Below are 72,089 nucleotides of genomic sequence, written 5' to 3'. Positions count from 1 at the left end.
AATATTTGGACTAAAAAAAGGCCTGTAAACTTGGCAATCCTTCATCAAATGATAAGATTTTTCGATCAATGTTTTTTTTCAGGTGAACTCTATTGCTTGATACTTTCCTCCAAAATTCTCCAGCGACTTTATGTCTACAAATTAAGTCTGAAATCGTGTGTGCTTATAAAGAACTTTTCATTTTCTGGCTTGAGAAAATATCTTTTCAAAACAAAATTGAACGGATAGCGAAATGGAACATAAATTTGTTTCGTGGACGAAGTTTTATCTAATTTTCGTATATTAAAAGGCTAGAATCTTCAATACTGATTATTAGAATGTTCAGAACAAACTTGAGTTCTACTAAAAAGTCTTATTTCATCGGGCGAGCTTAGAATTTCTTTTGATACATTTTATAAAAGAAATCAAAAGACTAACGACCAATTACCGACACATTCAACTCCTGTTTTCTTTATACCTCTATGAATCTACATAGCTCAGACATTTGAAAGAAAATGATTGTTACATGTAAACCTTGTATTTCATGGAAAATGATTGTTTGATATCCTGTATTTTAGAAGGAAAATGGAATCTGCATTATCTTCAATATTTGATAGAAAATCAGTATCGTGTCTTGTATTTTTAAAGGAAAACGAACATAATATTTCTTATATTTCAAAAAAAAATTAAGAAATGCTTTTTTGTTTTATTTAAATGAATGAAAATGAAACTTGCATGTCTTGCATTTTTGAAGGAAAATGAAATCTGCATCTGCATCTGCAAATATGATATAAGATTATTACATGACTTGTGTATCAAGAAAAATTAAAACCTTCATCTCTTGAATAAGTGAATGTATTTTTTATCCCCTGAATTTTGCACTCTGAAAAACCCAAACCACCCTGGATTTTTTCATTCTGAAAAACTGAACCGCTCCAGATTTTTCACTTCAAAAAACCGGATCACACTGAATTTTTTAATTCTGAAAAACTAGACCACCCTAGATTTTTTCATTCTGAAAATCCGGACCACCCTAGATATTTTCATTTTGAAAATGGGATTTCCGTTGGTATCTAGGCAGAAGGGGGTGAATGTGAAATGTCCAGGGGGTGAAATTGGAATGTCCAGGGGGTGAAATTGGAATGTCCAGGGGGTGAAATTGAATGTCCAGGGGATAAAATTAAGATGTTTAGGGGGCAAAAGCGACATACTTCTAGGCGCAAAAAGACAAATTTTCAGAGGCATAACTATATTTTCAAGGAAAAGGAGAGTTGAGCGGTTGAGGATGTATTGTCCAGGGGGGTAAATGCCTTTGTCCAGGGGATTAGGTTTTAAGCATGTCCGGAGGGTAAATGGTGCTGTCCAGGGGGTCGATTTTCTTTGTCCAGGGATAAAAAAAGCAATGTCCAGGGGGTAAATTGTTCATTTGTCCAGGGGGTGTAGCTCCAAAAATAATATATCCTCCACCCCCCATGTACGGATATTTTCTAAGATAGCCCATTCTCAACTTCAGCTGAGCTAGAATCTGAGATTGTCTGTCTGTATGTCTGTCAGTTATTCTGTCTGTCACCTCAAAACTTTAGGGCAGGCTGGAGACTTCAAAAATGGTCCGATTTAACAAGGCTTAATACTTTGCAGCAGGCTGGAGCATTGAGTTTAAAGCCCAAAGGGTTAGAGTAGATAATAGCCTTTCCCATGCAAGAAAAAGTGAAGCCACTTATTTCCCATCCTATAACATCCTATAACGAGGAAAATTAACAAACAGGGGGGTTTACACTCATAGCAAAAGTAAGTTAAAGTCTGTATAAAATTTTCGTATCATTTTTCCCTAATATAAGCTTGTGAGAAATACAAATTCCGATGCGACCCTGACAAAGTTGATAAGAAGGGCGCTACAGATGCCAAAAGTTACCAAAACAGATGTTATCTTAGTGAAGCCATCCTTTATAGGTCAGATAAAGAGGAGAAAGTCTTCAATACCAAAGATGTCCTCCAAGTTGACTTCTTTTCCTCCCCAAGATATATTTAAGACGCATCCTAAAACCTTTCAAGAACATTTTTAGGCTTTAAACCAAAAAAGTTAAGAACATCCGAAGACTTTAAAACTTTTGAATGTTTTTATAAAAAAATGAATGAATACTCACGGAATTTTATTTATTTTACGATTTTTGGTCTACAGCAAAATTAGATCTCACTAGAAATGTTCTCTTTTGACCAGATTGCATTTTCTCTTTACCTTGAAAAATAAGTTAGGGTAGAAAAATTTATATTGCTCTGTCCATACGGTGGCAAGATAGCAAGGGGTGTGAAAAGATTAGAGAAGGAAGTTTCTTTATTTTATAAATTTTAAATTTATCAACAATGTAATTTTTTTTTCAATGTAATTTCTTATTTTAAATATAACGACAAACCGATCAATATCGCATTTGCGGTCGAAGCTAATCTAAGCAAACGGGATATCATTAATGAGTTTTTATTAACCCATTATTATCAAAACTTAATGATGATTCCTTTTATTAGTTCCGTCTTGTGGTGTCTGATTCATCTCATTTTCAGTTTCCTTCGTTTTGAGGAAGGAACTGTATCGAATAAATTTGCTACTCACTCTTTTGAATGCACCAGGGTGATTTTCTGGCTTTATTATGCGTACCAAAATGAAACACAATGTTTGGGTAGATTCAAATTACGGTCGACTCTTTTAGAGATTTAAAGTAGGTGGCCGCAAATCTGCCTGATTAAAGAACGAGAAAATGAAATAAATTTAAACCGAAAACCACTCCTGGACTGTGGGGTATAGAGCCAGAAACAAGACGACTCGTCTGTCGGAAATTTCGCGAAAAATATTTTCAAAAAGAATTCTAAAATGCCGGCTGAGTAGCTGATACAAAAAATATGAGGCAGATTAGAAAAAAAGGTTAAAGGTCGAGTCATGAGAAATGATCTGGACACAGTAGTCATTTTTGGATCAGGTGCAGTTAGCGTGGTCACTGGTTGGATTCTTTAGTAGTGGAGAGCACTGTTAAAGAATATAACCTAATGTCGTTTAACCTAATAATGTTATAAAATACAGACCAGAAAGTATTTCACTGTTAAACAATTCAACCTAGCCATGTCCGGTTCACTGTTAAACAATCTGACCTAGTCCACTGTTAAACAATCCAACCTAGTCCACTGTTTAACAATCCAACCTAGTCCACTGTTTAACAATCCAACCTACTCCACTGTTTAACAATCCAACCTGCTCCACTGTTTAACAATCCAACCTAGTCCACTGTTTAACAATCCAACCTAGTCCCCTGTTTAACAATCCAACCTGGTCCACTGTTTAACAATCCAACCTAGCCATGTCCGGTTCACTGTTAAACAATCCAACCTAGTCCACTGTTTAACAATTCAACCTAGTCCACTGTTAAACAATCCAACCTAGTCGACTGTTTAACAATCCAACCTAGTCCACTGTTTAACAATCCAACCTAGTCCACTGTTTAACAATCCAACCTAGTTCACTGTTTAACAATCCTACCTAGTCCACTGTTTAACAATCCAACCTATAGTCATGTCCGGTCCACTGTTAAACAATTTGACCTAGTCCACTGTTAAACAATCCTACCTAGTCCACTGTTTAACAATTTAACCTATAGTCATGTCCGGTTTACTGTTAAACGGCCTTAAACAATCTGACCTAGTCCACTGTTAAACAATCCTACCTAGTCCAATGTTTAACAATCCAACCTAGCCATGTCCGGTTCACTGTTAAACAATCCAACCTAGTCCACTGTTTATCAATCCAACCTAGTCCACTGTTTAACAATCCAACCTAGTCCACTGTTTAACAATCCAACCTAGTCCACTGTTTAACAATCCTACCTAGTCCACTGTTTAACAATCAAACCTATAGACATGTCCGGTCCACTGTTAAACAATTTGACCTAGTCCACTGTTAAACAGGTGGTAACGAGGTGGTAACGAGGTGGTAACGAGGTAACCAGTTAAAAGCGGTGGCCCTAAGGGCTCTAATTTTGAATAACTCGATACTGGTGAATGTAGAGCAGGACTTAATGCTTCTAGTGAATGTGATAGTGGAGTTGGTGTTCCTGTTGAATGGGCAGCAGGGGTTGGTGGTTCTGGTGAATGTGCAGCCGAAGTTGGTGGTTTTGATGATTGTGCAGCAGGAGTCGGTGGTTCTGGTGAATGTGCATAAGGAGTCGGTGATTCTGTTGAATTAGCAGCAGGGATTGGTGTTTCTGGTGAATGGGAGGCAGGAGTTGATGGTTCTGGTGAATATACCGGTACTGGTGAATGTGATGTTGGAGTTGATGGTTCTGTTGAATGCAACGTTGGAGTTTGAGTTGCTGATGAAGTTGGAGTTACTGTTGAATTTGATGGTGGATTTGGTGGTTTTGGTGCATATGATTGTGTAGCAGGAGTTTCAGTTCCTTGTGGATGTAATGGTGGAGCTTATAGTCCAAACCTATAAGCCAACACATTATTACTAATATTAGGTATCTGGCAAAATAAGTCAAACACTGACAGTTGTTAATGTCTTTAGATAGCATTTATCACAATTCTAGCCCTATAGAAAACTGTCAAACACCTGAATACAATATATTCGAAAATCATGATAATCCATCCATCCCAAGTCCTGATGTAGATCTACCAAAACTAACAGTTTTGTGCTAAGAAACATCAGAACCAACATGTATTTCTGTAGAACCTTTATAACCACAAGGATCTGTTGCATAACCACCAGAACAACCAGTTCCTGCTGCATAATCACCATAATCACAAGTTGCTGCTTCAGAATAACCAGATCCTTTAGGTTTTGTTGCAGAATCACCAGAACAACAAGGTTCTGTTGCAAAGTCACCAGTTCATGTCGCAGAATCAACAGAACAATCATGTCCTGCTGCAGAATCACAAGGACCACCAACTCCACTATCACATTCACCAGAACCATCAACTCAACTATCACGTTCACCAGAGCCACCAACTCCTGCTGCACAATCATCAAAACCACCATATTCAGCTGCACATTCACCAGAACCACCAACCCCTGCTGCACATTAAACAGGACCATCGACTCCACTATCACATTCACTAGAAACATTTAGTCCTGCTCTACATTCACCAGAATCGAGTTATTCAAAATTAGAGCCCTTAGGGCCACCGCTTTTAACTGGTTACCTCGTTACCACCTCGTTACCACTCGTTACCACATCGTTACCACTCGTTACCTCTTTTAGTAACAATGCAAATCACACTATGTACTGTATTTCCACCAAGTATAAGTATAAATGCCAATACCTCCTGAACCAGAAAGATTTAGAGTTTTTTTATAGCTCGTTGGATAGCTGAGAGTCTCTGCTTTCTTTAAGAGCCCAGTGACCAGGAATGAAACTAGGTTAGGTTGTTTACTCGTGACAAGTAGTAGTAGTGTTTATTTATTTGTCTATAACAAGACTAGCGACCACACTCATAGAAGAAAATCTAAACTAAGGAGGTTGTCGCAAAATTGTTAAGTTACAAGAAATAAATCTACAAAAATTTTTATAAAAATAAGTACCTATGTTAATGTAAGATATAAATGAATCTATGGCTAGAATAGGTAATTTGATAAAAATAATTTGAAATATTGCGACAGGTAATATAATTTAATTAAGTCCTTAAGACGATCCAATTATAAGGTTGACATATCATATCAAAGGTCAAGAATTTCTGAAGTTCATTCCAAGATAAAATGGATTGATATAGTACTGAGTAATTGCCATAAGTTACTGTGGAGACCTCGGGAAGTTTTAACAGACCAGATTTACATCGCATGACTTCATGACGCTCAACATCATCAAGCCGAGTCAAAATGAAGTGTTCTTGCAGAAGAGGTGGTAACATTCGATTAAAGATTTTGTAAATAAAAAGAATATTAAAAGATAATCCGTGGAATTCGAACATTCCTCTCGGTAGAGACCAAACCACCAACTACGTAAGCACGAGATTTTCGATACAAACCTGACAAAAACATTACCTAATGTTGCAAAGAATCCACTAATCAAACCAAGAGAACAAACTTTTAGGTAAACGTTTACAGAACGATCCACTCAACCGTGAGAAAAAAGATAATCCGTATGTAAAGCCCAAATAAGGAGTGTTATAAATTCCGCAAGAAAAAGGTTTGGGCAAGTCCTAGCAAATGAAAAAACCCTAACCGCAAATTGCGTTACACGAAATTCTTAAAAAAAATACGTACTGGCGAGAGAAGGCAACGTCGGAGCAACGTTCTTCATCAAACAAAAGAAATCATGGGAAAAATAAGAAGAAGGAGTGGCGCTCCACCAATTCAAAAACAGTATAAATACAGGAGTCGAAGTCAAGGAAGTCAGTCGGGGGAAGCAAGCAAATAGAGAAGAAATAAAGCGAAAGAAGATAGGCCATCAGCCTAAGAAACAAATAGCAAGGCCATCAGCCCGCACTAAGCATAATCCTATATTGTAATTACGAATTTGAATTTAAAGGAAGAAGAAAAGAATCTAAGGGAAATTAAATAATAGCGAACCCCATAAATATATCGTGTTAAATCATTATTTGGAGTCATTCGAAAATAAGACTTACGGAATATACTTTAGTAACAACAAAAAGGTGATTGTTACAGTTTTAAGAGTTCGTTTCTGATAAAAAGCATTGTGTCATCAGCGAATAAATTAACTTGGGAATAAGGAAGGGCGATATACAAGTCGTTAACGTAAAGAAGAAATGATAATGGTTCAAGAACAGAGCCTTGGGGAACACCGTGAAGCATAGGTTTAGTTTTAGAACTAATGCTAGAAATAGACACAAATTGTGATCAATCAGATAAAAAAAAGCGAAACCAATCAAGAGCTGTCCCACGAACCCCATAGAATTCTAGTTTTGAAGTTAAAATCTCATGGTCAACGGTATCAAAAGCTTTTTGTAAGTCAATGAAAATAGAGCAGCCATACTCACTTTCATCCAAAGCAGTTAAGATTTGATCAACACAATATTGAAGTGCTGTTTCTGTAGAGTGTTTTGAGCGGAAACCAAATTGGAGTGGATACAAAGAGCCTGATTGATCAAGAAAAGTCATAAGACGTTTGTGCATAAGTTTTTGAAAGATTTTATCAATGTTTGAGCGCAGAGAGATGGGCCTGTAGTTTTCAGCATCAAGTGCAGGAGAGCCTTTTTCTTTAAAGATAGGTATGACTTTGGCTTCTTTGAGTTTAGATGGAAAAATACCAGAATAGAAAAACAAGTTGATAATGTCAGAAAGAATCAGAGAAAAGCTTTGTAGATTTGAATTGATTATCGGATAGGATATGCTACTTGGACCCGTGGATTTGTTATCACTTAAGGACTTGAGAACAGCAAATACTTCATTAGGGGTCGTGGGAACAATGAAAAAAGAGTTTGCATTCAGATTTTCGTCTTTCAACCACTCAGAGAAACGATGACGAGTAAAAGGGATTTTGGAATGAATGCTACCTGCGATTGTTACAAAGAAGTCATTAAAAGTTTCAGAAACTTCTTTGGGATTAGAAGAGAGGGTGTCCTCAATATTAAGAGAGATGCAGCTAGAAGATGAGGAAGAGGATATAATTTCACGAACGCCTTGCCATAACTTTCGAATATTTCCTGAATTATGAAAAAAGAATTTAGAATAGTGAAGTTTTTTACTCAAACGACAGAGAAAAACGATTCGGTTACGATAAAATTTATACCTACCACGCAAGAAAGCCTTCAGATCAGGTAGGTTTGTGTTTAGATAGTCACGAAATAAGCCATCTCTAATTTTCATCGAAGTGAGAATACCTCTAGAGATCCAGGGTTTCAGAAGAAGACCTGCTTTCACGTCTAGTAACTTGTTTAAGAGGTACATGGTTTTCATATAAAAGAGCAAAACGAGTATCAAAAGCATTAAAAGAAGATTCAACATCACCTTTGTCAATATCGATCAAGCCTTTCTAGTCAATGCTATCAAATTCACGTTTAAAGATATGTGCACGAAATTTAGACCAGTCACGACGAAAGGGCAAATGGGGCTTAAGTTTTGAATTAGAAGTATTCAGGATATTAAAAATTGTGGTAGATGATCAGATAAAGCCACTGTAAGATTTCCAGATATCGAAGAACAGTCAGTATTTGAGGTGAAAATGTTGTCGATGAGAGTGCTGGATGTGTCGGTTACCCTAGTAGGAAGTATGATCGATGGAAGAATTTGATATGCACCAAGTGTATCAAGAAACTTAGAGTGAGAGATTTCAGTATGACAGGTAAGGAGATCAATATTAAAGTCACCTAACAAAATGAGCTTTTTATTTTCTTTGCATGCTTTTTTCAAAAGAGGTGATAAATATTGTTCATTAAAAAGATCGATTTTGAAAGAAGGATGTTTGTAGATGCACCCAATGATATAATTTTTTCGGTTTTTAAAAATTATTTCATCAAAAGTAGATTCAAGATTGCCACTATTAAAAGAGATGATTTTAGAAAAGTCTTGGCGAGGTTTACTATCGAGAGATTCAGAAATATAGAAAACAGTACCTCCAACTGAAGAAACAGCTGGTATGTCAAAAGATTTATAACCCTTGATAGAAAGATTTGTGTTTTTCGAGTTTTTGATAGAAGATTTTAGTCTGGTCTCACTAATACCAAGAAAATCAAAGTTATGATTGAGTTTAGATAATATTGTCATGAGATTGTCATGGTGTTTATCTAGAAAACATATGTTAAGATGAAAACAAGAGAGTGAATTTTGTTGAGAGGAAGATAGGTAAATTCCTGAGTACTGTAATATTTACAGTTAAAATTCTTAATCACGTGGTCATTATAGTCATACTCGTTAATCTGGTCGTCTTTTTGCGAATCAATGTTAGAAAAAGTATTCGAGATAGTATTCAAATGCTCAAAATATGATTTTAAGTAACCTATGACTTTACCAGCAGGTAATTCATCATCAGAATCAAAATTAGGTAGTGCGTCAATTCTGCAAGTTTTGCAGAGGCAGATATTTTTAATGAATTTTGCTTCTATGCCGTTACACTTAGCATGGGATCGTCTTTTGCACCTAGGACAGTAGTTAGAATTTTCGATTTTTAATTTTCTAGCGCATATGGAACAGGCTTCTGTCTGCATAGGTATAGAAGGCCATAGAACAACCAAAAAAAAAAAAAGAACAAGAAAAAAAACAAAAAAAATAAACCACAAGATAGACTTACGGAAAATGTAAGAATTACCCTAAGTCTTACGAACGAAAAGAAACAAAACATACCTCAAGCCTTACACATAAAACCATCAATATTAAAATCAAATGTCAAACATTATTGATAATGGCTGCGTTTAGACCAGCCTGGCATTTGTAATTGCTTGCAGTATTCTTTTGAATTCTATTTTTCCGCGCACAATTGTTCGGTTTGTCAAATGCCTAATGATGCCAGCGTGTTGGCATTTCATTGGCATTCGAAATGCCATTTTGAGCAAAGGAATCCCCTTTTCTGGCATTTCGAATCAAACAAAGGAACCAAAACAGAGAGAAAAAGTGACATTTTTGATTTTTTAAAGTATTTGACGTTTTTTATTCAGTTCTTTCTATAGATTGTAAAATTTGCAAGATTTGCCATAGCCTAGCCCTACGGCAAAAAGTTTCAGTCTTAATGACTGCAGTTTTTGAGAAATTCCATGTTTTTCATTGTTTGATCTGTCAAAGTTGAACTTGAGGGAATAAATAACCTTTTCAGTGATGACCCTAAAAAGACGATTCCTTAAATGCCATGACAGAAAATACAATGGAAAAGCTATTAAAATCCCTCATGAGCAAATGCCAAATTACAAATGCCAGTTGGTTTAAACGCATTTTAGAGTCATCACTGAAAAGGTGATTTATTCCCTCAAGTTCAACTTTGACAGATCAAACAATGAAAAACAGATTGAAAATTTCGAAATAAGGTCATTAATATGGCCAATCCTCGAAGGATTGTTGGAGTAGGTTGGATTGTTTATCAGTGGACTAGGTTGGATTCTTAAACAGTGGACTAGGTTGGATTGTTTAACAGTGAACTAGGTTGGATTGTTTAACAGTGAACTGGACTGACTATAGGTTGGATTGTTTAACAGTGGACTAGGTCAGATTGTTTAACAGTGGACTAGGTCAGATTTTTTAGCAGTGAACTGGACATGACTATAGGTTGGATTGTTTAACAGTGGACTAGGTCAGATTGTTTAACAGTGAACTGGACATGACTATAGGTTGGATTGTTTAACAGTGGACTGGACATGACTATAGGTTGGATTGTTTAACAGTGGACTAGGTTGGATTGTTAAACAGTGGACTGGACATGACTATAGGTTGGATTGTTAAACAGTGGACCGGACATGACTATAGGTTGGAATGTTTAACAGTGGACTAGGTTGGATTGTTTAACAGTGGACTAGGTCAGATTTTTTAACAGTGGACTAGATTGGATTGTTTAACATGGACTAGGTCAGATTTTTTAACAGTGGACTAGGTTGGATTGTTAAACAGTGAACTGGACATGACTATAGGTTGGATTGTTTAACAGTGGACTAGGTTGGATTGTTAAACAGTGGACTGGACATGACTATAGGTTGGATTGTTAAACAGTGGACCGGACATGACTATAGGTTGGATTGTTTAACAGTGGACTAGGTTGGATTGTTTAACAGTGGACTAGGTCAGATTGTTTAACAGTGGACTAGATTGGATTGTTTAACAGTGGACTAGATTGGATTGTTTAACATGGACTAGGTCAGATTGTTTAACAGTGGACTGGGTCAGATTGTTTAGCGACCGTAGCATGAAGGTAGAGCATCCAGCTACGGTGCGCAAGGTTGTGGGTTCAATCCCCAGCCGGGTCATACCAAAGATTCCCAAAATGGTACTTGGTGCCTCTCTGCTTGATGCTCAGCAACTAAAGAGACGGATCAAGGGTAAGTGGAGAAATCCAGGGAAAGGAGTGGCGCCCTCCCCTACCTTCGGGTAGACAGCTATACGAAAAGGGAGCCTTCGGGTCGCCCTCGACTGCGGTCGCAAACTTACTTACTTACAGATTGTTTAACAGTGGACCGGACATGTCTATAGGTTTGATTGTTAAACAGTGGAGTAGGTTGGATTGTTAAACAGTGGAGTAGGTTGGATTGTTAAACAGTGGACTAGGTTGGATTGTTAAACAGTGGACCGGACATGACTATAGGTTGGATTGTTTAACAGTGGACTAGGTTGGATTGTTTAACAGTGGACTAGGTCAGATTGTTTAACAGTGGACTAGATTGGATTGTTTAACATGGACTAGGTCAGATTGTTTAACAGTGGACTAGGTCAGATTGTTTAACAGTGGACCGGACATGTCTATAGGTTTGATTGTTGGACAGTGGACTAGGTTGGATTGTTTAACAGTGGACTAGGTCAGATTGTTTAACAGTGGACTAGATTGGATTGTTTAACATGGACTAGGTCAGATTGTTTAACAGTGGACTAGGTCAGATTGTTTAACAGTGGACCGGACATGTCTATAGGTTTGATTGTTAAACAGTGAACTAGGTTGGATTGTTAAACAGTGGACTAGGTTGGATTGTTAAATAGTGGACTAGGTTGGATTGTTAAACAGTGGAGTAGGTTGGATTGTTTAACAGTGGACTAGGTTGGATTGTTTAACAGTGGACTATGTTGGATTGTTTAACAGTGGACTGGACATGACTATAGGTTGGATTGTTAAACAGTGGACTAGGTTGGATTGTTAAACAGTGGACTAGGTTGGATTGTTTAACAGTGGACTAGGTTGGATTGTTTAACAGTGGACTAGGTTGGATTGTTTAACAGTGGACTGGACATGACTATAGGTTGGATTGTTAAACAGTGGACTAGGTTGGATTGTTAAACAGTGGACTAGGTCAGATTGTTTAACAGTGGACTAGATTGGATTGTTTAACATGGACTAGGTCAGATTGTTTAACAGTGGACTAGGTCAGATTGTTTAACAGTGGACCGGACATGTCTATAGGTTTGATTGTTAAACAGTGAACTAGGTTGGATTGTTAAACAGTGGACTAGGTTGGATTGTTAAATAGTGGACTAGGTTGGATTGTTAAACAGTGGAGTAGGTTGGATTGTTTAACAGTGGACTAGGTTGGATTGTTTAACAGTGGACTAGGTTGGATTGTTTAACAGTGGACTGGACATGACTATAGGTTGGATTGTTAAACAGTGGACTAGGTTGGATTGTTAAACAGTGGACTAGGTTGGATTGTTTAACAGTGGACTAGGTTGGATTGTTTAACAGTGGACTAGGTTGGATTGTTTAACAGTGGACTGGACATGACTATAGGTTGGATTGTTAAACACCAAAATGAAGTTAGCGGCAAATACAGATTCAGATTGGAGATACAGATTCAGATTCCAGCCACCGATTCAAAAAATTTTTACGCGTCCGAATAAAATTGATCACATCTCATTCGGACAGCATCAAATGGACTCCAAAATTAGAGTGGACATTAGATAAACCCTTCAGTGACAATTTCCAAAAAAAATTGACTTCATAACTATTTTTCCCTAAAACTAGTTTACGGCAACGTCATCAAAGTTAACATTTCAAAAAAATTGAAAATTGCGTTTTAGATTTAATGGACGACTTGGATCGAATTCAATGGACTCCAAAAATAGAGTGGACATTAGATAAACCCTTTTCTAACACTTTCCAAAAAAAATTGACTTCATACCTCTTTTTCCCTAAAACTAGTTTACGGCAACGTCATCAAAGTTGACATTTCAAAAAAATTGAAAATTGCGTTTTAGGTGTAATGGACAACTTGGATCGAATTCAATGGACTCCAAAAATAGAGTGGACATTAGATAAACCCTTTTCTGACACTTTCCAAAAAAAATTGACTTCATACCTCTTTTTCCCTAAAACTAGTTCACGGCAACGTCATCAAAGTTGACATTTCCGAAAAAATTGAAAATTGCGTTTTAGGTGTAATGGACAACTTGGATCGAATTCAATGGACTCCAAAAATAGAGTGGACATTAGATAAACCTTTTTCTGACACTTTCCAAAAGAAATTGACTTCATACCTCTTTTTCCCTAAAACTAGTTCACGGCAACGTCATCAAAGTTGACATTTCCGAGAAAATTGAAAATTGCGTCTTAGGTGTAATAGACAACTTGGATCGAATTCAATGGACTCTAAAAATAGAGTGGACATTAGATAAACTCTTTTCTGACATTTTCCAAAAAAAATTGACTTCATACCTCCTTTTTCCTAAAACTAGTTCACGGCAACGTCATCAAAGTTGACATTTCCGAAAAAATTGAAAATTGCGTCTTAGGTGTAATAGACAACTTGGATCGAATTCAATGGACTCCAAAAATAGAGTGGACATCAGATAAAGCCTTTTCTGACACTTTCCAAAAAAAATTGACTTCATACCTCTTTCTCCCTAAAACAAGTTTACGGCAACGTCATCAAAGTTGACATTTCCGAAAAAATTGAAATTGCGTTTTAGGTGTAATGGACAACTTGGATCGAATTCAATGGACTCCAAAAATAGAGTGGACATTAGATAAACCCTTTTCTGACACTTTCCAAAAAAAATTGACTTCATACCTCTTTATCCCTAAAACTAGTTTACGGCAACGTCATCAAAGTTGACATTTCCGAAAAAATTGAAATTGCGTTTTAGGTATAATAGACAACTTGGATCGAATTCAATCGACTCCAAAAATAGAGTGGACATTAGATAAACCCTTTTCTGACATTTTCCAAAAAAAATTGACTTCATACCTCTTTTTTCCTGAAACTAGTTTACGGCAACGTCATCAAAGTTGACATTTCCGAAAAAATTGAAAATTGCGTTCTAGGTGTAATGGACAACTTGGATCGAATTCAATGGACTCCAAAAATAGAGTGGACATTAGATAAACCCTTTTCTGACATTTCCTTAAAAAAAATTGACTTCATACCTCTTTTTCCCTAAAACAAGTTTACGGCAACGTCATCAAAGTTGACATTTCCGAAAAAATTGAAATTGCGTTTTAGGTGTAATGGACAACTTGGATCGAATTCAATGGACTCCAAAAATAGAGTGGACATTAGATAAACCCTTTTCTGACACTTTCCTAAAAAAATTGACTTCATACCTCTTTATCCCTAAAACTAGTTTACGGCAACGTCATCAAAGTTGACATTTCCGAAAAAATTGAAATTGCGTTTTAGGTGTAATAGACAACTTGGATCGAATTCAATCGACTCCAAAAATAGAGTGGACATTAGATAAACCCTTTTCTGACATTTTCCAAAAAAATTGACTTCATACCTCTTTTTTCCTGAAACTAGTTTACGGCAACGTCATCAAAGTTGACATTTCCGAAAAAATTGAAAATTGCGTTCTAGGTGTAATGGACAACTTGGATCGAATTCAATGGACTCCAAAAATAGAGTGGACATTAGATAAACCCTTTTCTGACATTTCCTTAAAAAAATTGACTTCATACCTCTTTTTCCCTAAAACTAGTTTACGGCAACGTCATCAAAGTTGACATTTCAAAAAAATTGAAAATTGCGTTTTAGGTGTAATGGACAACTTGGATCGAATTCAATGGACTCCAAAATTAGAGTGGACATTAGATAAATCCTTTTCTGACATTTTCTTAAAAAAATTGACTTCATACCTCTTTTTCCCTAAAACTAGTTTACGGCAACGTCATCAAAGTTAACATTTCCGAAAAAATTAAAAATTGCGTTTTAGGTGTAATGGACAACTTGGATCGAATTCAATGGACTCCAAAAATAGAGTGGACATTAGATAAACCCTTTTCTGACATTTTCCAAAAAAAATTGAGTTCATAACTCTTTTTCCCTAAAACTAGTTAACGGCAACGTCATCAAAGTTGACATTTCCGAAAAAATTAAAAATTGCGTTTTAGGTGTAATGGACAACTTGGATCGAATTCAATGGACTCCAAAAATAGAGTGGACATTAGATAAACCCTTTTCTGACATTTTCCAAAAAAAAATTGACTTCATACCTCTTTTTCCCTAAAACTAGTTTACGGCAACGTCTTCAAATTTGACATTTCCGAGAAATTGAAAATTGGTCATCATCATATGGGCAATTGGGTCCGTGAGGTAATTTTCTATTTACTAAAATATAATATAAACCTTTTTTATATAATAATCTTAACTATCTTTTGTTTGTTCTATGGTCCTTTTTTCTGTCCTTTCAATAAAATTGATTTCAATATTTTATCGAGATCTCGAAAAACGGCACCGAGCTGGCTTTTCTTGCCACTGAAACGTACAAGTTTCAAGTGTCCCATATTCTTTTTCTTTAAAGCTTCGAGATAAATTTCAGCGACCCTCTTTCTGCTGACAGATTTGAATTCTGCTGCTACAATAGAAATGCTCCGACATTCCAGGGCTTCTGCTTCTTTGAAAATATCATTTGCTAGATTTTTAAAATCGGCTTCATTCTTACCAGCTGTAAAAGAAAAAGGAAAATAATTTGAAGATTTTTTTCTTGATGATAACGAAAGAAATTATCTGAAAATAATGATTAAACGATAGGGAATGTAGGGTTTTGTATACATAATGTACTTAAAATGCCCTTTAAAAAACTATACCTTAAGGTATGTATTTTCCTGTATTTTTTTATTGTTGAAAGTAAATGGAATAGCCTTGGCCAAAACCATAAAACGTAACCGACAACGCAAAACAAAAACTTCGGTGGACATTTACCAGATGACAAATGAATTGAACGAATTGAATTGTTGGGAATGAGACTCTCCGTGGTCACCGCAATACCCAAAGCCGTTTTCCATGAAACAAAACCAGACTAAAAAGATTAATTTTCAGATTTCAGATCATTTGAAAATTTGATTGAGTATAGTTGGTAGTGTTTTTTGTTTTACTTTGTGCACTTTGTTGACCAATTACTTCAACACCCCTTCAACACCTGAAGGATAGTCTTCAGCACCCTTAACATTATTAAAAAGAGTTTTAAATTCCCTGAAAGTTCTAGAGCAATTAGAAAACCTTACCAGATTCATTGAATCCATTGTACAATCAGTTTTGATAACTATAGCATCCGTTTCCTGGTGGAAAATATTTTCAAGTGATTCTTGAATAGAAAGAGGATAATAATGGTTACAACCTAATCTTTCATTTTTATGAAATTGTCCAGAGAATTATGCTTTAATTTGTGCAAAGTTTTAAAATAAATACAGGTATGGTCGAAAATCCACAAATTCACCCCGCTGTCCAGCGTCAAAATCTCCTAGAATAAACCTTTTTATAAAAAAAATGAAATAAATATCCACTAATTCCTGTTCCATTTTTTTAATTGAATACTCTTGTCTCCCGAATAGACGCCCCCCCCCGCTAATTGCTAACAGACAAAAAAATCCATCCCCCGCTAATTAAATTCGAATAATTCAAAATTTTATTACAGTGTAGATAGACCGTAAACTTGTTAAAAAATTTTTCTTTTGTTAGTATTGGTTCTTATTTACGTGTTTATTTGTTAAAGTTTCTTTTTTGTTGTTAATTTCGCATAGCGAAAGTATTACGATAGCCTTTCGCGGTGTCATCGGAAAAAAAATTAGAAAACGAAAGTGCTTTATACGGTGGACGAACTCACTAAATTTAATTTACAAATTACACGCTCGTATAACCACGGACGATTTTCGCGGGTTTTCTTTGGATTACGTCATATATCTTTGTGTTTTTAGCTCCACAGTTTTGATTTTTTCTTTATTTTCTTTATAAGGATGGCGCACAATATGAGCATATTTATTTTTCTTATAATCATATACTTTATAAGAATCAAATCAATAACTTTTGATAGACGGTGATATACCTTTCGGAAATTAGCTCTTTCAAAGTAAACAAGCAATGGCACACAACATCAGCATTTTTATTTTTCTTATAAGCATTTACTTTATAAGAATCAAATCAATAACTCTTGATAGACGGTAATATACTTTTCGGTAATTAGTTCTTACAAAGTAAACAAAGGATGGCGCACAATATGAGCATATTTATTTTTCTTATAAGCATATACTTTATAAGAATCAAATCAATAACTCTTGATAGACGGTAATATACTTTTCGGTAATTAGTTCTTGCAAAGTAAACAAGGGATGGCGCACAATATGAGCTTACTTATTTTTCTTATAAGCATATACTTTATAAGAATCAAATCAATAACTTTTGATAGACGGTGATATACCTTTCGGAAATTAGCTCTTTCAAAGTAAACAAGCAATGGCACACAACATCAGCATTTTTATTTTTCTTATAAGCATATACTTTATAAGAATCAAATCAATAACTCTTGATAGACGGTAATATACTTTCGGTAATTAGTTCTTACAAAGTAAACAAAGGATGGCGCACAATATGAGCATATTTATTTTTCTATAAGCATATACTTTATAAGAATCAAATCAATAACTCTTGATAGACGGTGATATAGCTTTCGGTAATTAGTTGTTACAAAGTAAACAAGGGATGGCGCACAATATGAGCTTACTTATTTTTCTTATAAGCATATACTTTATAAGAATCAAATCAATAACTTTTGATAGACGGTGATATACCTTTCGGAAATTAGCTCTTTCAAAGTAAACAAGCAATGGCACACAACATCAGCATTTTTATTTTTCTTATAAGCATATACTTTATAAGAATCAAATCAATAACTCTTGATAGACGGTAATATACTTTTCGGTAATTAGTTCTTGCAAAGTAAACAAGAGATGGCGCACAATATGAGCTTACTTATTTTTCTTATAAGCATATACTTTATAAGAATCAAATCAATAACTTTTGATAGACGGTGATATACCTTTCGGAATTAGCTCTTTCAAAGTAAACAAGCAATGGCACACAACATCAGCATTTTTATTTTTCTTATAAGCATATACTTTATAAGAATCAAATCAATAACTCTTGATAGACGGTAATATACTTTTCGGTAATTAGTTCTTGCAAAGTAAACAAGGGATGGCGCACAATATGAGCTTACTTATTTTTCTTATAAGCATATACTTTATAAGAATCAAATCAATAACTTTTGATAGACGGTGATATACCTTTCGGAAATTAGCTCTTTCAAAGTAAACAAGCAATGGCACACAACATCAGCATTTTTATTTTTCTTATAAGCATTTACTTTATAAGAATCAAATCAATAACTCTTGATAGACGGTAATATACTTTTCGGTAATTAGTTCTTACAAAGTAAACAAAGGATGGCGCACAATATGAGCATATTTATTTTTCTTATAAGCATATACTTTATAAGAATCAAATCAATAACTCTTGATAGACGGTAATATACTTTTCGGTAATTAGTTCTTGCAAAGTAAACAAGGGATGGCGCACAATATGAGCTTACTTATTTTTCTTATAAGCATATACTTTATAAGAATCAAATCAATAACTTTTGATAGACGGTGATATACCTTTCGGAAATTAGCTCTTTCAAAGTAAACAAGCAATGGCACACAACATCAGCATTTTTATTTTTCTTATAAGCATATACTTTATAAGAATCAAATCAATAACTCTTGATAAACGGTAATATACTTTTCGGTAATTAGTTCTTACAAAGTAAACAAAGGATGGCGCACAATATGAGCATATTTATTTTTCTTATAAGCATATACTTTATAAGAATCAAATCAATAACTCTTGATAGACGGTGATATAGCTTTCGGTAATTAGTTGTTACAAAGTAAACAAGGGATGGCGCACAATATGAGCTTACTTATTTTTCTTATAAGCATATACTTTATAAGAATCAAATCAATAACTTTTGATAGGCGGTGATATACCTTTCGGAAATTAGCTCTTTCAAAGTAAACAAGCAATGGCACACAACATCAGCATTTTTATTTTTCTTATAAGCATATACTTTATAAGAATCAAATCAATAACTCATGATAGACGGTAATATACTTTTCGGTAATTAGTTCTTGCAAAGTAAACAAGGGATGGCGCACAATATGAGCTTACTTATTTTTCTTATAAGCATATACTTTATAAGAATCAAATCAATAACTCTTATGATAGACGGTGATATACCTTTCGGTAATTAGTTCTTACAAAGTAAACAAAGGATGGCGCACGATATGAGCATATTTATTTTTCTTATAAGCATATACTTTATAAGAATCAAATCAATAACTCTTGATAGACGGTGATATAGCTTTCGGTAATTAGTTGTTACAAAGTAAACAAGGGATGGCGCACAATATGAGCTTACTTATTTTTCTTATAAGCATATACTTTATAAGAATCAAATCAATAACTTTTGATAGACGGTGATATACCTTTCGGAAATTAGCTCTTTCAAAGTAAACAAGCAATGGCACACAACATCAGCATTTTTATTTTTCTTATAAGCATTTACTTTATAAGAATCAAATCAATAACTCTTGATAGACGGTGATATAGCTTTCGGTAATTAGTTGTTACAAAGTAAACAAGGGATGGCGCACAATATGAGCTTACTTATTTTTCTTATAAGCATATACTTTATAAGAATCAAATCAATAACTCTTGATAGACGGTGATATAGCTTTCGGTAATTAGTTGTTACAAAGTAAACAAGGGATGGCGCACATTATGAGCATATTTATTTTTCTTATACGCATATACTTTATAAGAATCAAATCAATAACTCTTGATAGACGGTGATAGCTTTCGGTAATTAGTTGTTACAAAGTAAAAAAGGAATGGCGCATAATTTGAGCTCATTTATTTTTCTTATAAGCATATACTTTATAAGAATCAAATCAATAACTTTTGATAGACGGTGATATACCTTTCGGAAATTAGCTCTTTCAAAGTAAACAAGCAATGGCACACAACATCAGCATTTTTATTTTTCTTATAAGCATATACTTTATAAGAATCAAATCAATAACTCTTGATAAACGGTAATATACTTTTCGGTAATTAGTTCTTACAAAGTAAACAAAGGATGGCGCACAATATGAGCATATTTATTTTTCTTATAAGCATATACTTTATAAGAATCAAATCAATAACTCTTGATAGACGGTGATATAGCTTTCGGTAATTAGTTGTTACAAAGTAAACAAGGGATGGCGCACAATATGAGCTTACTTATTTTTCTTATAAGCATATACTTTATAAGAATCAAATCAATAACTTTTGATAGGCGGTGATATACCTTTCGGAAATTAGCTCTTTCAAAGTAAACAAGCAATGGCACACAACATCAGCATTTTTATTTTTCTTATAAGCATATACTTTATAAGAATCAAATCAATAACTCATGATAGACGGTAATATACTTTTCGGTAATTAGTTCTTGCAAAGTAAACAAGGGATGGCGCACAATATGAGCTTACTTATTTTTCTTATAAGCATATACTTTATAAGAATCAAATCAATAACTCTTATGATAGACGGTGATATACCTTTCGGTAATTAGTTCTTACAAAGTAAACAAAGGATGGCGCACGATATGAGCATATTTATTTTTCTTATAAGCATATACTTTATAAGAATCAAATCAATAACTCTTGATAGACGGTGATATAGCTTTCGGTAATTAGTTGTTACAAAGTAAACAAGGGATGGCGCACAATATGAGCTTACTTATTTTTCTTATAAGCATATACTTTATAAGAATCAAATCAATAACTTTTGATAGACGGTGATATACCTTTCGGAAATTAGCTCTTTCAAAGTAAACAAGCAATGGCACACAACATCAGCATTTTTATTTTTCTTATAAGCATTTACTTTATAAGAATCAAATCAATAACTCTTGATAGACGGTGATATAGCTTTCGGTAATTAGTTGTTACAAAGTAAACAAGGGATGGCGCACAATATGAGCTTACTTATTTTTCTTATAAGCATATACTTTATAAGAATCAAATCAATAACTCTTGATAGACGGTGATATAGCTTTCGGTAATTAGTTGTTACAAAGTAAACAAGGGATGGCGCACATTATGAGCATATTTATTTTTCTTATACGCATATACTTTATAAGAATCAAATCAATAACTCTTGATAGACGGTGATAGCTTTCGGTAATTAGTTGTTACAAAGTAAAAAAGGAATGGCGCATAATTTGAGCTCATTTATTTTTCTTATAAGCATATACTTTATTATAAGAATCAAATCAATAACTTTTGATAGACGGTGATATACCTTTCGGAAATTAGCTCTTTCAAAGTAAACAAGCAATGGCACACAACATCAGCATTTTTATTTTTCTTATAAGCATTTACTTTATAAGAATCAAATCAATAACTTTTGATAGACGGTGATATTACCTTTGTTTATTAGTTCTTAAAAATTAAACAACAATTGTTCTTAAATTGGTCTCTTTTTTTAGCGATTTTAAGCCTCGTTGTTCTTGCAAAATTGTTTCATCAAGGCTCGATGTGAAGTAGATTTCAAATTGGCTTCAATCTCTACTTCTTGTTTTTCCTATGTAGTTTAAATTCTAGGCGAAATTTTCGACTTCAAGTCGTCTTGTTGAAATTGATATCAGTTTAAAAAAATTCTGTCTTCAAATTACCCCCCCCCTCTTATTACACCCCCGCTTATTAGAATTTAGAAAATTTTCCTCCCCCCCTGCTTATTCGGACCCCCCCGTTATTCGTGCGACAAGAGTAAAGGCCAGCAGGTGTATAATTTGATTATACTGACTGTTTATGGTTCGAAATCAAGGAGTATTTCAAGAAGAGAAGAAACTTATCTACATTGGATAATGATGGCATCGTTAATTTTGAATGACGCACGTACATACGTATTTTGCTAAAATGATAATCGAAGAATATATTACCAAAAGAACTAACTTTTGAGGAAACTAATTATCGCTTTTTTCACGGTTTTTTGCCAGAACTGCGAAAATTATTTCCGGCGAAAAATTCAAAGTGATTTAGCATTTAGCAAAACGCTTATGATCTTTTTAACTGAGATGTATAGTTCACTTTACTAACAACTTTACTGTGTCAGAAGATAATTGAGTGAGACTTGAACAAAAATCTTTCTGGTATCACACCCCTGTGTCACAGACCCGGTGGACCCCCCACCCCGGTGGAAAAATAGGCCAAAAAATCGAAGAAACTCTTGTGACGCCGCACCGTGTAGGGCAGGTAGCTCGCTCGCCGTACCAGGTTTTTGCCAGTAAATGGTCAGTGTTGAATATAATGAAAGATTTTGAATGAATTGTGTGACCAAGAAGGCATACTTGGGTAACAATAGCGTGTTAAGACCGTTTTCTCAGGAATAAAAGAAGAAAACATTGTCGAAATTTTTGCATTGCTCGCGTTCTTCTTTTCCAAAAATTATTCCTTCTAGAAGACAAAGGTCAAACTAGACGACCTTTAGTTGCACCCAGTGGCATGGTGGGAAAATTTCTCTGGGGTGGCCAAGGCAAATATGGCGCCCTTTTTAAAGATTTTTTGTTTTTGGCGCCCCTCTCTATACGCTCATTATGAACACTAAAAAGGGAGTGTGCGAGCGAAGCGAGCCAGAAAGTTTTGAGTTTTTGAGGTGATGAGGGGCGCCATTTTTGTTTTTTCATTTGTCAATCTTTCGATATGGGCGCCTGAAAAATCCTTCTTGGCGTCCCTTATTTTTGGGCGCCCCTTCTCAAAAGGGCTCCGCTTGGGGTGCCTGGCCCCCCTGCCACCACGCCACTGGTTGCACCACCTCTTTGAAGCCTGAGACTTTCCAGTCCATGATTTTAGGCCAACCCTCGATTTAAAATTTATCCTTATTAGATTTTAATACGGGTCTGCGACGGAGAAAATCGGAGGGGAAATCCTTAAAGCTAAGCCTTAACATTGCATTTGCCTCCCTTAACAAGTAAATTCAGACAGGTTCTATATCACTGTACGCCAGAGAGGTAGTTCTTTGTAACTTTGGCGTGACAGACCTAAACATTTTTCTAAAGGGTCGACGCTATCGAGAATAAAATCACAAAACTGCAGAAAACTTCATTTTGATGAAAATTGTTGGCATAAGAATAGGTCAAACAGCTTTAAAAGAGGCCATAAAAGGTCATATTTAGCCCAATAAGTTCACAATCGTTTAGCAAAAGAATTAAAAGCAAAATAACCGCATTAACATGAAAATGTTTTTTTTTCGTGCGTGAATACGTGTATTGGCAAAAATTTGCACGTGAATACGTGAATTGAGGGTCGACTGGGGGCCTCTTAATAGGACTAATTTAACCGAATTTCACAAAAATTCGATCTTTAAAGAAGCAAAAAGACAGAGATTTAATTTTTTGATGTTTCCGACCCTTACAGGGACATACCCTTACCGACCCGTACCCTTTACTTGCCTGGGTTGGATGAATGCGATCTAATATCTTTAATTTTGATGATAAGATTAACAAAATGTCAATTTTACAGAGGGAAAAATACCGGTGGGGAAAAGAGGTTAAAAGAAGGGAGGTAGAGTTTTATTTGGAACATATCAAAAATAGGGTAATATGATGGCCGCTTATCTTTTTTTTATGCCTTGTAATAACTAAACTTTTGTTTTATTTCCAGGAAAACTTTCAAGGCACTTTTCCGATATTTCTACTTTTTAATTAGAACCAGTTAATATTTTCTAAAGATTTTTTTTAGAAAATTCGAGCCTCAAACTGTTCTTATGAAATACTCACATTTAGCTCAAAACTAATACCGTGAGTATCCCGGTGTATGAATATCACACGCTGACCAAAAATGACGAATTTTTTCAGGGCAAATTTAACGAAAAAAAAGGCAATCATCAATAATCTTTGACGAAGGCTGAACCAATCAAATTACAACTAACAAATGTATAAAAGATTCAATGATAAATTGTAACTTAGAACATAACATGCGCAAAATGGTTCGGAATTCAAAAATAAAATAGTGCCTCGAAATGCCTTCACAAAATTTCAGTGATCGATCCCAGTTGTCCATTACACCTAAAACGCAATTTTCAATTTTTTCGGAAATGTCAACTTTGATGACTTGCCGTAAACTAGTTTTAGGGAAAAAGAGGTATGAACTCAAATTTTTTTGGAAAATGTCAGAAAAGGGTTTATCTAATGTCCACTCTAATCAGGGTTTGATTTGGAGTCCATTGAATTCGATCCAAGTTGTCCATTACACCTAAAACGCAATTTTCAATTTTTTTGAAATGTCAACTTTGATGACGTTGCCGTAAACTAGTTTTAGGGAAAAAGAGGTATGAAGTCAATTTTTTTTGGAAAATGTCAGAAAAGGGTTTATCTAATGTCCACTCTATTTTTGGAGTCCATTGAATTCGATCCAAGTTGTCCATTACACCTAAAACGCAATTTTCAATTTTTTCGGAAATGTCAACTTTGATGACGTTGCCGTAAACCAGTTTTAGGGAAAAAGAGGTATGAAGTCAATTTTTTTGGAAAATGTCAGAAAAGGTTTTTTCTAATGTCCACTCTATTTTTGGAGTCCATTGAATTCGATCCAAGTTGTCCATTACACCTAAAACGCAATTTTCAATTTTTTCGGAAATGTCAACTTTGATGACTTGCCGTAAACTAGTTTTAGGGAAAAAGAAGTATGAACTCAAATTTTTTTGGAAAATGTCAGAAAAGGGTTTATCTAATGTCCACTCTAATTTTGGAGTCCATTGAATTCGATCCAAGTTGTCCATTACACCTAAAACGCAATTTTCAATTTTTTTTAAATGTCAACTTTGATGACGTTGCCGTAAACTAGTTTTAGGGAAAAAGAGGTATGAAGTCAATTTTTTTTGGAAAATGTCAGAAAAGAGTTTATCTAATGTCCACTATAATTTTGGAGTCCATTGAATTCGATCCAAGTTGTCCATTACACCTAAAACGCAATTTTCAATTTTTTTGAAATGTCAACTTTGATGACGTTGCCGTAAACTAGTTTTAGGGAAAAACAGGTATGAAGTCATTTTTTTTGGAAAATGTCAGAAAAGGTTTTTTCTAATGTCTACTCTATTTTTGGATTCCATTAAATTCGATCCAAGCTGTCCATTACACCTAAAACGTAATTTTCAATTTTTTTGAAATGTCAACTTTGATGACGTTGCCGTAAACTAGTTTTAGGGAAAAAGAGGTATGAAGTCAATATTTTTTGGAAAATGTCAGAAAAGGATTTATCTAATGTCCATTTTATTTTTAAAGTCCATTGAATTCGATCCAAGTTGTCCATTACACCTAAAACGCAATTTTTTATTTTTTCGGAAATGTCAACTTTGATGACGTTGCCGTAAACTAGTTTTAGGGAAAAAGAGGTATGAACTCAATTTTTTTTGGAAAATGTCAGAAAAGGGTTTATCTAATGTCCACATTAATTTTGGAGTCCATTGAATTCGATCCAAGTTGTCCAATACACCTAAAACGCAATTTTCAATTTTTTTGAAATGTCAACTTTGATGACGTTGCCGTAAACTAGTTTTAGGGAAAAAGAGGTATGAAGTCAATTTTTTTGAGGAAATGTGAGAAAAGGGTTTATCTAATGTCCACTTTATTTTTGGAGTCCATTGAATTCGATCCAAGTTGTCCATTACACCTAAAACGCAATTTTCATTTTTTTCGGAAATGTCAACTTTGATGACGTTGCCGTAAACTAGTTTTAGGGAAAAAGAGGTATGAAGTCAATTTTTTTTGGAAAGTGTCAGAAAAGGGTTTATCTAATGTCCACTTTATTTTTGGAGTCCATTGAATTCGATCCAAGTTGTCCATTACACCTAAAATGCAATTTTCAATTTTTTTGAAATGTCAACTTTGATGACGTTGCCGTAAACTAGTTTTAGTTTTAGGGAAAAAAAGGTATGAAGTCAATTTTTTTTGGAAAGTGTCAAAAAAGGGTTTATCTAATGTCCACTCTATTTTTGGAGTCCATTGAATTCGATCCAAGTTGTCCATTACACCTAAAACGCAATTTTCAATTTTTTCGGAAATGTTAACTTTGATGACGTTGCCGTAAACTAGTTTTAGGGAAAAAGAGGTATGAAGTCAATTTTTTTTGGAAATTGTCACTGAAGGGTTTATCTAATGTCCACTCTAATTTTGGAGTCCATTGAATTCGATCCAAGTTGTCCATTACACCTAAAACGCAATTTTCAATTTTTTTGAAATGTCAACTTTGATGACGTTGCCGTAAACTAGTTTTAGGGAAAAAGAGGTATGAAGTCAATTTTTTTAAGAAAATGTGAGAAAAGGGTTTATCTAATGTCCACTCTATTTTTGGAGTCCATTGAATTCGATCCAAGTTGTCCATTACACCTAAAACGCAATTTTCATTTTTTTCGGAAATGTTAACTTTGATGACGTTGCCGTAAACTAGTTTTAGGGAAAAAGAGGTATGAAGTCAATTTTTTTTGGAAAGTGTCAGAAAAGGGTTTATCTAATGTCCACTCTAATTTTGGAGTCCATTGAATTCGATCCAAGTTGTCCATTACACCTAAAACGCAATTTTCATTTTTTTCGGAAATGTTAATTTTGATGACGTTGCCGTAAACTAGTTTTAGGGAAAAAGAGGTATGAAGTCAATTTTATTTGGAAATTGTCACTGAAGGGTTTATCTAATGTCCACTCTAATTTTGGAGTCCATTTGATGCTGTCCGAATGAGATGTGATCAATTTTATTCGGACGCGTAAAAATTTTTTGAATCGGTGGCTGGAATCTGAATCTGTATCTCCAATCTGAATCTGTATTTGCCGCTAACTTCATTTTGGTTTGTTAAACAGTGGACTAGGTTGGATTGTTAAACAGTGGACTAGGTTGGATTGTTAAACAGTGGACTAGGTTGGATTGTTAAACAGTGGGCTAGGTTGGATTGTTTAACAGTGAAATACTTTCTGGTCTGTATTTTATAACATTATTAGGTTAAACGACATTAGGTTATATTCTTTAACAGTGATCTCCACTACTAAAGAATCCAACCAGTGACCACGCTAACTGCACCTGATCCTCATTTTTTATCATGAATAAGCGAGTTCGAGCAATATTAAAACTGCTCCAACCAGTAGTCCCATGTCTACTTTGTAAGAACTATTTACCGAAAGGTATATACCAGGTCTTGCAGATTCATCTACTTTTCAATTTCTTTTTGATGAAGGAAGAATTGTCCCGTTATGTAATTCACAAGGGTAATTTTCTGGCTTGAGCATGCGTACCGAAACATTTTCTTATTTTAACCAATTTTTGAGTATTTTTGTCCATTTTCCTAAGAAATTGGGTATTCTAGGGTCTGAAAAGCCCTTAAATGCTCTTAACTTGTTCTTAACAATTTGGCCCTCGAAGCCTTATGTTCTTATATAGTTTGTTCCTATGTAAAAAATCGTGTATTGTCATGCATAGTATGGACAAAATGACATTTTTGACAATAATATATTGACAAAGTTATAAAGCTTCCCAAACCAATTCTAAGAAGTATTTGGGCATTCGATATGATGCAGATCATACAATGGGATATTTGGAAAAAGGAATATACCTATCTCCGGCAAGTCCCAAATATTCGAAAGTTTTTAAATTTTCAAGAAAAAAAGCCTTGACAATCTAGGGATTGCATATAGAAACATTTTTTCGGACCTGGAATACAGACATTCAAGGTTTGGGCTCTACTAAACTCTGGGGGTTTTCCGCCACGTTTTACTATCACCAACAGAGGATATTATCATCTGCTGTATATACATTACAACCACCAATATAATCTAGGGACATAACTTAACATCGTCAAGGCGTAAACAAGTTTACTAAACATGACGTTTATTAAGCGTGGGTATGCAATACTGAGGCTAGGAAGAAGTAAAATAATACTAAGTAAGTAGTCTGCGACCACAGTCGTAGGCGACCCAAAGGCTCCTCTTTTAATAGCTATCTCCCGAAGATAGGGGAGGGCGTCACTCTTTCTCCCTGGATTGCTCCACTTACCCTTAATCCTTCTCTTTAAATGCTTAACATCAAGCAGGAGAGCCACCAAAAACCATTTTAATAACCTTTGATATGATCCGGCTGGGGGTTGAACCCACACCCTTGCGCACCGTAGCTGGATGCTCTACCACTGCACTACGGTGGCTAAAAAAATACCATATAATTTTTACTATGTTGATCGAAAATCAAACTATGTAAAAAAACAAACAGGAATCTCGTCGATTTCATCAAGAAGTACAAGCTAAATGAGCAAAAAAGCCAACTTTGGGACCTAAATTTGCCAAGAAAACGAGAAAAAAAACTTAAGGCCCACGTAGTGCTGTGATAAAAGCTGGTAAACGAACGGACAATAATCAATTAATAGAAAGATCCCAAACCTTTACTTTTTTTATTTATTATTTTATACTGCAGATGAAAATAATTACAAAATGATTGTGGATAGTCATTATATAAGTCAGAAAATATATCATATTATTTATTCGTGTGTGTAGTACGGGGAATAGTACGGGGAATAGTTTTAGTATAATTTCTCTGCCCCAAATTTCATGTCCTATTCAATGTCTTCAATGGTATCAATCATTTCTTCGAATTCGATTTTAAAAGTTTTTGGGGCTAGGGACCAGGGGGGGGGGTTACTTAGGCAAATGGAGGGTACGGTATGTGCCGCCCTTAAGGGTACCTTTTTTGGACTTCCAAAGTCCCGCTAAGGGTCAGAAAAATCAGAAAATCGATTAATTTCAGTCCCAGTAAGGGTCGGAAAAATAGGAAAATTTCAACTTTTTACTCCCTGAAAGGTCGAAATTTGGTCAAAATTGGTCAAATTAGTCCCGCTAAGGGTCGTAAAATTCCCAAAATTTTCCTTTGTTTTCTCCTTTTTAGTCCCGGTAAGGGTCCAAAGTCGGGCGGCACCCCCTGTCAGCTCGCAACCCTAGTACCCCCCCCCCGGGGGTTAGGGCAATAAAAGGTTTTCCTTCACCTATTTCACGAGCCTACTCTCAAAAGTTTCGAAATCCTAAGTACTTTCGAACTCTTTACATACGGTTGCATCGGAAGTACTAAAATCAGGCTATTCAGAGAAAAACAAGGGGCAGGGATGATAGTTAAAATATTTTAAGATCGTCAATTTGTACACATTTTTGGGGCAATTTTCATAAATTAGTGAAAAGGTGGGTCTTTATGATCAATCAACAATCAAAATAATAACTAGATTTTAAATGAATAAAAAGAAACAAAAATCAGATTGAATTTGAAACTGTTGAAGTTTCAGTTCTAACTGTTAGCTCATAGTGTTCGAAGATTTTCGTAAAATGTTCTTTGAGTAATTTCATAGTCCTTCGATTGACCATATAAACAATAAAAATTATTACACCACGAAACGCCCTCAACAAAATATACAGTAGCCCGAATACCGAATTGAAAATTTCTTCATTTTCTCTCAAATGGTCACTTTTGATTTGAATCAATCCAAATAATTCGGTTATTCCCAAAACGAGCATTAATTTGATCCCAATTTTCAGCAAATCGGTATCCTTTTTCGTATCTTTGTTTAGAGTGCGCTCGACCTCTGATTTTCTTCTACGGATCGATGCCAAAACAATACAAAGACAAACAAAGCAAAGCACATAACCAATGATTGCCGGGATGAAATAAAATCCAAGTGAAAGATAAAAATCTCCAAACCAACATCGATTTTCGAAATGAAAATCAAATGTATTCGATTCTTCTAATCCAATGATCGCCAATAAAATGATCAAAGAAATGAAAACTGTTATTCCCGATCTTTTACGCAACACAGAAATGGATTCGTGAAGAGATAATGGTCTTGAAAGTTTCTTGGTAAATTGCAACGTGATATCAATCGCTACGATGACGCTCCAAAACAAAACATTCAACATAGACCAGTAAAAGATCATACCAAACCATTTACAGGTTGTTGATTGTGTTTCAATGTAAGAAGTTACGAGAAATAAAATATCACTTGTTATCAGGAAAATCACCAAGAACATCACACAGAAAGCACCTCTATTTCGAATGGCTGCAACTTTAGCAAAGACGACAAGAAAAATGACGTAACATATAAGACTTAGTACTGTCCCGATGAGTGAAATATAAGATTTGGCATTATCGACAGGCTTTACCCAAGAGTATTGTTGGAACTCGTAATCCTCCGAGTTGTCAACTCGGCATATCTGGAATCCTCTCTCTAAAGGTGTATATTCACCAGCACTGTAGCTTTGAAGGTTTTCCCGTTCAGAATTCCAAATATTAAGAGAACCATTACTTGAAATGTTATAGTTTGAGGGATTAATGTTTTCCCGGCCACACGTTGAATGCAAATGAAACTGTTCACAAGAATAGATTTCCTCACGAATTTCACCTTTTTCAAAGGTTATTATGGTGTTAACAGAAGCGTTTCTCGATTCTTGCATGCTGGCAATAGCTTGATTACAGTCCTGTTCAGGTTTAATGGTAATTTTGTTATATTTGGCACATAATTTGAACCGATCGAAAGTTCTGATCACATCGTAACCATACAGATGAGTGAAAAGATGATTCTTATGACTGGTGACCACAGCTTTGGTGATGTTTAGATTAGATTGTGTTTCCTGAAGAAGCTTTTCCTTCCAGTTTGGAATATTCCTAAAATCTGTCGATTGAAGAACGAATAAGTCTTTCGGCAATATCCATTTGAGTTTCAGGAGATTAAAAAATGCCGGAATACTCGAATTACTATTTTCGTTCATGAAAACATACAACGTTAGACGAGGAAGCTGCGTGATACATCTCAATTCTGTAACGAAAGCTTGGAATTTGTTTGGAGCACATTTATTTTCTTCCAAATTTGAATGAAAACCAGAGTCACAAGTGCACACGTCTTTCGAGTCCTTCCGACGCGAGCTTCCAGAGGGGCAATCACAATATCCATTATTCTTATGTCCCAATAAACAAGTACACGATGAGGGACGCTCAAGAGAATTGATTGTGCCAGCGTTACAAACACAATTACCATTATTCAAATGAAGCCACGGAGGACAATCACATTTCCCATCCGATGTCCAAAATTTGGGAAAGGGGCAATCCAATATTTTACGACGAGTGACATTGAAACAAGTTCCATCCGGACGAGGAAGCAAGCCTTTTTTGCAAACACATTCACCATTCCGGTCTCTCTCTCTATCAAAGGGACATTCGCATTTACCATCTGAGGTAGAGACCATTCCTGGCCTACAAATACATCCGTCTCCTTCTGAATTTCCAAACTGATCTTCCAAACACCGACAACTCCCATCAGATTGCGGCTCCATCCCTTGGTGACAAATACATTCTCCTTGGACAAGACGACGACCAGGTGCACAAACGCAATCATCCCAGTTAGGCCACCATCCTTCCTTGCAAACACAATCACCGTTTCGGTCTCTCTCTCGATCAAAGGTACATTCGCATTTACCATCTGAGGTAGAGACCATTCCTGGCCTACAAATACATCCGTCTCCTTCTGACTTTACATGATCTACCGAACACCGACATCTCCCATCAGATTGCGGTTCCATCCCTCGGTGACAAATACATTCTCCTTGGACAAGACGACGGTCATATGCACAAGCGCAATCATCCCAGCTAATAGGCCGCCATCCTTCCTTACAAACACAATCACCGTTTTTGTTAGTCACAAAATCACATTTACAAATATCATTTTCATTTCCATCGTTTCTTTGAAGTTTTGTAAGTTCTTTACAAAAACCACATTTGCCATCGATTAACGCTTGACCTGTTCCACATAACTTTCGCTCACAATAACGATGTAAACCATGGCGTATTTCTTGATTAACACCGCATTCTTTAAAGTCGTTTAAATCAATTACTCTATCCCAGCTTTGTCCTTGCCCTCCAGGAGTTCCACCAGGCGAGCAACTTGTTACATCAACAGAGCTTGGTAGGCTATTCAAACATTTGGAACAAAAAGGATTTTTAACGAGTTCGTTTTCTGATAGTTCAAAGTTTGCAGCTACAAGCCGACATAAGGTGGCATCTAACTGGTTGCATGTTATTTTATCACATTTGAAAACTGAATCCGATTTCACATTGTTTGAGACCATTGTGTTGCAATCGTTCGATTTCAAAAGTTCAATAGCAGTATACTTGTTAATTTCTTTTTCCACCCAACAAACTACATCAACAAAGTCCCTGTCATAATTCGAAACATTGTTACAGTAAGCGCAAAACTTGTTTTTATATAGATATTTGTCATTTCCGAGAACTGGCATTTGATCAACTTGCTCATTGGAAGAACTGTTCATACAATGTTCAATGTCAATTTCATTTGCACCAGGAAGACATGAATCCACCATGATGTAATATTCGAGAATCTCCTCTTCAAACGGGAATAACGGTAAACAATGTTGCGATTTCGACGATTTAATCACTTTTTGTTGGTAATCATTGACATTTTGAGCAATACTTTGATTATTGAATGCGAATTGGTTCCATAGATAGTCAATACAACAATCACCAGAGCTTTGGCAACCAGCATTGCATCGACATTCACCTTTCTGTAACCAGCGTTGACATTGAAATCCAGTCCATTGTATTACAGAAGAGTTGATTCCACTTGCGTCTAAGAAATCCGATAATGGAAAAGGTTTTTCATTGGGTGTAAGTGCGATTTCAGTGATATTCCATTTTCGGCAATCCTCCTGCATCGACACTTCTTGCCAAACCAATAGCATCGAAATGACGATGAGATACAAGCTCATATTTTTCTATACCTCTATAAAACAAAATATTAATCGTGAAATATATGTCTGGTTAAGAAAGTCAAAGAACGAGACACACAGAGCTCAGCTTCGATATTTTCTTGGAGTATTGATATTCAAAAAGACTTAGAATAACAGATCTCTTTGCTAATTTTCTTTTAAAAAACGCAAAAAGGTAAATTGTTTAGATATCATTAGCTCTTACTCCTACTACTTTCATCAACATCTAGTTGATTAAAATCATCAAAGTTTTCTTGAAAAACAAACACAGATGATTAACACCAGGGCAACAAAGTACAAATAGACGAAGTCCAAGTGATTTGAAAAAGATTAATAAAGAAAGCCTGTCAAAACTAATGGATGTCTCAATAAGACGTTTCTATTAAACTTATCGATGAATTCTATCTTTCAATCATAGTAGATTTCCCGTGATGAACATAAATGATGGCATAAAGGCGCCATAACGAAAGTTTGAAGGTCGCTAAAAGTATTGTATCTACAAACAACTATGAAGTTTAAATAAATCTATTGAAATTCCTCGATTCAACATACAGCTTCTTTTCTTTCTTTTCGACATCTGTTTCAAACCATATTGAGCCATATAAATCAAATTTCACAATCATAAAATTTCCCAAATTCTCTCAAATTTCACAATCATAAACTAAAACGCAATGAAGATAAACGACAAGCTCTGATAAAAGGGGGGGGGGCGTATGGGGTTTGCGATTTCCGAAATACCGAATAACTTTGCCAAAATTTCCAAAATTCAGTAAAAAATTACTTGCAATTCCGATACCGATTTTTTTTTTGAGTATTTCTCCTCGTTTTGACTAATTTTTCATCAAATTCGATATTTCATGTATGAATCCCGAAAAAGGGGGATAAAAACTTTATAATACCGAAATTTCGAAACAAATATTCATGGATTTCCGATACCGAAACAATTTCCGATACCTATACAATTTCAGAATTCCGGAATACCTAAGGAATTTTGCCCGATTTCCGAAATCCCGAAGAAAAAAGGGTCTATTTCCGCAATTCCGAAATACCGTACTATCTGAGATAGATACTGTCATAACCTTTTTTTCGTGTATGTAAAATCAATAAAGAAAAGGGCAAAGCGCGAGATAAACTTGTATCGTAAAATAATTCAAAAATCACATTCATGAAAAATCATTTTCTCAATAAATTCCATTCATCTATCAAAGAGATAAATCAGAAAGACCTGGTGTTCTGTGTATCAAGCGATTGGATTGAGAAAAATATATCATAAATCATTCAATAATATTCCTCATTCAACCTATACAAATTTCCAATGCTCTGATTACAAAATACGCCAAACTTTCTCATCAATTATACATTTTCACCCCATTCTTAAGTTTTTACCCCTCAAAATTCAACATTCTCAAAAATAAATCTTTCAATTATCAATTAGTATTCAACCCATTTATTGGGTTAGGTCATTCATAATTTTTTGCTAATTTCTAAAATTTGGTTTATTTAATAATTTTCAGTGGGGACAAAAATGGGAGGATAATTTTCCACTGGGGAAGATATTTTGGTCAATTTTTCCAGTGGGAAAGGTCTGTGAGAAGGGGGTGTTTTAACAGGTCTTTCGGGGTATAGTTAAGTATTAGTATAGGTTCTTCCACATCTTATGTCGCAGGGCTACAAATGATTCAACTTTTCTCCAACATTCATCATTTACCAAACCCATGGCAAAATCTTTTGTGATTTTCAAAGCTCTCTCTCTGTGGTAATTTCACCAAAAATTGAGCTGAGTTGAAGGAGGAAGCAAAAAGAAATTGAAAGATCCAGGGAGGACGGAGAACTCCTAATGTTTATCTGTTACAAAAAGTCACGTGCACAATTCCAAAGAAAGAAGATGTTGAAGTTGGTAAAGAAATGAAAAGTTTGAAGAAAAAAAGCTGTCATTTATTACCATCCTGACAAACAAGATGTTGAAAGGTTTCGAATGAAGTGGAAAGTTTTAAGTGAAGAAATTACAAAAGATTTGTCAACCTTTCACGAAATCATCAAAGCTATTCCACAACTGACAGAAACTGAAGATTGAGTGATACGTATGAGCAATGTTCCTTGACTTTAGGATCGTATCGGACGCAATAAGACTGAAAAGTCAGTTATATGTGAAGTTGATTGATTTGCCTAAATTCGTTTGCAGTTAAGTCTTATACCAAAATGAAATTCATCGTCATAAAACTTTATTTGAAAAAATACTTTTTCAACGTTTGGGGGATGGGACACGTCCGTTAATTAATCTTGTGAACTATACCATTTCTGATAGACAGAGTTCTCAATTGACATTCTATTCAATGATCAAAAGTTACAGGCTGGTCAGTAAAATATGATATATTGAGCTCCCAAGCAGCAAATTCCGGACATGGGTTAATTCAAAGGAACTCCAAGGTAGGTCCAAAATCGAAATTGAAGTAACCGCAATAATTATTTCACCTTTAAAGGCCCCAGTCTTTCCAGGCAGCTCAAAGGTTTTTGGACATACAAAGAACTGAAGTTGAGAAATCAGATTTTTATAAAAGTCATCTATCAAATTTGCATACATACCGCCGACATACCGCCAACACTAGCCACAATATTGCCTTGAGAAGGTTCGAAACAGCAATCGTTTATAAAACTCTTGTGTTCACCAAGTATCTAAATCAAAAAAAAAATATCTACCTTGTCACCAATTCTTTTTATTTTCAAATGGCATATTACTCATGATAAAGCTTAAAAGGCCCCCCAGCGGTTTGCGTGAGTGCGTGAATGGGCTTTTTCACTTACGTGAATGAGTGAAAATTGAAAAGAAAATTGCAAGGAATGCATGAATTGGAAAGCTTTACGTGACCTCTACCCCAGGAACGTCATATCTTCGTAGTTAAAAACTTTTATTATATTTAATCCTATCAAAAGGCGAATTCCCGGTAGGGGTTACTAGTGGCCGCTCATAGCAGTGCCTATAGTCCAAGAGTAAGGCCTAAAAGCCTGGAGCTGTTTATTGTGTAGACTACACAAGCATGAACAGTCAAGCAACCATTGTAATTGTTTACAAAGCCTTGGTTACACTTCTTTCACAAGTGTAGTTTAATTATTTAGGAAAGCACTGTGTTTTATCTTTGTGAGTGAGTTCAACTTTAAAATATTGCCCGTAGTACACCCGCAGCCAAACGCCCACGCCATAATTTGCGCCCAAAAAATCTTCTCAATAGACACACACACGCACATAGAAAAGCTACGAAATTAATAATAGCGGAAATGATTATTCCTATACTAGCCGGTACCCGGCGTCGCACGCCGGTTAAGCTGTAGCTGAACGCACTAAAAGTCCTTTGGATGTTGAAGCTGGCTTAAAAAAGCGATCAAATAAAATTGGATCGTGTACTGTCCCCCCGTGATATAATTTTTTCTTTAAGTCAAAAGTTATCAGAAAGAGCATCGTTTTACTGTACCACACCAGTGTCGTTGAAACGACTCTGCAGGTAGCTTTTTTATAGACTGGATGGCGCGATTAAGTGCAGCCCAGTAGTATATAGTAATATGTACTTCACTGGACTCAGCACCCGGGGGGGGGGGGTACTTAGGCAAATGGAGGGTACGGTATGTGCCGCCCTTAAGGGTACCTTTTTTGGACTTCCAAAGTCCCGCTAAGGGTCGGAAAAATCAGAAAATCTAATTTCAGTCCCACTAGTCCTTCCTTGGTTTTCTCTTTTTTAGTCCCGGTAAGGGTCCAAAGTTCGAAAGTCGGGCGGTACCCCCCGTCAGCTCGCAACCCTAGTACCCCCCCCCCGGGGACTCAGCATCATTAAAAATTATCAAAAAGCTAAGTTCAGCCAGAAGTAGACTCTAGTCTACTCTGCAGGTAGTTATTTTTCTCGCTTCGCTCGTGTTGAATATGCCGTCCAGTTTAAATGACAATTTTTCAGGAAAAAGTGGGAAGGTCATAAAGAAGAGTGCAACTCTTTGTTTTTATCAGATCGAAAAAACAAAAGACAATTCTAAGTTGCTTTTTTAAACCCTTGTCATAACTTTTCGAATTTAAACATAAAAAATGACGTACACACTTTTTAACAGTAACGACGACTTGAATATTTTTAAAGAAAGAAAGAGGTGAACTAATTTTTTCTTATGCTTTATATCGCCCTTTGAATGCTGTTGTTGTCCACAAACTTTTTGATTTTTATGTTTTGATTTACTTTTGAAATATTCTTTTCCATGAAATGAAAATGTTTTGTTTTGAAAAGAATTCGAATGTCATTAATATAAATACTAGCCTGGAAATCCAAGCTCAAAATTTTAGAAAAAACAAAATTTACCTCAACATACAAAGTTCTAAAATTATAGAGCTTGGTCTCCCTAGAGAATGAAAGTGAAAACCCATGTTTCCTAGCCAACCCAGGGCAGCAAAATAGAAATTAATAAAAAGCAGTCTTACAAGATCTAAAACTATTTAAAACATCCAAAGATTACCCCAAAGTCCATAAAAAAGTTTGCATGCATTATCATGACCAATCATGTTTTCTTGGAAAATGAACTTGCCTCTGTTTTCTTCTTTTTCATGTTTTCATGTAACAGAAAGCCCTATCTTCACTAGCAACTGGAGGACTATCCTATTTTTGCTTTAGAATTGCTCAACGCCGTGTAGATTGGCCCTTGCGGTTTTAGCGAAGTGAGCGCAAGCAAGCGGACTGCATTCTCTTAAAGAGAATGCAAATCGCTCTAGGGAGACCAGGCTGTAAACCAGAACATAAAATATCAAAAACTAGACTGTGAAATAGTTTACAGCCTGGATATCCAGGCTATATAAATACATTCGACAACATTTAAAACAAAAGATAAGAGAAAAAGGCAGGCCTGGGCAAAAATTAAATTTACTAAATTAAATGTAGATGGGTCTTAAATTTCAAAACAAAGGCTGAATAAAGTCTAAACCAAGCTCTATCCGCCGATCTTTTGCAAATGGCGCGAATCCAATAGAACAAGTCTGTGGAGCAAGAGAGTAAAAGTCATAATTTTAAAACACAAACAAAGCGAAAACGAAAGTGGTGACACACAGACACACAAAGCACCGCTATTAATATATAGACTAGCCGGTACCCGGCGTCGCACGCCGGTTAAGCTGTAGCTGAACGCACTAAAAGTCCCTTGGATGTTGAAGCTGGCTTAAAAAAGCGATCAAAAAAAGAAGAAATCTCTACAACGTTTAACTCTAACCTTCCCCGGGTGTCTTATCTTTTAACCATATTTGGATCGTATACTGTCCCCCCCGTGATATAATTTTTTGTTTAAGTCAAAAGTTATCAGAAAGAGCATCGTTTACTGTACCAGTGCCGTTTGAAACGGCTCTGCAGGTAGTTATTTTTCTCGCTTCGCTCGCGTTAAATATGCAACTCTTTGTTTTTTATCAGATCGAAAAAAACAAGACAATTTAAAGTTGCTTTTTTTAACCCTTGGCATAATTTTCCGAATTTAAACATAAAAAATGACAGACTAAACGACGACTTGAATATTTTTATAAGAAGAAAGAAGTAAACTAATTTTTTCTTATGCTTTATATCGTCCTTTGAATGCTGCGTTGTTGTCCACAAACTTTTTGATGTTTATGTTTTGATTTACCTTTTTAAATATTCTTTTCTATGAAATGAAATTGTTTTGTTTTGAAAAGAATTCGAATGTCATTAATAAATACGATCGTTAAATACATTCGAAAATATTTTAAAAAAAAGAAGAGAGAAAAAGACAACTCTGGGCAGAAATTAAAATTACTAAAATGTAGATGGGCCTTAAATTTCAAAACAAAGGCTGAATAAAGTCTAAACCAAGCTCTATCCGATCTTTTGCAAATGGCACGAATCCAATGGAACAAATTTGTGGAGCAAGAGACTAAAAGTCATAATTTTAAAACACAAACAAAGCGAAAACGAAAGTGGTGACACACAGACACACAAAGCACCGCTATTAATATATAGATTGTGAAATACCTAAACGTCGGTTTATCGCTCGAACTTGTAAAATTTCTTTTTTTCCAAAAGAAAAATTTCCTGTTCTTCATCTGTTCTTGGGGTGAAGTGGTTTTATTAGGCAGACATTTGTCTTTTGTTTGTTGAAATTTTTAGGTCTGTCAGTTGGAACTATTTAGATGCTGAAACAGGGGTTCTACCAGTTAAATAACACACAAAATGAAGAAAGATTTTCACTCCTAAAAGTAGAAACAAATAAAGAAAATAAGGCTTAATAAGGATTACCTTCTTAGGTTTTTCGGAGCAGCGTGTTATATCAATTAAGTTCAAACCCCCGAAGGAGCTAGAGTTTTACCTCTTTGGGAATTGAAGCCACGTATTTTTCATCAAAAAATGTGGTTTTAATACAGAGGCCAGATCAAAAAAATCTATCGGCAGATCTTTAAAAAATGCCGCGGTAAAACAAAGAAAGCTTAATCTGTCATTATAAAAGCAGCGTAAATCTGAAGGTTTCACTTATTCTTGCTTGAGAAAGTTTCAGAATTCCTCTTTAGCTCTTGTTGGACTTTAAACTCATTCTTCACCCCCCCCCCCCTCCTCCATTATATTCTAAGTGCCTAAAATCCTTAGGGTTTCGCAGCGCTCATTTCCATAAGAAGTATCTATTGGTTACTTCATCCTGATAATGGCTAATAAGCTTTCCCTCATTAGATAGTTTTATCCTCTGCTAATGACTTGACTGAATAACCCCATTATCTTCTTAATGATACAAGGAAGTAATTGAGAATGCGACTTCATTTGCTTTATTTGGAGATTTAAGTTTCAGATATTCACCAGTACTTTTACACACCCCTTTTTTGAAGAGGCAATTTGTGGAAGAGATTTGAGATTGCTTCACCCTTTCTATGCAATGATATGTTTTATCTCGTGCTAACAAATTGTTGAAGAGATTTTTTGAGTGATTCGCCCTTCACCCTATATCAATAATTGTAATTTTTGGTACTATACTATCTATACTATGTCTTATCTCGTCTACTAAAGATTCAGGGTTCGTTTTCGTGTGGCTATTACTTTCTCACAGCAAACCTCACCTCACCCCACCTTTTCTTCTTCATATTTCTACTTTGTTAATTGGGTTTTCTAAAATTGCTAAATCTTTTCTCCTAAATAGTATAGACCTGAGACGTTTAATACATCGATCGAGATATCAAAGCTGTGAATGGGTGATTTCATTGGTTTGACCAATTGGTCCCGCTCTTGTTAAAGAACACACAAAAACACCAATATCACTTGTTTTTACTGTAATAAGTATTAAAAGGTGCATTAGATGTTCGAAGTAAAAACTAAGCTTAAAAAAAAATCATCCCTTACCAGCTCGAACGACAACTGGCAAATTTAGCTTTTTGAAAAATCTCTTTGTTTGTCGGTTGTCTTTGCAAAGAAGAGTCTGGAAGAGACGACAGGAAAAGTCGTTACTGTTTTTACAATGGAGAATCACCTCATGAGGAAGGTTATAAGAGGTTATAAGATCAAGTTTCGGCAAACTAAATCATCTATTTATGATAGCAGGGGCGTTCGAAACATTTCATTTTAATGTTTCCACAAAAAGCTTTTATTAATATCCGTTAATATTCATTGATTGGCGTTGAACGAAAGTTTAATTGTCTCGTTTGCATTCCCATACAAGGTTACCCATAGAAATTGAAAAACAACATGTTCATTTCACAGTAGGGGTCATGCGCGAAGTCTGTCCAAAAATTCGTCGAGATTTTCAATGATTTGGGCGGGGTTTTGTTCCTTCCCATTCATGAATAGAGACTTTAGATAATTCGAACTTTCGATATCTCAATCTCGAACGTTTCCTTTCGTGTTTTGAAATTGTTATGTAAAAATTGCTCGGGGCACTCAAGGTAAACGACCTACCGTACGTGCGGTCCTAAAAGGTCCTTTGAAAGGTCAGACCATATTTTGCCTTAAATGGTCAAAATTTTCCAGAAAATGCACTTTAAGGGTAAATTTTTCGCCAAAATTTACTCTACATTGTAAGGGTCCGATTACAAAGGACTTTATTTAGGGCTGCACGTTCGGTCTTTTTTTAATCGATTAAACAACCTCCTGATTCAGTTTTTGATTTTGACATTTAGACCAGCGTCCGAGATTCAGAAAACGTCTTAAAAATGGTTTTCGTAGGGCACTTCTTAGATAGGGGCAAATTTTTATATTATGCTCCTAATAGGGTGTAGAATTGACAAAAAGAATTTGCCCTTCGAATCTCCAGCAGTTTTCGAGTGAATCGATTTTTAGTTAATCGATAGAACTTATCCAACGGTTTTTCCGAAGTCTGAAAATCAAATATCTGAGGCTGCCAACAGATTGAGCGTGAAAAGTAGATAAAGAAAATGGGGTTATTTGTTAAGTTTCGACCACCTGGTGCCTAGAAATGGCATTTCTAAGGCGAAAAATTGACATTTTTGGCGTTTTCCGATGACGTCAGCATTTTTCTGGGAGCATTTTCAGAACAAACCATTCCCACAGCTGGATAGCCCTGAATTAGTAGCATCCGAAAATGGTATAGTTTGTTAACTTTCGATGCTCCAATTTTGAGATATTTCATTTTTAAGGTGGGTAAATAAGCTGAAAAACTTCTGACTCAGCAAAAAATATCGATAATTTGCAATATTTAAATCAAAATATCTCGAGATCTAGACATGAAAAACTGACAAACCATATCATTTATGGATACTAAAAAAAACGGGGGGGGGGACGTTTTTTGGCTACCGTCTATCGTTTAAAGTATAAGCGGTTGTTTATCATTGATAGTTTTTCTGTGCTAATATTCATCATCTTAACCATAAACCACGTGAAAAACTAAAGCATTTCTTGATTAATATGTTTTGAGATGTAATTTTTTATTGTTCTACGATATATTGCTGCGTTTGATGAATAACATTTTGCATAGAATACTTCTTTGCTCCAACTTTTCGCCAATTCTCAAAAAGACTCCACTGGAGGTAGAGCCGCCCACTGACATAACGCAACTTAGCCAGGTTAAGTATTTCGCCTTTTGGGAGAGAGTAATGTCGGAGCCTATGGAACAGCCCGCATTTTTTACACGCAGAATTGGGTACAATGGCAAAATTGCAGGTTTACTGTTGCCCTCAGTCAATTAGGATAGAGGGAGTGTAAGTGCCAAAAGGAGACCACCATAAAGACACTATGAAAGAAGGAAGAAAAAACGAGAAACGAATAAAAACGACAAAAAACGACAAATTACGACAAAAAACGAAAAAATGACAATAAAAAACGACATATTTTTCCATCCACAACCCCGACCAAAAGTGACTGTACCAACTCTAGCGATTCATTCCCCTTAGTTTATACACTATTAACCACTTACGGTTTAAAAGAACGCATACACAGTTTGTGGGTTCCATTTAGATCATCCACTGTAAGTTTGGCATGGTAGATTATTGTATTTAGCGTGACAAACACAAACCATAAGGAAGTTGCATTTGAAATATGATGAATAAGATTAACGAGCAAACCAAACAGCCCCATCAATAACAGACATTATTACATTTTGATGTCTTCCTTTGGAGCATAAGGAAATACTTTGTTCGCCCAAAAAAGGGTCTGGGAAATAGTGGCAAAACTTGAGTATAAATATGAGCGGCGGAGAGTTTGAAAATCATTCCCATCTCTAGCATCAAGTGGAGAAAAGGAATAAATAGAGCATATGTGAAAAAGAAGTATTCTCTCTTGAAAGGTAAGTGATTTGGACATTATTTCAATCTAATATTGATTTCATTATTTAAAAGTGAATTTTCTAATTCCTTAAAATCTCTTTCAGAGACAGGTTTATAAGTCCAGCAATCCCTTATGAAGTTTCCATAAATCTAGAAAATTTGATTTTTCCAGTTGAGGAGAAGAATCTCTTCACTGTATACTGCTTATCTTCTGGCTCTGAAAATTCAAAAAGAAAAGGATTTAACATTTTCTCAACTTTTTTATTCAGCAATCATGAGAAGTTTGGCGATTCTTTTGGCCGTTACCATCATTGGTCAATCTTACGCAGGTATTGTTTATTGTTGTTATTCAATCTTATTCAATTTTTATCTCAATTAAAGGGACATAAAAGTAGCAAAATGTAAACATTGCACGAACCACGTGTCATTAAAGAGAACAATTAAAACCACGTGTCCAAAACAAACTTGTAAAACAATTGAATAATCAAAATTAGCCATATTTGCTTTGATTTTTTTATTTTGACATTTGTTTTGATTTTGTATCCGCAGCATACAGTTTGTTTACAAATTTCGCACGTACTGTTATGTCCCTTTAAATATTGCGAAAAATCCTCTCGCTGTTCTTGAGACCTTCTAGGTCCCATTGATATTTTTGGGGGGGTTTAGGGAGGTAATTCAAGGAAATTTTTCAAAATTATTAAAACATCTGTAATTTTCAATTGTCAAGACATTTGTTATCACTAAGGAAAATTTAATGTGTTAAACATTGTAAAACCTGGGAGAGCGGGGTCAAATCAGTGAATAACATTTCTTCCAACAACCAAGGGATCTTAAGATGTTATAGCTTCCATAGAAACAACTTTGTAAGATTTTTAACTTAAAAAAATCGTGTATTCTAACGTAACTCCACAATAAGATAACTCGAAAAATTAGCTATTTCATTACATTTTCTTTAATTTCAGGTTATCTTGGGTGCTATAGGAAACCATGCGTCGCTGCAAACACTGACCGATGTGAAAATAAACCATATGGACGATACCAATGTATCTGCAAAGAGGGATTCTCTGGTCGCAGATGTGAAACAAGTAAGTCATCTTTCTTTATGGATGAGCTGTGAAGTGTTTGAATTCTATGATACACATGAGATAAAAAGATTATTATAGTTTATGTATCAGATGTCAAACAATTACGTCATTCCTTATTTACACAAAAATTGTTTTTAGCTCTGGTTTCTAATTGTTATTGTGAATTATGAAGTGGGCAGAAAGTTTGCTAACTTTGTGTGCACTCTAATAATAAGAATAAATAGGTCAGAATGTCACCATGCATGCCAGTGTGATGAATATAAGAAGGGATTTCTATGTTTTTTTCAAAGAAATTTAAAACCTTACGGCGAGTCTTTCAAAGGGGTCATCAGACAGTTTGATATTTTTTCTGGCCTGTAAAATCATTCCCACAATCCTGAACGAAAGCTCTGAATCCCGGGGGAGGATACTTAGACAAATGGAGGGTAGGGTATTTGGCACCCTTCACAATACCATAATTGGATTTCCAAAGTCCCGGTAAGGGTAGGAAAAAACAGAAAATCAAATTGCAGTCCCACTAAGGGTAGAAGAAATAGGAAAAATTCAACTTTTTACCCCCAGAAAGATAGAAATTTAGTCAAAATTAGTCCCGGTAAGCCTCGTAAAATTCACAAAATTTTCGTTTGTCGAGGGTTGGGCATCATCCCCCCGTCAGTTCGCAACCCTAGTACCCCCCCCCCCCCCCCCCCGTGGCGCTAAATTTGTACTCTTATCCAATAAAATACTAATATTATCTTTTAGTAAAATAGTCACAACCTTTTATCTTTCTTTCTTCTATCATAACATTATGAGCTGCAGTCAATGTGTTAGACATGATGTTTTGCCTTATTGCCAATGTTTTTAAATGATTTAATACTTTGGGTTTTTTTTTCTGAAATAGATGACGATGATTGCCGAGGTGTCAAATGCTTAAACGGAGGAACCTGCGAAGACGGAATTAATTCTTTCACTTGCAAATGCAAGAACGGATTCAATGGAAAATTCTGTAAAAACAACATCGATGATTGCCGAGGTGTCAAATGCTTAAACGGAGGAACCTGCGAAGACGGAATCGATTCTTTCACTTGCAAATGTAAGAATGGATTCAATGGAAAATTCTGTAAAAACAACATCGATGATTGCAAAGGTGTCAAATGCTTAAACGGAGGAACCTGCGAAGACGGAATCGCTTCTTTCACTTGTCAATGCAAACGTGGATTCAATGGAAAATTCTGTAAAAACAACATCGATGATTGCCAAGGTGTCAAATGCTTAAACGGAGGAACCTGCGAAGACGGAATCGCTTCTTTCACTTGTCAATGCAAACGTGGATTCAATGGAAAATTCTGTAAAAACAACATCGATGATTGCCGAGGTGTCAAATGCTTAAACGGAGGAACCTGCGAAGACGGAATCGCTTCTTTCACTTGTCAATGCAAACGTGGATTCAATGGGAAATTCTGTAAAAACAACATCGATGATTGCCGAGGTGTCAAATGCTTAAACGGAGGAACCTGCGAAGACGGAATCGCTTCTTTCACTTGCAAATGCAAGAATGGATTCAATGGAAAATTCTGTAAAAACAACATCGATGATTGCCGAGGTGTCAAATGCTTAAACGGAGGAACCTGCGAAGACGGAATCGCTTCTTTCACTTGCAAATGCAAGAATGGATTTAATGGAAAATTCTGTAAAAACAACATCGATGATTGCCGAGGTGTCAAATGCTTAAACGGAGGAACCTGCGAAGACGGAATCGCTTCTTTCACTTGCAAATGCAAGAATGGATTCAATGGAAAATTCTGTAAAAACAACATCGATGATTGCCGAGGTGTCAAATGCTTAAACGGAGGAACCTGCGAAGACGGAATCGCTTCTTTCACTTGCAAATGCAAGAATGGATTCAATGGAAAATTCTGTAAAAACAACATCGATGATTGCAAGCGCGTCAGATGTCTTAATGGAGGAACCTGCAAAGATGGGATTGCTTCTTTCACTTGTCAATGCAAGCCTGGATTCTCCGGAAAATTCTGTCAAGGTTTGTTTTTTTTCATTTTTTTACCAATATTTTTTGACTGCAAGTCATCTTTAAATAATGAGTTACAAGTTTTGCTATCAACCATTGAATTTGCTTTTAATATTTTATGTACCAAGAGACCCGGATATTGTTTTATTTCCTATGCCACTATACAAATTCTTGTTGAAAGTTGTATTTCCCGAAATCAGTTCTCTTAAGTGATTTATTGCAATTTGCTTTTCTTCGACAGTTCCATCATGTCACCCTAACCCATGTCAGAATGGTGGAAAATGTTTGAAACATGGAAACGCCATCAAATGTTGGTGTAAACAAGGCTATGAAGGAAGATTCTGTGAAACAAGTGTCAAAGGTAACATTTAAAATATTAAAAGATCATTTTCCTTTCGATGATTAAAGTTGCAATTAAAATACAACAATTTTATTTTTGAAAATTTATCTTAAAAAATCTTATTTGAGAAAATGTCGAAATTTTTTGGAATTTTTTTTCTTTGCTCTTACAAAATCATTCGATATCAACTATTTAGAGGCTGTATTAAAAATTACTTTACGAAGTACTGATATACATAATAAAGTTAACAAATCTTTCATTTGCCAGAATGCAATTACCACTGCAGCAGACAGCGTGGATGGTGCCGTATTATGGGAACCGACGGCCGTATTTATGACAACTATTGTCAATTCGAGCGTGCTCAATGCAAAAATAAATCACTTCAAATCAAGAAGAAACTCTGTGGTTACTGGTAAATTTTGTGAATATTTTAGACTAGTTCAATTCACAATGAAATTTCAATAATTCGTTAGAATTTGAAGCTTTTCAGACTTTTTTTCACTCTTTACGGAAAAAATTGTTCCTGGACCTAATAGAATAAGATAAATCATTCCTTTTTTCTCTTTGGATCTTTTTAGTTTGTTGTCCTTTTTTTGTTACTCGTTTTATAACTTTTACAAAATACTTTTGATGGACAAGAGAAGTTGTTACTTGTGACAAATTCTTAATTTTTTTAGCAATTTTTTAACCATTTTTAAGAAATTTTTAAACTAAATTTTTATAAAATATAAGCATGATGAAATAAACATTTTCCCATTGATTATTATTTGTGAACAAGTCCTAATCCCACAGCATAGAATTAAGATTTAAAATAAGTTTTCACCACTAGCATAGCATATATGTTAACCCAAAGTTCTCACCAAAATTGATTTGGTTTTTGAGAACAACACTAATTTTTAAGCAAGAGAAACTGATTTATCCTGCCATTGGCAAAATGCATTTCTTACCAGGTTGAAAAGAAATAGGTTACCAGTATATACCCCTCAAAATCCACAAAAAATTGAGGTACTCTTTCTCAGGTGGAATTTGAGGCTGAAAATGTTTGAGTTGAAAGTACGATGTCCATGTTTTTCTTCCCTAGCAGTGATGTTTTGTAGAAACCAGTTTTCAGTTTTTCACGAGTAAGTGAGTATTTACCCCTCAAAACCTACAAAATGTTTTTTCTCGAATAACTTTTTATAAAATAGTCCTTTTGGTCCCAAATTTTAAACAGGGATTCACTGCAAATTTAAAATTGTAACAATTAGATCATTGGTACCTAAATGTTTTCAAAACAATACGTTAAAATCGATATGACTATGTTTTGAGAAAGTTGATTTTCATATTTAATTGGCCAGTCCCATAATACTAGAACTGTTACAATTGTGATGGGGTCGAACCACGAAGAATAAAATGATTTTTTCATATCTTATCACAAGTATAGGTTTTATGACCTTAAATTTGATTGTGCATTCTCTAGGTCCAAAAAGCTTGATTTTTTAAAAGGATTTTTGATAAAATTTTGAATAAATTCGAATTTTACGACACTTTGCAATAATTGAAATCCTCGAAGTTAGGTATTTTATGGAAGTACCATTCTAAGAGGTTGCAAAAGTGAATTATACAATATTATATTAAGTTTGGTGGCTGAGAGGGAAAATTATTGTTGAAGTAAAAATTAAGGTCCCGTTTTGAAAAGTGCTATCCTGGCAATGATAAGTGTCTTGTAAACCACTCAAAGGATACCCTTGTCTCAAATAACTGAAAGAAAGGATTTCCCAATAAATATTTCTTAAAATCAAAATCATTTGAACAGTTTCGCCCTTGGGCGAAAGCACATGAAGATAGCCTTGACTTCCAAAGACTTTGAATAAATTTGATAGTTTTGCAGTTGCTGATAACCTTAGTACAATACTCAAAAGCTTAAATATTTTAGGGCAAAAAAGTACACTTCAGGCTCAATTTTACCAAAGGTTTTACCAAATGGCCTCACCGTGAGTCTCTGTTTGTTTGTTTGTTTGTAATTGTTATTTATCGTTGACATAAAACCAAATAGCTACTAGGCTAATACAAGTCAACCTATTTACAACTTATATAGTTCTTAAATGAAGCCGACACCATCAATGTACACTTTACATACATAGTTCGGACCCCCCCTTTCTTAAGGGGGGGATGACACCTTCCAAAAAAGTGAAGAGGGTGGGGGTCAGAAATTTTCATTAAAAAGGGGGGGATAGCAAGGAGGGGGGATCGTTTAAGAAGGGGGGCTTACGTATATTGTAGATTATTTTCCAGCACTGTTATGAAATTTGGTCTGCATGAAAGGAAGTTCTTTATTTTGACTAAAAAGTTGTATTATATTTGCCAGACTTAATTTTTCTTTACTGTTTCCCTTCCCATTTTACCATAAAAAATTTAGCCCAAAACCCTTGGGGGATAGGCATTTTTAAATGTTGGGGGGGGGGTGCCAAGAAGGGGGAGTCAGACCCCTTTCCGCACTATGTCATATTCTACACGGACATAACGTTGGTTTCCAGTGCTTGATTTTATCTTTAAATTCCTTAAGGTCATTAAGATGTCAAAGTTCTTGGGGAACTAATTCCCATATTTTTGGGCCTTGATAAGATAGAGACTCCTCACCATGGAACACTGTTCTGATGTTTCTAAGTTTGAAAAACATTTGATGTCGTGTGTTCGTAGACTTTTTATTATGAACAAATATTCCATCATTTAGCAATGTTTGATTTGCATTTGAATAGCTCTGTTGCCAGAAGCTGAATATTACGATGGTGGAAAGTTACTAAAGTGTCTTTCTCTAGAAGTTCTTCAAAACTCAAATTTTCTTCAGGGAAGACTAGTCTTAAGCATGCAGATGGTTTATCTTATTTTCTAGGCGGCGGCTATGAAACATCCAAACTAACGGACAATAGTTAAACTGACTTTTGAAAAATGCATTCATTAGTTTTTGTCGTTTAGCTTGATTCATATGAGGGACTATTGTCGCTAGAGCACTTATTTTTTTACTTGAGCACTATAGCTGTCTCCTACTCTAGTCCTTTGTTTTCTATTGGTAAGGTAATTTCCAATCAATTTAAGAGCATTCGTGCTGAAGCCATAGGCTTCCATCTTTGTATTATTTTTTCATAAACTTTTGAGAGCACATTGAGAATGCTGACAGGCCTATGGTTTCTATTTTCGTTCGTTGAACCTTTCCTTTTTAAATACCGGTGTAACATCCGCAAGCTTGAGAGCGTCAGGGAATGAATTCTGCGCGAATGATTTATTTATAGCTTATGTCATGAACTTGGCAAAAATTGTTGAATATTCTTTTATGATTCTAACTGGTATGTCTGTTGGCTGCTGTGACTTGTTGATTTGTAGTCTAATTAATATCCCTTCAACTTTTTCTTGAGTGGCGTTTTTGAATGCAAATCTTTTTTCAAATCCCCTACTTTTTATTTCGATGATGCTAGGATGATTTCTATACATTTCTATATATTTTTCGGCATGGTTATTATATTGCAATGCTACCGTGAACGGGGGTTTTGGAAGTTCTAAATTTACCACTATCGATCCATAAAATTCGTTGAAGATCTATGCTATCTTGTCCTCGTCACATTTGACATTTGACATTATTTGACATTGAGGCATTTTCGATTTCACAATTCAAATCACCGACAGGAGAAAGTTTTGGTACATAAATTTCCTAGTTCTCCCACTTTTCCCATCAAAAAGTCAAAGTTTTGGTCAAATAAAGTTGTAAAGTTTGTAAAACTTGTAAAATACCTTCCCATTTTTCCCATCAGCAGATAGCATCCTTGAAAGTTGTAAAGATGTGAAAAATAGGACTTTTCCAAACTTTCCCAGCAACATTTGGATTTGCAAAGTTTTGGTATTTTGGTGGGAAAATGGGATCTATGATGTCATAATTATTCCAGACTTAGCTGAAAATTATGCGTATCATCCTCCAATAGCAATTAAATAAAGAACTTTCACTTTCGATTTCATGAAAGAATAAATTATAGCGGGCATAAATTACGATTTTCCAAGGTCACCTTTACTTGAAAAAAATTATGGAAATATTCTCCATTTCATACTACCATGTTGCAACCATGGAAAATCCCCCATTTTTACAAACATTTACAAAGTTTGGGTTGGGAAAGTTGTAAAAGTGTGAAAGATTGGAAACGTGGTAAGTTTTTTTCCTAAAACTTTCTCCTGCGAGTATAAGCAAATTTTCGTAATTCCCCGAAAGTGAGTCGATACTGAGTTGAAGTTTCCTTAAATGCTCGTCTATGGTGTTAAGATGTGGATTATATGGGCAAGCTAAAAGCCACTTTTGTTTGTTTATATAGATTTCTACAAATAGACCCTCATATGAAATCTCCGTTTTTATCAGTTTTGATGGTATTTTTTATCTTATGTATAATAAAAGGCCGCCGCCATTTTCGTCTCTATCTAGACGATGAGGTTCTGAGAAATCTGGAATTAAAAACTGTTTTGTTGGATAGGAGTCATCTATCTTTGTTTCCACGACAAGAAATATATCGACATTTTTTTCGATTACTTTGCATAATGGACCAAACTTATTCCTCATAGAGTTTATATTTGATTGACCTATAATTATTATTTTAGAATTTCTCTTCCGTAGATCTGGCATATCTTCTAGTTCTATTTCTTTATTAAGCATTGGATAATCAACGTTATACATGTGTTCGATGTCTCTTCTGTCTGCTATGTTTGTGTTACATTTGAGCGATGGTGTAGGTTGATTTTGTATGGCGTTAGTAGATTCTTTGTTTGCTGTCCTTCTTTCCTCGTTTGTTTCTTAGAAAATGAAAATCTAAACTTTGACGCCAAAACGGCCATAGTAATGCAAGAGCTTGATAAAATGGCACCTATGAAAACTAGAATAGTCAGAGGAAATAACGCATCATTTTTTAACAAAGACATGCCTAAAGCAATAATGATAAGATCTAGATTAAAAAACCACTACTTGAATAATAATACTGAAGGGAACAAACTCAATTGCCATAGGCAGTGAAACTACTGTACGTCACTCCTAAGAAGGGTAAAACGAAACTTTTAAAATAACCTTGATGATGCCAGCGTGACTGATTCCAAAAAGTTTTGGAAAACGGTAAAACGATTTTTTTCAAAAATAAAGGCACAGCAAATAGTTCATTTACTTTAGTAGAAAATGAAGACATAGATAGTGACGAGGACAAGATAGCACAGATCTTCAACGAATTTCTTGGATGGATAGTGGTAAATTAGAACTTCCAAAATCCCCGTTCACGGTAGCATTGCAATACAATAACCACGCCGAAAAATGTATAGAAATGTATAGAAATCATCCTAGCATCATCGAAATAAAAAGTAGGGGATTTGAAAAAAGATTTGCATTCAAAACACCACTCAAGAAAAAGTTGAAGGGATATTAATTAGACTACAAATCAACAAGTCACAGCAGCCAACAGACATACCAGTTAGAATCATAAAAGAATATTCAACAATTTTTGCCAAGTTCATGACATAAGCTATAAATAAATCATTCGCGCAGAATTCATTCCCTGACGCTCTCAAGCTTGCGGATGTTATACCGGTATTTAAAAAGAAAGGTTAAGAACGAAAAAGGAAACTATAGGCCTGTCAGCATTCTCAATGTGCGCTCAAAAGTTTTTGAAAGAATAATATATGATCAAATCTCAGATTTCTACGAAGACATGTACAGCGAAAAAAAATGTGGATATAAGAAAGGTTTAGGTATGCAAGCACCGCTACTGATGCTAACTGAAATCTGGAAAAAAGCCATTGATGATAGACAGAAATTCGGAGCATTACTTATCGACCTTTCTAAAGCATTTGATTGCATTTATCACGATCTTTTACTTGCAAAGTTGGAAGCCTATGGTTTCAGCACGAATGCTCTTAAATTGATTGGAAATTACCTTACCAATAGAAAACAAAGGACTAGAGTAGGAGACAGCTATAGTACTCAAGTCAAAAAATAAGTGCTCTAGCGACAATAGTCCCTCATATGAATCAAGCTAAACAACAAATACGAATGAATGCATTTTTCAAAAGTCAGTTTAAATTCTATCCGTTAGTTTGGATGTTTCATAGCCACCGCCTAGAAAACAAGAAAAACCATCTGCATGGAAATAAGATAAACCATATCTGCATGCTTAAGACTAGTCTGCCCTGAAGAAAATTTGAGTTTTGAAGAACTTCTAGAGAGAGACAATTCAGTGACTTTCCACCATCGTAATATTCAGCTTCTGGCAACAGACCTATTCAAATGCAAATCAAACATTTCAAAGCTAAATGATGGAATATTTGTTCATAATGAAAAGTCTACGAACACACGACATCAAATGTTTTTCAAACTTCTTAGAAACATCAGAACAGTGTTCCATGGTGAGGAGTCTCTATCTTATCAAGGCCCAAAAATATGGGAATTAGTTCCCCAAGAACTTTGACATCTTAATGACCTTAAAGAATTTAAAGATAAAATTAAGCATTGGAAACCAACGTTATGTCCGTGTAAAGTGTACATTGATGGTGTCGGCTTCATTTAAGAACTATATAAGTTGTAAATAGGTTGACTTGTATTAGCCTAGTAGCTATTTGTTTTTATATCAACGATAAATAACAATTACAAACAAACAAACAAACAGAGACTCACGGTGAGGCCATTTGGTAAAACCTTTGGCAAAATTGAGCCTGGAGTGTACTTTTTTGCCCTAAAATATTTAGGCTTTTGAGTATTGTACTAAAGTTATCAACAACTGCAAAACTATCAAATTTATTCAAAGTCTTTGGAAGTCAAGGCTATCTTCATGTGCTTTCGCCCAAGAACAAAACTGTTGAAATGATTTTGATTTTAAGAAATATTTATTGGGAAATCCTTCCTTTCACGGTCAGTTATTTGAGACAAGGGTATCCTTTGAGTGGTTTACAAGACACTTATCATTATCAGTATAGCACTTTTCAAAACGGTAACTTAATTTTTACTTTAACAGTAATTTTCCCACTCAGCCACCAAACTTAATATAAAATTGTATAATTCACTTTATTTGCAGCCTCTTAGAATAGTACTTTCATAAAATACCTAATTTCGAGGATTTCAATTATTGCAAAGTGTCGTAAAATTCGAAGCTATTCAAAATTTTATAAAAAATCCTTTTAAAAAATCAAGCTTTTTGGACCTAGAGAATGCACAATCAAATTTAAGGTTGTAAAACCTATACTTAGGATAAGATATGAAAAAATCATTTTATTCTTCGTGGTTCGACCCCATTACAATTGTAACAGTTCTAGTATTATGGGACTGGCCAATTAAATATGAAAATCAACTTTCTCAAAACATAGTCATATTGCATAGCAAAATGTCACAATTGTGATGGAAATTTAGGAAAACATTTAGAAAAACAAAAATGAAGTCAATAAAAGTTTTGACCCTTCAAAGCCATTTTTTGACAAATAACTGGCGCACTATCACGGTTCAATATCTGAATTTCAAGTTCAAAGTTTTTGTAAGTTGTGAGCAAGGGGCCAATGTTGTAGGTTTTAAGGTGCATTTCGATTTTAACGTACAATTTTGAAAACATTTAGGAGCCAATGATCTAATTGTTAAAATGTTAACTTTGCAGTGAATCCCTGTTCAAAATTTGAGACCAAAAGAACTATTTTATAAAGAGTTATTCGAGAAAAAATATTTTAGTAGGTTTTGAGCATTTTTTCACTTACTCGTGAAAAACTGAAAACTGGTTTATACAAAACATCACTGCTAGGGTAGAAAAACATGGACATCGTACTTTCAACACAAAAATTTTCAGCCTCAAATTCCACCTGTGAAAGAGTACCTTTATTTTTTTTGTAGATTTTGAGGGGTATATACTGGTAACCTATTTCTTTTAATTCTATGGTAAGCAATGCATTTTGCCAATGGCAGGATAAATCAGTTTCTCTTGCTTAAAAATCAGTGTTGAACTCAAAAATCAAAATAAAGTTAATTTTGGTGAGAACTTCGGGTTAAGATATATGCTATACAAGTGGTGAAAACATACTTTTAATACTTGATTTTACGCTGTGGGATTAGGACTTGTTCACAAATAATAATCAATGGGAAAATGTTTATTTCATCATGCTTATATTTTATAAAAATTTAGTTTAAAAATTTCATAAAAATGGTTAAAAAAACGCTAAATATTTTAAGAATTTGTCACAAAAGTAACAACTTCTCTTGTCCAGCAAAAGTATTTTGTAAAAGTTATAAAACGAGTCACAATAAAAGAACAACAAACTAAAAAGGTCCAAAGAGAAAAAGGAATGATTTATCTTATTTTCCTGTCCTGGGGAAGATTTCTTCCGCAAAGAGTGAAAAAAAGTCTGAAAAGCTTCAAATTCTAACGAAGTATTGAAATTTCATTGTGAATTAAACTAGTCTAAAATATTCACAAAATTTACCAGTAACCACAGAGTTTCTTCTTGATTCGAAGTGATTTATTTTTGCATTGAGCACGCTCGAATTGACAATAGTTGTCATAGATACGGCCGTCGGTTCCCATAATACGGCACCATCCACGCTGGCTGCTGCAGTGGTAATTGCATTCTGGCAAATGAAAGATTTGTTAACTTTATTATGTATTTCAGTACTTCGTAAAGTAATTGTTAATACAGCCTCTAAATAGTTGATTTCCAATGATTTTGTAAGAGCAAAGAAAAAGAATTCCAAAGAATTCCGACATTTTCTCAAATAAGATTTTTTAAGAAAAATTTTCAAAATTAAAATTGTTGTATTTTAATTGCAACTTTAATCATCGAAAGGAAATGATTTTTTGATATTTTAAATGTTACCTTTGACACTTGTTTCACAGAATCTTCCTTCATAGCCTTGTTTACACCAACATCTGATGGCTTTTCCATGTTTCAAACATTTTCCACCATTCTGACATGGGTTAGGGTGACATGATGGAACTGGCGAAGAAAAACAAATTGCAATAAATCACTTAAAAGAACTGATTTCGGGAAATACAACTTTCAACAAGAATTTGTATAGCGGCATAGGAAATAAAACAATTTCCGGGTCTCTTGGTACATTAAATAATGGGTTCCGAGTTACAAGTTTTGCTTCATTTTTTATCAACCATTGAATTTGCTTTTAATATTTCAAGATGACTTGGAGCAAAAAAATATTGGTAACAATATGAAAAAACAAACCTTGACAGAATTTTCCGGAGAATCCAGGCTTGCATTGACAAGTAAAAGAAGCAATCCCATCTTTGCAAGTTCCCCCATTAAGACATCTGACGCGCTTGCAATCGTCAATGTTATTTTGGCAGAATTTTCCATTGAATCCGTTTTTGCATTTGCAAGTGAAAGAAGCGATTCCATCTTCGCAGCTTCCTTCATTTTGGCAAGTGACACCTCGGCAATCATCAATGTTGTTCTGGCAGAATTTACCATTGAATCCATTCTTGCATTTGCAAGTGAAAGAAGCGATTCCGTCTTCGCAGGTTCCACCGTTTAAGCATTTGACATCTCGGCAATCATCGATGTTGTTTTTACAGAATTTTCCATTGAATCCATTCTTGCATTTGCAAGTGAAAGAAGCGATTCCGTCTTCGCAGGTTCCTCCGTTTTGACATCTGACACCTTGGCAATCATCGATGTTGTTTTTACAGAATTTTCCATTGAATCCATTCTTGCATTTGCAAGTGAAAGAAGCGATTCCGTCTTCGCAGGTTCCACCGTTTAAGCATTTGACACCTCGGCAATCATCGATGTTGTTTTTACAGAATTTTCCATTGAATCCATTCTTGCATTTGCAAGTGAAAGAAGCGATTCCGTCTTCGCAGGTTCCTCCGTTTAAGCATTTGACACCTCGGCAATCATCGATGTTGTTTTTACAGAATTCTCCATTGAATCCGTTCTTGCATTTGCAAGTGAAAGAAGCAATTCCGTCTTCGCAGGTTCCTCCGTTTAAGCATTTCACACCTCGGCAATCATCGATGTTGTTTTTACAGAATTCTCCATTGAATCCACGTTTGCATTTGCAAGTGAAAGAAGCGATTCCGTCTTCGCAGGTTCCTCCGTTTAAGCATTTGACACCTTGGCAATCATCGATGTTGTTTTTACAGAATTCTCCATTGAATCCGTTCTTGCATTTGCAAGTGAAAGAAGCAATTCCATCTTCGCAGGTTCCTCCGTTTAAGCATTTGACATCTCGGCAATCATCGATGTTGTTCTTACAGAATTTTCCATTGAATCCACGTTTGCATTTGCAAGTGAAGGAAGCAATTCCGTCTTCGCAGGTTCCTCCGTTTAAGCATTTGACACCTCGGCAATCATTGTCATCTATTTCAGAAAAAAAAACCCAAAGTATTAAATCATTTTAAAACATTAGCAATAAGACAAAACATCATGTCTAACACATTGACTACAGCTGATAATGTTATGATAGAAGAAAGAAAGATAAAAGGTTCTGACTATTTTACTAAAATATTATATTACTTTTTTCCTACCCTTACCGGGACTTTGGAAATCCAATTATGGTATTGTTAAGGGCGCCAAATACTAGACACTCCATTTGTCTAAGTATCCTCCCCCGGGATTCAGAGCTTTCGTTCAGGATTGTGGGAATGATTTTACAGGCCAGAAAAAATATCAAACTGTCTGATGACCCCTTTGAAAGACTCGCCGTAAGGTTTTAAATTTCTTTGAATAAAACATAGAAATCTGTTCTTATATTCACCACACTGGCATGGTGACATTCTGACCTATTTATTCTTATTATTAGAGCAGACACAAAGTTAGCAAACTTTCTGCCCACTTCATAATTCACAATAACAATTAGAAACCAGAGCTAAAATAATTTTTGTGTAAATAAGGAATGACGTAATTGTTTGACATCCGATACATAAACTATAATAATCTTTTTAATTCATGTGTATCATAGAATTCAAACACTTCACAGCTCATCCATAAAGCAAGGTGACTTACTTGTTTCACATCTGCGACCAGAGAATCCCTCTTTGCAGATACATTGGTATCGTCCATATGGTTTATTTTCACATCGGTCAGTGTTTGCAGCGACGCATGGTTTCCTATAGCACCCAAGATAACCTGAAATTTAAGAAAATGTAATGAATTAGTTTATTTTTCGAGTTATCTTATTGTGGAGTTACGTTAGAATACACAATTTTTAGACGTTGAAAATCTTACAAAGTTGTCTTTATATGGAAGCTATAACATCTTAGGATCCCTTGGTTGTTGGAAGAAATGTTATTCACTGATTTGACCCCGCTCTCCCAGGTTTTACAATGTTTGACACATTAAATTTTCCTTAGTGATAACAAATGTCTTGACAATTGAATATTGCAGTTTTAATAATTTTGAAAAATTTCCTTGAATTACCTCCCTAAACCCCCCAAAAAATATCAATGGGACCTAGAAGGTCTTAAGAAAATCGAGCGGATTTTTGAAAGAAAAATTGAATAAGATTGAATAACAACAATAAACAATACCTGCGTAAGATTGACCAATGATGGTAGCGACCAAAAGAATCGCCAAACTTCTCATGATTGCTGAATAAAAAAGTTGAGAAAATGCTAAATCCTTTTTTGTTTTTGAATTTTCAGTGCCAGAAGATAAGCAGTATACAGTGAAGAGATTCTTCTCATCAACTGGAAAAATCAAATTTTCTAGAGTAATGGAAACTTTATAAGGGATTGCTGGACCTATAAACCTGTCTCTGAAAGAGAATTTGACTTGACAATTATGAAATTCACTTTAAATAATGAAATCAATATTAGATTGAAATAATGTCCAAATCACTTACCTTTAAGAGAGAATGCTTCTTCTTCACTTATGCCCTATTTATTCCTTTTCTCCACAAGATGCTAGAGATGGGAATGATTTTCAAACTTTCCACCGCTCATATTTATACTCAAGTCTTGACACTAGTTCCCAGGCCCTTTTTTGGGCGAACAAAGTATTTCCTTATGCTCCATAGGAAGACATCAAAATGCAATAATGTCTGTTATTGATGGGGCTGTTTGGTTTGCTCGTTAATCTTATTCATCATATTTCAAATGCAACTTCCTTGTGGTTTGTGGTTGTCACGCTAAATACACTCTACCTTTTAAACTTTTGTTACGCTTAAAATGCCTCCTTCAGTCTTGTATAGCAAGTTTATTTATAAATAAATTGTGATTTCGGTGACAGATAGGGTTATTCATGATTTATCTATATCCTAACTGACTGAGGACAACAGTAAACCTGCATTGTTGATTCTGCGTGTCCAAAATGCGGGTTGTTCCAAATTGGTTCCGACATTACTCTTTCCCAAAAGGTGAAATACATAACCTATGGCTAAGTTGTGTTATGGCAAAGGACGGCTCTACATCCATCGGAGTCTTTTTGGGAATGGGTGAAAAAGTCAGAGCAAAGAAGTATTATATGCAAAATGTCATTCATCAAACGCAGCAATATCGTAGAACAATAAAAAATTACATCTCAAAATATAGTTATCAAGAAAGGTTTTAGTTTTTCACGTGGTTTATTGTTAAGATGATGAATAGTGTCACAGAAAAATTTGCTAAAAAACCGCTTTTACTTTAAACGGATATAACAACTTTCAGTGATTTAACCCCCCCCCTCCGGACAAAGTGACTTTTGGCTTTTGGCCCCCCAAATTACTTATATCCTCCTATGTACGGACATTTTCTGGAAGAGCCCATTCATGAATGGGAAGGAACAAAATTATACCCAAATTATTGAAAATCTCGACGAATTTTCGGACAGACTTCGCACATGACCCCTACTGTAAAATGAACATGTTATTTTACGATTTCTACGGGTAACCATGGGTATGCAAACGAGAAAATTAAACTTTCGTTCAACGCCAATCAATCGATATTAACGGATATTAATAAAAGCTTTTTGTGGAAACATTAAACTGAAATGTTTCTAACGCCCCTGCAATCATAAATAGATGATTTAGTTTACCAAAACTTGATCTTGTAACCACTTATAACCTTCCTCATGAGGTGATTCTCCATTGTAAAAACAGTAACGACGTTTCCTGCCGTCTATTCCAAACTCTTCTTTGCAAAAACAACCGACTAACGAAAAGCAAAATTCTCCAGGTTGGCGTTTGGGCTGCAAGGATGGATTTTCTTTTCAAGTTTTCACTTTTAGCATAATTTTCTGCTACGTACGGTACACGAGAGGTATTGATGTGGTCTTGCGTTATTTAATAGTCGAACGTGCGCAACGCACTGGGCTCAACTTCATTATTCATAGGCCCAATTGTAGACCAGATATTCACCCAAGGAACAAGTGTGCAAAAGTTCAGCCAAATCAAACAATTTTTGAAGTCTCCAGGCTGCCCCAAAGTTTTAGCCTCGTTTTGGCGAAAAACTCGTCCCCAGGCCCCAAAAATGAAATTTTTTGAAAAATGAAAATAAGAAACCCAGATATTCACCCAAGGAACAAGTGTGCAAAATTTCAGCCAAATCCGACCATTTTTGAAGTCTCCAGGCTGCCCTAAAGTTTTTGTGACAGACAGACAGACAGACAGACAGACAGACAGACACGCACACAGACAGACATTGTCAGATTGTATCTCAACTGAAGTTGAGAACAAGGGGGTGTCTAAGTTTCAGCTTGGTCAAACTTTATCAAACCACTCAACAGATTATAGATATCTTGATCGACGCTTTATTGTAAACGTTTCAGGACTAAACTGGGGGATTGTGGTTTTACCAGATGAGATGGAGTTTTTATAAGATACTTTAATAATTGGTCGTTTGAAGTAATAAGAACGACACGTTCCTTAGAAAAAAGTAACAAAATCGTTTTATTACAGGTTAACAACCAACTAAATCAAATCAGAGCTTATAAAAACTCTATCTCGTCCCAGTTTTACGGCATTGGCCCTTTTTTAGTACGGTGTTACGGGATTTAAAGAAAAAAGAGACAGCGGGAATTTTATAATCAAACGGTGACGGTGATTAGCCTTAATTTTTGTCGCTATTCCGGTATTTGAACCTATAAAAACTGATGTGATGGTGTTATCATTTTTCTTAATTTTCGGTAGCCTGGATATGCAGGCTGTAAACTATTTCACAGTCTGGTTTTTTATATTTTATGTTCTGGTTTACAGCCTGGTCTCCCTAGTGTGATTTGCATTCTCCATATGAGAATGCAGTCCGCTTGCTTGCGCTCACTTCGCTAAAGCCGTACACGACGCTGCGGAGCAATTCTGAAGCAAAAATAGGATAGTCCTCCACTTGCTAGTGAAGATAGAGCTTTCTGTTACATGAAAACATGAAAAAGAAGAAAACAGAGGCAAGTTCATTTTCCAAGAAAATATGGTCTGATGGTTGGTCATGATAATGCATGCAGACTTGTTCATGGACTCTGGTGTAATCTTTGGATGTATTAAATGGTTTTAGATCTTGTAAGGCTGCTTTTATTAAGTTCTGTTTGGCTGCCCTGGGCTGGGTAGGAAAGTTTTGGAAACATCGGCTTGCACTTCCATTCTCTAGGGATACCAAGCTCTATAATTTAAGAACTTTGTATGTTGAGGTAAATTTTGTTTTTTCTAAAATTTTTGGCTTGGATATCCAGGCTAAATTTTTTGGGATTCCGTTTTTGACGGGAAAACGGTATTTTGAGCCCCAACACCCCCCCTATACTGCGTCTCTATTGTTTAGAGAAAGAAATTTTAACAGGTTTGGCTAACGCAAAAACAATGATTAATAACTGAACGAAAAAATGAGCCATGACATTTTAGTCTAATACAAAAATTGGAGAAATGAATATAATGTCGAAAAGTGAAATCACTCAAAAAATCTCTTCCACAAATTGCTAGTTCAAAAAAGGGGTGTGTAAAAGTACTGGTGAACATCTGAAATTTAAATCGCCAAATAAAGCAAATGATGAATTCGCATTCTCAATTACTTCCTTGTATCATTAGCTAAATCATTAAAAGATAATGGGGTCGGTCATCCAATTAAGTCATTAGAACTTGATCAAACTAGCTAATTAGGGAGAGCTTTATCTTTATCAGGATGCGATATAAACCTATAAATAATTCCTATAGAAGTGAGCGTTGTAAAAAATGAGAAACTCAGATGATTTTAGGCACTTAGATTTCATACTTTTAACAAATGAAAAATCTAGTGGGTGGTATACCTTAAGGGAACTAATTTTTGCGGGAACTAAATGTTGCGGTTTTTGCGGATTTAGGCCCAAACCACAAAATTAAGTTCCCGCAAAATTTTTCAAATGCGAAAACCAAGGTCGAATAATTCACAGTACGGCTCTAATTTTCATTCAAGTGAGAAATCCGCAAAAATTAGTTCCCGCAAGAATAGTTCCCTTAAGGTACTGTATACGAAACGTGTGTATTCAGTATTTTATTTAGTTTGTGTGTTATTATCTATAAACTTTTCTTTTTATGAGAACTGAGGCTCGGCTGTTCTTATTTTTCTTGGCACTTTGAGCCTCAAATTGTTCTTATCCTGTTCATTGTTTACCGTGAAAAGCACAGGTCAAAATCATATATTGACGCTGTGCCGACGAATCGAGATTCTATTCATCGCGCAATCAACGAATACAAAAGTAACCATGACGACCATCCAAGATCTTGGATGAAGTTCAAAGTTGATATTTTTATTCCCGTCGTTGAAAACATAACAAAAAATATCATCAATGCTTTTTAAAAAGAGTCGGTGATAGAGAATCATAACATAAAGTCTGTCTATTATTTCGATTCAATTAAAAGTGACATTTCCATAATTAATAGTTTAGTAATTACTGTTATACATTTGGGGATCATGTAAAAGTTTTCTCTTCGAAAGAAACTCACTTCGATTACACTTGGAGGTTTCTGGGGAATTCGTAAATAGTAAACTGCATACTGATACAGTCTGCTAGACATTAATAAGGTAATACTTGCTCTTCATCTTTAATTCTTTCTACAGTGATTAGATTGACACATGCACGATAAAATTTCGATTATTGGTCTTCAGAGGTTAATATATTCTTTGAAAACTTAACCTCTGATACTCAGGGTAGTTCTTGTTTATAGGATGTATTGGAGGTATTTTAAACGTTATACCCAATTTTTACTACTTTGACCCCTAAATTGCTTGACATTGAGTAATTTCAGGCTCAGCATTGTTCTTAAATTGTTCTTGTTTTTTGGAGATTTTGAGCCTCATTGTTCTTATAAAAAAAGTGTAATTAGTAGGATGTGACAGTTGATAGGACCCCGGTTTCAACATCTAGGCCATAAAAAAATTGTCTTATCTCAGACTCCACATTTTCAATAAAAAACACACCGAGAAACAAGTGTACAAACTTCTGTCGAATGAAACAACTTTATCTGACGGAGAAAAGGAAATATTCCAAACATAATCGATCTTAAGACCATTGTTTCAAGGTAGGTTTGGGTTCCTCTGAAGACAAAGGACGTAACGATCGAGGAGAAGATCAATTAAGATTTTGGAAAAAAATAGTGTGAATGATTTTTCCAATAGACCATATCGGCTTTCCGAATTCTCCCCGAATGATTACCCATGATGCATTGTGCAAAAATAATTCACGGACGATATTGACTTTCCGTGAATTTTTTGCGCAATGCATCATGGGTAATCATTCGGGGAGAATTTGGAAAGCCGATATCGTCTATTCATTTCAAACGAGTAAAAAATTGGAACATGAATTTTAAACCATACTTGAATTCCGTAATAAAATTTTAACCAATGAGAAAGCTTAGGGAAAATCAATTATAACTTAAGAAAGGAACCACGATGAAATCAAAATAAATCTATTTCTATTATATTTCCTTAATCGATTCTCTCCTAGATGCAAGGAAACAACCGAAAAAATAAATGGGATAATAAAAACTCATTAATGATATCCCGCTAGCGTAAATTAGTTTCGACCGCAAATACACGCTTTTTTATAAGAACACCCAAAATTTTTGAAGCCTTCGGATGTTCGTAACTTTTTTTTAGTTCTAAGCCTTAAAATTTTCTTTGCATATTCTTATTTTCACCATTTTGGTCCATTTTCCTAAGAAATCAGGACTCCACAAAGCCTTAAAATTTTCTTAATTTGTTCTTAACATTTTGGCCATCGAAGCTTTAAGTTGTTATATGGTTTGTTCTTATAAAAAAGAAACATGCACTATTTGAGCGGTTTATCGAAAAGAAACTCCCGCCTAAGCTTTTATCACACCCCTTATTGTCATATCAACGAACTGTGATGCAGTGGTATAGCATCCAGCTACGGTTCGCAAGATTGTGGGTTCAACCCTCAGCCGGGTCATACCAATGATTGTACTTGGTGCCTCTCTGCTTGATGCTCAGCAATTAAAGAGAAGGAAATAAGTGTAAATGGAGAAATCCAGGGAGAAAGAGTGGCGCCCTCCCCTACATTCGGCTGGCTAGCTATTGAAAGAGGAGCCTTCGGGTCGCCCCCGACTGCGGTCGCAGACTTACTACTTACTTACTACCATATCAAGCTAGAAGTGACGAACACGAATAAATTCTTACTTACGAGTTTTTGCCACTGGAAACACTCTTTTATTGAGAAAAGTTGTAAGGAAATTTTCGAGTGAAATAAGTCTTAATTTTGAAGTCGGTCCTTATGTAAAAAAGAAACATGAAAACACTTTATTGCTCATACACTTTTCTTTTTATAATGAGAACATCCAAAATTCTTGAAGCCTTCAGATGTTCTTAACTTTTTGAATTTTAACTCTAAAATGTTTTAATTCAACCATTTTGTGAGTATTTTCTTGTATTTTCCTGAGAAATCGGGTGTTTTGGAGTCCACCAAAGCCTTAAAATTCTCTCAACTTATTCTTAAATTTGGGCCATCGAAGCCTTAAGTTCTTGTATAGCTTGTTCTTATTAAAAATTGTGTAGAACACAGAATAATTAGCATGAATGAATGCATGAATAAATGAACGACACCTGATACATTATTTTTGGATTTGCTCTTTCGATTTAATCTATTCGGTTTTTGTATATATTCCGTTTAAAATATCCTAAAAATAAAACTCAATTCAACACAGTAACACAAAATCAAAATGAAAATTACAAATACATAAAAAGAATTATATAACACTTTTCGAACGTTGTTCATTTATGGCGGTATGTATTGGAATTTTTTTATCACTACGAGTGGTGGATTTCAATTTTCTCAATAACTGATCTAGAAAGGCCAACCTGGATTAAACTTTTAGAGAAATTTTCGCAGTTTTAATGCTTTCAGATATTTTTGACTGACAACAAAATTGGTGTGTCTAAAACAACCTATAGTAAATATCAGAAATATGATAAAGACATCTCTTAAACCTAAACCTGATCTTTCATTCTTTCTCACTGTACAATATAATTCACAAATATTATATTATTCATGGTTTGTCAAGGAATATAAGGTTTTTATTATAAAGATTACATCATTTTTAACCATTACGTAATGGTGTTGAATAGAAAGAGACGTCATCAATTTATTTCCAGAAATGGGGTTTGATTGGAGGGCGTCTGCATAATCTTCCACGCCATCCGCCAGTACATTTACATCTGAAACCGTTGATTTTATCAACGCAGATACCTAAATTCTTGCAAGGTTTGTCTGCACAGTCATCGATGTCTAGAAAAAGAGGGTATCTCAGTCATCTCATAATTTCAATACACCTTTTCGACCGTAGTCGCGCGGTCAGGTGCGTGACACTTAATTATTTAATCACCCCCCTAAACAACTCGATCCGTTAATTATTTAATTATCCCCCTAAACTCGATCCAATCCTTTTTTGACACATTTGTCTATTGTCTATAGGAACGAAAAAAGGACTGGGACGATTTTAGTGGGATAAAGCGGACAAAAAAATTCTCGCCCGGCAATTGGCGGCTGCGGTCGAAAAGGTGTATTTGTAAGGGCTAAGTCAAGTACAAATTTCTTTGATGAGTGATTTATTTCTTGGGTCAGGCCTGGGGTTGCTTAGCATTCTAGCTCATTTCGCTTTAACAACCCCTAATATTATACCATTAGAGTTTGAAACCCCCACCGATTAAGACAATAAACTTTCAACCCCCATTGGTATTTTTAGCTCTTCCATTCTCATTGGGTAAGAAATTCACACCGGGTCGCTAAGACAGTAGCAGCCCGAGGCCATCACTTCTTGCTTTTAATAGTCCTTATAAAAAACACTGGTCAACTTTTTATTACCTTTTTCCTATGCTATTATCGAAAGATGAAAATCGATTTGCTCAGTTTTTGATCACGTTACCAAATAATTACCCCTCTTGGGATTGGTTTAAGATTCAATCACATGATCAAAAAGTGAGCAAAACAAACTAATTTTTCAACGCAAGTTCAAGTAAGAAACAATGGAAAGAAACAAAAGGCTTCCAGACCAGGGTTTTTTATATGGACTTTATTGGCACTGATAATTTGCCCGGTGTTATATGGCACGCTTCATATATTGGGCAATCATCAGATCATCCGAAAGCAAAGTTCTACCAGAAGTAGACTTTAGTCTACTGAGACAGGTGTGCTAAGTTGTGTGATAGCTATCTCCTATCAATTTATAAAGGCCGGTCTCCACTTGCGCGCGCTGCGATCGCACTTTTTCGAGAAAAGTTTCCACGCTATTGGTCAAAAGAAAAATGAAGCAACTCCATTGGCGCGATCTGACGTAATGGTTGAAAATGTGTTCAACTTTTTTTTTAAGCATGCGCTACATTTTATGACATAATCTTTTTTCCAAGCAAAAAGGATTGAAGCAAAAAAGTGCGATCGTAGCGCGCGCAAGTGGAAACCGGCCTTAACTACTTACTGATTTCACACATGGCTCCGGTGAAGCCTGGTTGACATTGGCAAGTGAATCCATTAGCCCCATCTGTACATGTTCCTGCATTCTGGCAAGGGTTTGGGTTACAGTTGTCAGTATCTATGATGCAAAAGAAAGTTTGTGGTCAAATGTCTATTCAAAGAGTTCGTGTGAGCGAGACAAAATGTGAAGTACATGAGAGCTCCTAATCACCTGTTTTTTTGAAATTATGTTTCTGTTATTATTAAGTAATTGTCTACACATTTTTGTATAATTTACTCCAATTTTCAGGTCAGGCCTGACTGCTTAACATTCTAGCTCATTTTCTAAAAGTTTGCCTTGCTATATCCTCGATATTATACCATATTTATGCTTATTGGATCAAGGGCTATCCTTTGTCATGGTCAGATTATCTGAAAAGCTTTTACTTTACGAATTGTAAAAAAATCGGCTAATTTGAGGCATTGAGCCTTCTGGTTGCTTATAAAAAATGTGCATCTAAAGTATGACGTATCATTTGAGCTTTTCGGCATAAAACCGTATCATTGGCATCACTTCACATAGAATTGACAATAAATCTGGGTAATGAAAACATACTAGCAGCACACGTATCTCCAGTGAAACCATCTGGGCATGCGCACTCAAAACCGTTGATCTTATCAGTACATTTAGCGCCATTAGCACAAGGGTTAGGGTGACAATCATTGATATCTGAAAAGAAGTTTCAATAGAAATATCAGTTAATTTTGTTTGGGAAAGCAAGACATTCAATGATGTATGAAATAAGGTTTTCCGTCTAGGTAACTCTTAATTTTGCTTGGTAAAACGAGGCATTTATTGGTTTTGATTGATAAATGAAACGAAAAGAAGTTTTCCATAAGATTATGACTTAACAGTAAAAAAGCACTATTAGATCCTTAAATGGAATATATTACAGATAGAAAAGCAAAAAAATAATCAATGCTCACTTCTCCAACAAGTGGTACCAGAGAATCCAGGGGCACAGTCACATTTGAAACCACCTGGTAAATCTGTACAAGTTGCACCATTTTGACAAGGAAATCTCGCACATTCGTTGATATCTTTAAAGAAAGTTTTATGTTGAAAACATTGTTAAATTAGACTGGAAAAGCAAGGCAAATTATTGTTGATATTTTAAAAATCAGTTTAACACTCGAAAAAAGAAATTATAACATTAAAAACAATCGTGAGATCAAAAAACAGTTCGTAGGCTCTGGCAACCTTTTTAAATCAATTACTACGAAAAAACGCATTTTTGCCATGGAAATCTTAAGGAACCAAAGTAAAGAATACAAAATTGCTACATACAGAATATTGTACTAAAAAACGCTTTTTTGCCATGGAAGTCTTAAGGAGCCAAAGCAAAGAATACAAAATTGCTACATACAGAATATTGTACTAAAAAACGCTTTTTTGCCATGGAAATCTTAAGGAGCCAAAGCAAAGAATACAAAATTGCTACATACAGAATATTGTACGAAAAAACGTTTTTTTGCCATGGAAATCTTAAGGAACCAAAGCAAGGAATACAAAATTGCTACATACAGAATATTGTACTAAAAAACGCTTTTTTGCCATGGAAATCTTAAGGAGCCAAAGCAAAGAATACAAAATTGCTACATACAGAATATTGTACGAAAAAACGCTTTTTTGCCATGAAAATCTTAAGGAGCCAAAGCAAAGAATACAAAATTGCTACATACAGAAGATTGTACGAAAAAACGCTTTTTTGCCATGAAAATCTTAAGGAGCCAAAGCAAAGAATACAAAATTGCTACATACAGAATATTGTACGTAAAACGCTTTTTTGCAATGGAAATCTTAAGGAGCCAAAGCAAGGAATACAAAATTGCTACATACAAAATATTGTACGAAAAAACGCTTGGCTTTTTTGCCATGGAAATCTTAAGGAGCCAAAGCAAGGAATACAAAATTGCTACATACAGAATATTGTACGAAAAACGCTTTTTTGCCATGGAAATCTTAAGGAGCCAAAGCAAGGAATACAAAAAGGAAGATCTGCATTTCATAAAATATTTTCAGAAGAAATGCTTGCGTTGATAATAAGACTGGGAAAGCAAGGCAAATGAAAATTTCAAACCTTTTTCGCAGTATTTTCCTCGGAATCCTTTAGGACAGATACATTGGAATCTGTTCACCCTGTCCACACAATGTGCTCCGTTTTGACATGGTTCTGATGCACACTCATCGTTGTCTAGAAGGGAGAAAAGTTTGCATTGAAAACACAGTGAAATGATACTGTCTAAGCGAGACAAAATTGAAACTGTTTGCAATCGTTGTCTATAAGGGAGAAAAGTTTTCGTTCAAAACATTGTTTAACGATACTGGCTTAGTGAGACAAAATTGATTTTTTTGTAATCGTTATCTATAAGGGAAAAACACTGCATTCAAAACACTGTTAGATAAGAAATCTATGCACATCCGCTACTTTGATTTGATTTTCATAGAAAACATTATTAAATGTGTCTGGGAAAGCAAGATACCATTACTAATTTCGCATGCAGTGCCATTGAAACCTGGCTTGCAGTTGCATTGAAATTCAGGAGAATTCAATACATATCTACTACTCTTGTATAGTTTTCATAGAAAATACTGTTAAAGAAGTTTGGGAAAGCAAGATAACACTTACTAATTTCACAAGTGGTTCCGCTGAAACCTGGTTTGCAGTTGCATTGGAAGCCTTCATCAGAATCTGTGCACCAACCACCATTCTTGCAGACAGGAGGTGCTTCTTCACCCATCAAAGTTGGCATAACACAAGACATGATTTCTTATGAGAAAAAAATGACACTTATGAATGTGATAATTCAAAACATTGACGAACTGGTAAACTCTGGACCTTCAGGCTGTCCTTCGATGGGTTTAGGCATTTAGAAGTAGAAAGTAGAAACTTTCGGAAGGTTGAGAAAGTGTAAAATTTATTATGAATGTCTACTTTCCCAAATGTGAGAAAAAATTTTTCACGAGCATAAACTTTCACTAGTCGTTGGATAAAATTTTATATATTTTCAACAAAATCTTGAAGAATTTTTCGCGTGCATAACTTACGCCAACTGCCTTGTTAAGAATTTAACGAGCTAAATATGGCGAAAGTTTTCTACGGGGTACACAGTTAGCAGACTCTGTAATATAAGAGCTAAACACCACAAGGGGGGCAATGACCTATGAAACCCATACGCTTTCTCTGTCCTACTAAAACAATCATTCCGAGGTTAGAGGCATAGTATTTTGAAAGAAACTCGATTATCCAAACTAAAAATAGAGCGCCTAGTATAGAAAGCTTACTATCGCAACAAGTCTTTCCTTTGAATCCTGGTGCACATTTGCAAGTGAAACCATTGATTCCATCAACGCAGGTGGCTCCTTCGTGACATGGGTTGGATGCACACTCGTTAACATCTAAAAGTTTGATTGAAAACATTGTTAAACAGGACTGGATAAGCAAGACAAGCCGATAGAAGCATCAACATGAAAAAAACTATTACAGTGAAAAATAGGAATTAATCACAAAAAGGTAGGAAACATACACGAAATACAACTTTTCGACCGTATCCGCCAATTGCCGGACAATTTTTGTCCGTTTTACCACCCTAAAACCGTCCCAGTCTTTTTTTCGCACCTATAGACAATTAGAAAAAGATGTAAAAAAAAGATTGGATCGAGTTTAGGGTGATAATTAAATAATAAAGTGGGACGCGCCTGACCACGCGACTACGGTCGAAAAGGTGTATATTATCAAGATTGGAGAGCTTTTACAAGACGTTATCGAGAAACTTACCGTTGGTGCATCGTTTTCCAGAGTAGCCGGGTGGACATGTGCATTTGAATCCGAATATTTTGTGATCGGAGCACGTTCCACCGTTTGTGCAAGGAAGTTGTGTACAATCTTCCATACCTGTGGAAGAGATTTAAAATACATCATTTAATGTTTTTCCTACACTTTCAAGGTTACATAGCATGCTCGAATAAAATGTTCTTCTTTTTCGGCGCTGTGCAAATACAAATTTTGAGAAATTCTTTTGCTTACACGTTTTTTTATAAGAACGAACTATATAAGAACATAAGGCTTCGATGACCAAAATGTTAAGAACAAGTTAAGAACATTTTAATTTAAGGCTTTTTAGACTCAAAAACACTCAATTTCTAAGGAAAATGGACAAAAGAAATGCTCAAAAAATGGTCAAAATAAGAACACGATAAAAACATTTTCAGGCTTAAGAGTTAAGAACATCCGAAGGCTTAAAAGGTTGTGGATGTTCTTATAAATAAAAGTGTACTATTGGAAGAATACACCCTACTAACCTTCTTTACAGAATGGTGGAAGAAAGCCGGTTTTGCAAACACATTTCACTGTCTCTTTGTATGCCAAGCAATTCTCTGTGTTCTTTCTGTCACACTTTCGCCAGCACATCCCTAATAGAAACGAAAATGAGGAAATTAGGAATAAAGTTAAAACTAGACACTTTTACGAGAAATCTGTATTGGAATATTGAATGTGTCGACCCTTAAGGACACAGCCGACTTTTTTAGGAAATTGGTAATGGAATTTACAGTTTTTTTTGACGGACGGTATTGAAAAGACAAGTGTAGGAGCGTTCTTGTGAAAATGGGAAACGTCACTCGTATAGCATAGAGTTTGGCGCGAATTGGCTTGGTTTGTTTTAGGGGCAGCCCAAAAAACAGTGCACCGAAAAAAGATTATTCCTTATAAATTCATGACCAACTCTCTCAAAAGCCGACCGCGCTACAAAGGGTCGATATCTGTATACAAGGAAGAAACTACTTACTACGTTGTTTCATGGTTAAACCGTTTCCACGGAACATGCGGTGACGAAGTCGAAGACGTGCAGGGCGTTTAGTTGTTTGGTGCGGTTCACTGTGGGCGTAAAGGGTGGCCACCATGGCACCCAATAATAGGAAGATGATTAGATTCTTCATTTTATGTTGTCTATGAGTAAAAAAGAAAGTGTTCCATTAAATGTTTAGCCTGGGCAACGGGTAATTTATGTTTTTCCTTCGATGAAGAGCTTTGTAGAGGCTATGACTTTGAAAGCTAAAAATCAGTTCTTTCGAATCCGTAATCCACCATTCGATTGTTTATTAATTTAAAGTGAGAGATGCTACCTCGCATTTCATCACGGAAAAATAACATATGAATTAAATTTTTCGCAATTTAGAAGAAAACTCTTGGTCTATTAAATCTTTCAAATTAGAGTGAGTCATTTGTACAGCGGAGTCTCTTTAACTCGAACCCGTATAACTCGAATGTCTCCTGAACTCGAACAATTTTTATGGTCCCTTCATTTAACAATACCTTATAAACCTTTAATCCGAAATTTCCTTAACTCGAAGAAATTTGTGTTCCCCGTGTGTGTTCGAATTATTGAGACTTCGCTGTAGTAGATAATAAAGCAACAACAAATAACAACAATATTGATTCCAACGTACCTTTTTTTCAATTTATTGCAACCAACACTCAACCAGCAAGTGTCTTGTTTTTATGAAGAATAAACAATACTAAGTCGGCAACCAACATTTTATACAATCAATTCCAAATTCGGATATATCGTAACACCCAAAAATCCGCCCAAATGAAAAGACATTTCGCCGCGAACAATAGGGAAAAACAGTACCGCGGTATGTTGCAGGTGATCACTATATAATACACGGCCGGATATGTTTTCAATCTGTTGACCGGTGTTACTGAGGATCATGATTTCTATGGCTGGAATTAAATTTTGGAAGATATATGCGATGGAGAGATTCCTGCTTTTTTTATCAAAGAATTATCAGAAATTGAAAAAAATAAGATTCTTTAAGATTCTTTAATAATCTCCGAAAGAAGAATAAGTCAAAACAAAAAGCAACACGTTGGAGTACTTAGTACTTGGAGATCACCAAGTCTAAATCGTAGACCTCTACAAAACCGCAGGTAGTATAGGGGGCACGAATCCGTTAGCAGATGCCAGAAGTCTAGAGATCACTCGTACCCGCGTATTTTGAGCTGATGTGAAGCGTTTATACGAGGCTTCCCATGAGGATCCAAATTTAACTCATTCATGCAATTCTTTCTCGAATTTCTCGGTGGAATTTCTTGGGAAAAACAGGGACCATAGATAATTATTAGAGAGATCAGTAGATAGTAATGTACTCCCTCGGAGAGCTTTCTCGAATTTCTTTCTAGTGGGGGAAAGACGTAACAAACCCGGACACTAATTGCGAAACAAAGCAAATCAAAAACAATCATTAGAAAATAATAAGAAATGCATAAGAGCATGTTTACACGGCCATGTCCGTTGATTGAAAGCGTATTGTAAGGAGCCGGAAGGATTCCGGTAATCAGGTCTTACAAACACCGGAATAATCAGCT

At 35.2% G+C, this 72,089-nt stretch overlaps 3 protein-coding genes across 3 annotated transcripts; 1 reads left to right on the top strand and 2 right to left on the bottom strand.

Moving 5' to 3' along the window:
* Positions 1-15,200: 15,200 nt before the first annotated feature.
* On the bottom strand, positions 15,201-16,148 carry LOC136812381 (uncharacterized). Its single transcript, XM_067068877.1, has 3 exons — positions 16,041-16,148; positions 15,739-15,835; positions 15,201-15,481 (listed from the first exon to the last, which is right to left on the bottom strand). Exons 1-3 carry the CDS (start codon positions 16,056-16,058, stop codon positions 15,201-15,203), a joined length of 396 nt encoding a protein of 131 aa, XP_066924978.1. The 5' UTR covers positions 16,059-16,148.
* Positions 16,149-42,330: 26,182 nt separating this feature from the next.
* LOC136812461 (fibropellin-1-like) lies at positions 42,331-46,585 on the top strand. Its single transcript, XM_067068962.1, has 6 exons — positions 42,331-42,427; positions 42,677-42,736; positions 43,370-43,492; positions 44,373-45,509; positions 45,739-45,858; positions 46,105-46,585. Exons 2-6 carry the CDS (start codon positions 42,682-42,684, stop codon positions 46,251-46,253), a joined length of 1,584 nt encoding a protein of 527 aa, XP_066925063.1. The 5' UTR covers positions 42,331-42,427; positions 42,677-42,681; the 3' UTR covers positions 46,254-46,585.
* A 7,643-nt stretch (positions 46,586-54,228) lies between these two features.
* Positions 54,229-71,411, bottom strand: LOC136812380 (fibropellin-1-like). The gene is made up of 17 exons (XM_067068876.1): positions 71,168-71,411; positions 70,507-70,667; positions 70,022-70,132; positions 69,498-69,614; positions 69,005-69,118; positions 68,349-68,489; positions 67,800-67,913; positions 66,646-66,759; positions 66,275-66,388; positions 65,684-65,797; positions 64,358-64,497; positions 57,662-57,695; positions 57,348-57,407; positions 56,824-56,946; positions 55,042-56,178; positions 54,679-54,798; positions 54,229-54,433 (listed from the first exon to the last, which is right to left on the bottom strand). The coding sequence occupies exons 2-17, from the start codon at positions 70,655-70,657 to the stop codon at positions 54,285-54,287; spliced, it is 2,853 nt and encodes a 950-aa protein (XP_066924977.1). The 5' UTR covers positions 70,658-70,667; positions 71,168-71,411; the 3' UTR covers positions 54,229-54,284.
* Positions 71,412-72,089: the final 678 nt, after the last annotated feature.

Source organism: Clytia hemisphaerica, unplaced genomic scaffold, assembly GCF_902728285.1.
Source record: "Clytia hemisphaerica strain Z4C2 unplaced genomic scaffold, Clytia hemisphaerica genome assembly, whole genome shotgun sequence".
Classification (NCBI taxonomy): domain Eukaryota; kingdom Metazoa; phylum Cnidaria; class Hydrozoa; order Leptothecata; family Clytiidae; genus Clytia; species Clytia hemisphaerica.
Note: the sequence above shows the minus strand (reverse complement) of the source record. Positions and strands in the feature narration are given on the sequence as shown.

Bases quoted from the DNA above. Each gene is read 5' to 3' on its own strand.
- LOC136812381 (XM_067068877.1), bottom strand. The intron at 15,482-15,738 runs GTAAATGTCCAC...TTTCTTTTACAG, and splicing joins TTCAATTCATTTGTCATCTG to CTGGTAAGAATGAAGCCGAT.
- LOC136812461 (XM_067068962.1), top strand. From the start codon at position 42,682: ATGAGAAGTTTGGCGATTCTTTTGGCCGTTACCATCATTGGTCAATCT. The intron at 43,493-44,372 runs GTAAGTCATCTT...TTTCTGAAATAG, and splicing joins TGGTCGCAGATGTGAAACAA to ATGACGATGATTGCCGAGGT. The intron at 45,859-46,104 runs GTAACATTTAAA...TTCATTTGCCAG, and splicing joins CTGTGAAACAAGTGTCAAAG to AATGCAATTACCACTGCAGC.
- LOC136812380 (XM_067068876.1), bottom strand. From the start codon at position 70,657: ATGAAGAATCTAATCATCTTCCTATTATTGGGTGCCATGGTGGCCACC. The intron at 70,133-70,506 runs GTAAGTAGTTTC...CGTTTCTATTAG, and splicing joins TTTAACCATGAAACAACGTA to GGATGTGCTGGCGAAAGTGT. The intron at 69,119-69,497 runs GTAAGTTTCTCG...TCAAACTTTTAG, and splicing joins TGGAAAACGATGCACCAACG to ATGTTAACGAGTGTGCATCC.